Consider the following 72,089-nt stretch of genomic DNA (forward strand, 5'->3'; position numbering starts at 1 on the left):
CCCTGGCCGGTCGGCCCTTCCCAAGCCGTTTTATTGGCAGGCGTCCGGGAGGGCCGTTAATTAACTGAGACGAAGAACACGCGTCGCTTTTTTGACCTTTTGACCCACGAAAGAGGCCACGGGTCCGCGGGACGTTTCCGTCTGATGGGGGATCGCGGCGAGAGGGGAAATGGCGCCCCCTGGCCGGTCAGCCCTTCCGAAGCTATTTCATCGCCGATATTCACGACCTCCATTAAATAACAGAAGGGACGGATTTCGCCGCAAAGTCCCCAGGGCTCCCGTATTTTGCACGGGGGCTCACAGGGCCCCCCCAAGGCGAGTCGTTCCGGGCCACCCTGCCGAGGCTCTGCTCAAAGCTCTGCCTCGAGGCTCTCTCAGTGGCACACAAACAGAGGCCTCTGAATGATTTCGAGCGGGGGAGGGGCGGTTCCACGTGAAGGCCCTAGAGCTTCGCCCTTCGGGGACCTGCGCCGGGGGCCCCTGGGGAGTCTTGACCCGAAATCTCGAGACGCCCCGCCCCTCCCTCCCTGAACGGGGGCCGTCCCGAGCCGCATTTACGGCCATACCGGGCCAGAGGGATCGTGGCCTCTTTTTTGACCTTCCAACCCCCGAAAGCATCCGGGGGCCCGACGGACGTTCCCGCCCGACTCGGATGATCGAAACGACGCCCCCTGGCCGGTCAGCCCTTCCGAAGCCGTTTCGTCGCCGATATTCACGACCTCCATTAAATAACAGGGGGGCTGGATTTCGCAGCAAAGTCCCCGGGGCCCCCGGATTTTGCACGCCGACTCACGGGGCCCCCCCGAGCGACACCCCGAAATGGCCTGGCCCTGGTGCCGAGGCGAGTCGTTCCGAGCCACTCTGCCGAGGCTCTGCCTCAAGGCTCTTTCAATGGCACGCAAAGAGAGGCCCCTGAATGATTTCGATCGGGGGAGGGGCAGTCCCACGGGAAGGCCCTAGAGCTTCGTGCTTTGGGGGCATGCGCCGGGGGCCCCCGAGGAGTCTCCATGTGAAATCTCGAGACGCCACGCCCTTCCGTCCCCGAACGGGGGCCGTCCCGAGCCGCATTTACGGCCATACCGGCCCAGAGGGATCGCAGCCTCTTTTTTGACCTTTTGGCCCCCGAAAGCATCCGGGGGCCCGCCGGACGTCCCCGCGGCGAGCGGGAAAGAGCCGCCCCCCGGCCCGTGGGCCCGCTCGAAGCGACGTCCGCGAACCCGCTCTGGCGAGCCCTCTTGCGAGAAATGGCAGAGAGGGATTTTGCTACGGGGGTCCCGCGGGCCCCAGGTTTGGCACCCTGGCACACGGGGGTTCCCCGAACGGCACACCCGGAGGGTGTGGCCCTGGGGCGCAGGAAAAAAATTGGGGGTCCGGGAACCCGAATCTCGAGGAGCCGCGGCCTTCCGCGACCGAACGGGAGCGAATCGGAAATTTAGCGGGATATCGGACGAATAACCGCTCCGTGGGATGGGGGCATGGCCCCACCCGCCCACCCGAGGATTAGTCCAATGGACATGCACGGAAATCGAAAATAGTAGGTAATCGGGCAAATAGTGGGTTGGCGGGACCCTGACCACAACCTCGCTGACCGCTCTGTCAAACCGATAGGCGATTGAATGAATAATGGGCCGGCGGGCTGCGGTCAACCGCCCCCCATCCCTTAACAGGGGATCGGACGTTTAGCGGTCTCGAGGGAGCGACTTACCCCTTTTACCTGTGTGAAGATGAGGAGTGGACGTTTAGTTGGTCCACGGACGGAGGGGGGGTCATCGTTTAGCCCTTGGTCGCCCCCTATCTGCGTCCATACGGGCACTATCCGGGGGAATCAAAGGAGCGGTCAGCGGGAGCTGGGTAAGTACGAAAGGTCATATGCCGTGGTAATTAACAGAGAAAAGTGATCCGAATGTGCCCTACGGTCCCTCCGGGTAATTATTCGCCCTTTGGACAATTAAACGCATGGGGTTTTTTCCGCGAACCCACTATATGTACTTCCTAGGGAAACTGCCTAACTGACACTGATTTCAGTGCCTGCTGAAACTCTACTGGAGTCGGGACTGGATTCCTCTGTCTTATGCAGCTGAATAGGTTTTCAAGACAGTCTTGGGTAAATCTACTAGTCAACACAAACATATGTCCCTGGGCCAGCATGTCTTCTTGGATTAATAGAATTGTAGATGTTGCCATCACAATTCCTGTTTGCACAGGCTTCCAGCTACCCTCTTGTCCAATCTTCAGCCCACGGAAAAGTTGGATAGTAGAGTTCTCAGGCAAAGGAAGGGTACAGCAGATGGGACCTTCCCATAACTTCGCAGCCTTCCCTATCCCAGAATTCATAGCACACTGGTGACTACAGGATTTGACTGGTCCGCATTCCCGCGGCACTCGATCAGATTCCAGTTACGGTAGCGGTCGGTAACTCAAGTGTAGCCTGGGTAGCCTACTATTGAACACAACAGCGCAAGCGCTAGAAGTAAATAAAACGTTCAACGTCAGTGCATTCACACAGTTCCCAGTTCCCTGCCCTGAGCAAGATAAACTTTAATTTCCCAATTTTTAAATGCTATTTATTTCTCAACCATTATCTCAAGAAGAGGAATCAGTCCATTATCACCCTTTTTGCTGTTTCTTTTTTTCCCCATACACTTTCTTTAAATAGCCTTCAAAATCTGCGCTGCGCTGTATTTTCGTCCCGCTCCCGCTATTCCGCACCGCACCATTCCGCTCGCGCAAAATTCACTCCGTGCTCACCCGCTATAAATTATTTTATTCCCGACCCGACTGATCCAGCTAAATTTAGATTTTGTTTCCAGAATCTATCTTTTAAATTTCCCTTACAGAAAGAGAGACACTGGATAGGAATTGTCCGTGCAATCATTTATTTTTCTTACAGCCTAAAGCTGTAGCCTATGTCAACACCGTAACTAAAACAAATATCACAGAAAAATAGGCTAAATCAAATGTGACATCTGTCACTCAGAATTATAAGAAAAAATACAAACAAAAGAAAACTGCTGACTTAGATGCTAAAATAAAGTTTTGTTTTTTTATATGAATGAATGAATGAATGAATGAATGAATGAATGTTCACTGACGACGGTCAACGAAACATTGATCCTCCAAAGGCTGAATGCGTGGCCGACACAAAACAATTTAAATGGCTAGCTTATTATTTTTTATGCAAGTTATTTGTAAATTAAATGAACTGCTGTCTATTGTTCATTTTCGTTAACTTCAAACTTAGGCTAAATTAAAGAGAAGTGGTTTTATAGCCTAGCTATTGTTTATTTTTGTAATGCACGTTATAATTTGTAGCTACATTAAACACATTTATGTTTATACATATATTTTCTTGTCATGTAATTTAAAATGTGTAAATGAAAATAAATTGGTCTATACATAGCTTACCCTTTTTAAACTATAGCCTATTTATAGACCAATAAAATAACTTAAGTTTAACATTAGAAACAACAAATTTTAATTATCAGCCAAACCAGAAGAAAACACTTTTCAACACTTTCATTGCGCTGAGCGGGAGAAGCTGGAGCTGGACCTGGATGGGGAATAATGCACAATACAGACTCTGGTAAGGCCTGAGCGGGACATCATCTTCTGGGATGAGTGCATATTTCCACTGTCCGCAGCTTTTCGGGGCCGAATCGGTCGACGGCTGCATGGCATGCCATAAAAAATGCATATGAGATGATGAGTTGAATAAAAATAAGTAGGCCTACTTAAAAAAAAAAAAAAACTTGGACGTATATAGGCTAAATGTTTAAAATATATTGTAACAGTTACATTTAACATAAGAAATAAACTGTTAACTAATATTTGCAATTTGACAATATTTAACCGGCTACAGATTTACATGCTTATGGTCCAGCCCATCTTCGCAGGCTTTGAAGCATGTCAAAACCCAATAGAAAGCTCAAAAAAAGTATATATATATATATATATATATATATATATATATATATATATATATATATATATAAAGTAGTAGTATATGCTCCATTTCTCTTTTTAAAATCTCCTCACGAACGTCCGCTGTCAGTTGTCAGAACCTGCGAGATACCCCTCGCTGCAGACTGTAGCGCGCTGACGTCACGAATATACGTCACGAATATTACGTATTACGTATCGCATATCTTTAAAACGCATGCGCAATAACGTGGTGACAGCGCATGCGTGTACTATTTGCGTTATGCGGTGATGTCACATGTTTTGATTTCTTGTTTGACGTCCCACGTCTTTAAAATGCATGAGAAAACTTGACTTAATAGGTTAATAAAATGTTAAAAACGCTAAAGTAATAATAAAAAACAGCAAAACGGAGTACACATATCCTTGGTTTTGACCATGCCATCTGAGGTAAAACAATATAATTATAAAGAATTACAGAGTATACTCTGTAATGGCTGTGTATTTTATTTAAACTAAGTGTAGTTTAGATTACAACTCTTTATTGTCCACGCAGGTGGAAATTCATCTTTAGCCTCACAAAAATTATTAATTTGAATTCCCAATTCAATACAGCAAACACACAAAGAAACTTGCAAGAATTACATGCCCCATGCATTACAAACGTATAAACTAATTACGCTAAGACCATAAATAAAATAAGTAATATCACTAAATAAATAAATAACCACCCTTAGTAACATAATGTACATAGATCATTAATTGTATAAAATAATGGCAGATGGTATAAATGTGTTATTTTCACATTATGTTGTAGCCTACATTGTTCTTCTTTATTTTTGTGTATTATATTTTTTGGACAGTTTCTGTTGCTTTGACAATACAGCATGTAAAACATTTATGCCAATAAAGTAGTTTGATGTTAAACTGACTACATACAGTACATTTTCAGTGTCTATGTCTATATCCCAAATTATAACTCATAAGAGTGACAACTTTCTTTTATTTCAAAGCAAAGCAGACATCGCTTTTATCATTATAATTACAGAATTATGTACACATACAGATTATCATACACACATATACAAAGTACAAACATTATCATTTTTTATATCGCATACACACAAAACAATCCATTCAAATCTACTCAGCCTGAAATTTCCCTCCATCATTAAAAAAAAACATTCAACCCGAGCAATAGCCCTCATCCTCGTCATCTGGATGAAATCACCACAGGACTCCCCATCCGCCATCAGGAGCAGACCCGGGTGGGCAGTCCTTCGATAGTGCAGAGCAAGCACAGTGTCAATGAGCAGGGCACCCCAAACTCTTGTTTGTGTTCTGTGGAAAATGCACACCAGTTCTAGACACCTAATTTAGATAAAATATAGCACAAACAATGTTGAATAATTTTGAAGAAAGGCATTAACATGGTACAGGGTCATACCAGGACAATATTTTAAAATGCATTATTGGAAGAAGTTAGACAAAGATATGCTTGAGTGTTATTAGCTTTGTCTGTAAAGTACCTAAGAGACTTATTTTATTAAGAATAAAAACAAGATAAAAAAATTCTCAAGACAAACTTTAGATTGAAAAAGCCTAGCCAGAAAATTTGAAATAGTTTCAATAGCTATGAAGTTTGAAGATTCATTAGTTCAAAGTAGTTTACAAACTGAGAGTTTACAGTCTATCAGAAACAAAAACATGATAAATAGATAGACACAGACAGACATAACAGACAAACAATATATATATATATATATAGACAGACATTACAGACTGACACATTACAGACTGGCATGACATGCAGGCAGACAGACACATTACAGACTGGCATGACATGCAGGCAGACAGACACATTACAGACTGGCATGACATGCAGACAGACACACACATTACAGACTGGCATGACATACAGACAGACACATTACAGACTGGCATGACATGCAGGCAGACAGACAGATATTTGATTTGTTTTCAACATAAATTCCCATAATTTTATTAATTCTTTTGAGACTCCAATTTACATTTGCATTCCATGTAAATGCATCTCTGTTTAAAGATGTTTAAATATCTATTTGGAAAAACAAGACAAAAATTAGGATTTTTATTTTATTTTATTTTTGCAATGCATGCAACAATCAATGACATGACTTCCTTAATTTAAGTCTTTCTGCTCTATTTTAAGACATCTTCAAAGCATTAATTTGTTTAGAGGCACACATGTTAAACATTAATAAATTAAACATTTATGACGCTCTATATGGCATCCCTAACAATTAAAAGCTGTTAACACAAACACACAATTGTAAAAAACAACATAAATACACTTGCTTATTGACTTACTGCCATGGAATCCATACCTTTCGAGCGAGCGCTAACATCATCCTCAGGTGATTGAAGTTGAAAATGAATGTACGCGCATGCGCGAATACACAAAAGTGACATCATCGGCGCGCATGTGTATTAAATACCGACGAAACGTCACTTTGCGCGCTAACAAATTCGTGACGCAATATTCGTGACGTCACCGCGCTACAGTCTGCAGCGAGGAGTATTTGGAGACTGCTAGTCCATTAACGCGCTTTGGTTCATTGTTGCCAAGTCTGGAATGGGGCTGCATTTAGGCTACTGTTGCTTTGGGGTGTTTGTAGCCTATAGTCCACAGGTTAAGTTGTCTTTACTTAAGCAATATTTCTACTGCCCGCGCCCAGCATTTTGGGATATTTTGGCCCGTTCTGGCTGTGATTCCGATACTTTTGAATAACAATTGGAGGGGTTTTGTTATTCAGACCTGGCAACCCTGTCCCTCGGTTCGCCCTTCGTGCCGCTACGTTCACTTTGTGCACTTTGAAGGCGTGGCCTGGTCTGGCCTTCGAAGTGCATGGCCTTCGAAGTGCGCACCCTTCACTTTGGGACACAGCTATTGTCTGATCCCTCCTCCCTTGTTATCTAATTAGTGTTTGATTTCTCCCACCTGTGTTTCATCGGGCCCTTCCTCATTTGTTCCCTGTTATAAGCTCCTGGTGTTTGTCAGTCTTTGTGGTATCGTTGTAATGTATGTGTCTCCCGTCCTCCCTGTGATTCTGGTCTGTTCTGGTATGGTTTTGAGTTTATGGTTTGATTATGTATTTTTGCCCCCTTGTGGGTTTTGTATTTATGTTTATTTTTATAATAAATTATCACTTATTTTGCACGAGTCCTCGCACCATTTTCCTTTGTGTTTGTGCTGTGACGAGCTCCTTCTGCTCTCTGCCCTTGTCTGAAATCTTTGTCTTTCCAACTCCTCTCTCAGGTATTTCACACTGGATCCCTGTTCACTTGATTCCTGCACACTGGCTTCTGGCTCATTGGCTCCTGGTATGTCCCTCTCAATTTCCTCACATTATTCACCTTCCTTGTCCTCTCTTTCCTCCCTTTCCTTACTCTCACTTTCCTTACTTTCTCCCTCAATGTCTGAAATGGTGACATGGCATTGCTAGTGTCACATGCAGTGTGTATAGGCTAGTCAGAGCTGTTGAAAAACAGTTACGACATTCCCATAGGAACTAAGGAATGCAGAAGTAAAGCATGTCATGGAACAATCAATAGTTCCAAACTATTATATTCTTTCTTGGGATAAATTCCGTCAACTAGCATCATTTGTTTATATTCACCTGTTGTGTATGGTTTGAGTATTATAAAATTACATTAGGACGTTAGAATGATAAAAGAGATGACCACTATAGCCAGTAGATGGTGGAAGATAAACACTTTTTGGCTCAATAGTCATATCTCTTCTTTTGAATGAATTTTGGTGGTGAGATCAAATCGTGTTGCAACTGTTTTCTATGGCTCTGAGGCTAGTCATTGAAAACTTATCATTTAAATTATTCATCCTGAAGTTCATTTTAGGACACTATGTGTGGCCACTGGCCACTGCATGGACATGTGCTGGAGGTTCTGTGGTTCTTCTAATTGCCGGACCTTTCCTCTTCTTGGGCTCAGGGTGATGCACAAATATGGTTGGAACGGCATCAGTTCTCAATATCAGTTGGCCTTTTTTTGTTCTTGAGAATTGCTGTCCCTCAAAATGTGCCTGCAGAGTTACTTATGAGGTTATTTTCCACACTGATAATAGCCCATAATTGTGACTCACAGTTTCATTCCAATCTTGTACATATGACAGTAAAACATGTTGAACCTTGATCCACAAGTGAAATGTCCATTATAAACGTAACTTACTGCACATAGTTTTCTGTTGTTGTAATCTTTCATGATGGTAAGGTTGCTTCTGCTGACTTGAGCTTACCATTTCTTTCTCCTGTCAGTATCTTTTGGGAAGCCATACATCCGGATCCCTTTCTCGGAAACAGCACAACCAACCATGGTAAGAAAAACAATCTATAAAAGTTAATGTTATGATCAGTTTTCAGGGAAGGTGTGCTAATTATTCCTTCCTATCTCATTGCACTTGCAATCCTGTAGTTGCCTAGCCTAGAAATCTAGACGCACCCTAGCGGCTGCAAATTTAATCTGCCCGCAAGTGTCGTCTAGGAACTCTCAATACCCTTCTGAGCTGTGTTCCTCACAATCTGGACGGGCCAATCACATCGTCTATAGAGTCGGCAGGCGGGGCCATAATGACGACGGCCAAGTTGCGTTTGCGTGCTTCTAGTAAACCCAGAAACTGGCGAACGGCGGTCTTTTGAATCAGCTTTGACCGTGACTCTGGAAGACTTTTCTCTGAGAAAAGAACAAAGAACGGCACTGAAGTCATTCTTAAAAAGGAAGATGTGTTCGGAGTTTAGCCGACCGGATACGGAGACTGTTTAATCTGTCAGCGAGCTCCGTTTCACCTTCGTTGCTCTGGTTGGTGTAGCGCTATCCTATCGCGTGCAGAGGGAGTTTGAAAGACAACCGTTTATCCCGCCCCTCAGATTGAGCCCTGTCTATGGTGAGTTTCCAGACCAAACATCTTGTTGTGGGTCTGGCTTGTCAGGCTAATAGTTGCCCACACCTCCAATCAGGACATTTTCATTTTGAAGTGAACAAATCCTTTAACAGTGTTTCCTCTTTCTTTACCACTCCCAGGTCTCTCCAGCAGCAACAGGCTTGATTCAGCTAAAGACCCGGTCTCCTCTGGGGCCTATGACACGGTCTCCTCTAGCAGTGAAATACTCTCAACCCCAAAATATTATATGTTATAATATTACATATAACGTGGAGTTTGAATGCTTTTATTATCATTGTGTGGATAAGCATTTGACTGATTCTTAATAAGTGTTAATATATAATTAAATGTTTTGTTGGTTGCCTTGTATATAATTATTTTTTTACTGTTGACTGAACTTTTTTTCTTGACTTAAATTGAGCAGCTTCTGGCATTTGTTGATATTTACTTGTGCATTTTTATGTGACTGTATCTTAACATATAAGGATTTTAGTAATTATGACCATAGTAGCAGAAGAAAAACATAGGCCTACTGTACATACTGTAAATGTTATACATTATGGGTGCAGTCCTCTTTCCCTCAAATTAAACAAAAAAACTAATTAAATTCAAAGGGCTTTATTGGCATAAAAGTTTCAAGAACTATGTTTCCAAAACATCAAATACAGTGTGTGTGTGTATATATACACACACATACATACATATTTTCTGTTTTACAAACAGTGTGTACATACATGTACGAAGGTCTATATAATATATTTATATATGAATTAGACGCACATAAATGTATATACATACAACACAGTACATCGGCCATACTGAAAGTAATCCCGTTATCAGCGTTAATTTTATGGATCGTAGGCTATTAGGAACATAGGTCATTTAACCATCTCATAACAGAATACACTGTTAACGTTAATGCTGTTTCTCCATCACTCCCCAGATAGAATAGAATAGTAGTCAATGTAATAACCAATGTACATTATGCGTTAATGTTTACCGGAAATTTGCAAATAGTCATTGCTGTGAATGTGCTCTAGGAGAAGCCCTCTTCCCTCCAAAATTAAAAATAATGTTAATGCTGTTTCTGTTTTCCCCCAGAAAAAAAAATGTAGATAGCCTATTGTGGTAAGGGGGGCGTGGTTCAGCGAGGTCTGCAGCGGAAGAGAGAGCCGCGGGACGAGCGGTAAGTGATGGTAGTAATGGGCTTCGAGAGGGGATAAAACGCCAGTGGAACCGGAGACCAGGGAGAGAGAGAGTCGGACGGTTGATGCCAGAGACCCTGAGACTGAGAAACTGGAAGCCGGAAGTGCCGACCCGGAAGTGATCACTGTGTTTTGAGTTTGATAGAAGTCACACGCTGAGTGTGCCGCTGAGTATTGAGATACTAAATAAAGAAAGCATCAACCGTCCAGCCGACCCCCGTGTCCTCTTCCTTCCTCACACTCACGAACTTGTTACACCTATATATATATGTGTATTTTAGGTGTCAACTTTATAATCAATGAACGTTATCGTCAATTACCGGAAATTGCGGCAAATATAGTAATTGCTGTAAAATATAAATGTATTCTAACGTGCATCAATATTTACCAATAATGGCTGCAAAGATATCTGCTGCTGTCTGTCCCACTTAATACCATTCAAACTGGTTGACAGCGTGGATTTGTTTGGAACTATTGAGAGCTACATGGACCACGTGACCGTGAGGAATCGTGATGTTTGTATGAGTCAGGGATGAAGTATGACATGTCTGCCATCTAGTGGAGGGGAGGTTGAATGAAATTTGACACCCTATTTGACTAAATCTGCCATTTTATTTAGTGCCGCATCTTGTTGAGATAAACTCGAGCATGGTGCCTAGAGGGTTAATCATCAGAACGTCCAGCATGGATTCGGTCTTTAAAAAAATGTTAAAAATAATAATCAGCGCTGCTCTACAGTCACACCATCTACAACGGGAGCGCAGGAGGAGATGGCACGATGTGATACAGAATAGCATAAAATACCCTTTTATTAGAGAACCGCAGAACAGTATAAAAACGAAATATTTACCTTAATGTACATACAGAGGTGTCAAGTAACGAAATACAAATACTTAATTTTGGGTATCTATACTTTACTGGAGTAATTATTTTTCTGCCTACTTTTTACTTCTACTCCTTACATTTTAATGCAATTATCTGTACTTTCTACTCCTTACTTTTTAAAAATAGCCTCGTTACTCCCCTTTTATTTCATCTTGTTTAAAAAAAAACTATGCAGATAAATCGCGTCATCCTGATAGTGTGAATTTGATTGTGGTTGGATGAGAAGTGTAAACATATACCATTCCAACACCCTATTGGTTACATCGCGCCTGCACATGACTCAAAGCACAAATCACACACGGTGTTGCCAGATTGGGCGGGTTCCAGCGGACGAGCACGCACTTTCAGTCAGTCAGCGATCAGCAGCAGACGCGCTCATTCATGACAGCCAGGTTTTTAGCGCGATAACTCGTCGTAGATGTATATTCAAGTGATCGCTATGCTAAAGTGGCATACATACAGTATATACAAGCCGTTTCTACAGAAAACGTGGATTACACCTGTGACTCGAAGACTCTTTATAAATATAATCATGATTCCTGTCCATCACAATATACACACTCAGGACATCGGCAACTAGCAACCCCAACAGCTGCTGAAAGAGGTGATCAATGATGAATCAGTTTTGACTGGGCTAAGTGCATGTTCTATGAACTTCATAAGGGTAGGCTACTGTAGTTTTGTCAGAGCAAAGCTAAGTGCATTGTTGTTATTTTTTTGTCGGCGGATTATTGTACAGTATCAATGAATTACGCATTTTGGCAGTGGCATGGGCGTATGAGATATATATATATATTTAAATCGTACATATCCCAGTCTAAACCGTACTGTAAGACTTTGAAAATTAAAGTGCAAATAAACATCTGAGCACTCTTGTGGGTTTGCAACAATTAAAAACCGTATAAGGGTAAAAACATGACAGACAGACATGGGAAGCAACACAGCTACAACTAATACAATTGATAATGGGTGCGTGATTATTATCAAGAATTGACAATAGTCAGTCGGTACCGAGGGGCCCCCAAATAAAATTCTGCTTAGGGCCCCATGAAGACTTGGGCCGGCTCTGCTTAAAAGACTTGAAAATCCTTACTTAAACTTAACTTTGTCTTTAAAAAAACTTGTACACATTCTAAGTGTATTGTATAATATAAAATAAATATATATAAAGAAATACAGTGGCAGCTCAGAGATGTACAGTAGCATTTAAGTCTGAAATTAAATGAATAAATGTAGGCTAAAATTAAAACTACATAGTCTTCAATATACAATATACATTGATTAAAAGCTACTGTATTACTTTATTCGAGAGCAGTGAGTGATTTTGTCTTTTGTACCCCTTTTCAATATTTTCCAGGATATGGATTGGGGGGGGGGGGGGGGGGTTTACTCTGAAGCGTGTGCACCTGAAAGTGTGACACGTGCGGCAAACAGCCAATCACAGCGCCCGTTTGAGTCACTTCTCTTCTGAAGATTGAGAGATCGTTTTGGAAATTACTATGAAATGAAATGTGTTTACAAGGCAGGAATAAATACTTTAGTTTGAGAAGCAGCTGAAAGAATATCTGACTATATCAATGCATGCTGTGAATCAAAGAAATATGCAGAATAATTACAGGTTCACAAAGAGCTCAAATGAATACACGCTGTTTAAAAGAATTATGAATGCCAGCATTATATTTATATTACTATTTGTCAATTAATATAATAATTATATGAACATATTATATGAATTCAAAGTGATTATATTTCATATGATATAAATATAATAAATAATTTGCACCAATAGATGCACAATTGTATTTCTGAAGTTCTCTCATTATAAACTGCTTTAATTCGGAACGAGAGATGCAGGGTGTAGCAAAGTTCGTGAATGTGAGGAAGGAAGAGGACACGGGGGTCGGCTAGACGGTTGATGCTCTTTTATTTTGTAACTCAATAGTCAAAACACACTCAATAGTGTGGCTTCTCTCAGACTCAAAACAATAGCGATCACTTCCGGGTCGGCACTTCCGGCTTCCGGTAACTCAGTCTCTGTGGGGGTTTGGCATCAACCGTCCTGACTCTCTCTCTCCCGCTGCAGACCTCGCTGAACCACGCCCCCCTTGCCACACAGGGGGTGTGGCTTTATTGCATCTTTACTTGCAGCTGATTGGTCCATTTTGGGTTTGCGGTCTCTAACCGAGAATAAACCGGCTCCAGAGCAGGTTAGCCGTGTAGTGTCAGTTACCGTGGTGATGAACCCTGATAAAAAACAATCCAGCTTCTTGAGCCTGAAAAACCAGAGTTTGCTCAAACTAATCTCGTATCAACTGAAACCAGCTTTGTGGAACAAAATACTGTCGGTGGCAGGCTGTGTGCTGACGTCCGGCCTCCACAACCTATAGGCTATAGCTGTGAATTTAAAGTTTTATTGTTTCTATACATGTATCTTATTAATCTATATGCACAAAGACCATACGACCTTTTTGTCCCCATTTTGTTTTAATCCTTGATGAAGAGAGCGCAGTTGCTGCGTGCAGCGCGAGGAGGACAGTAATGGTCGCGTAAAGGAGTATTTGATTACTCGCAGCACTGGGTACCAAAAAATACTTCACTACACAATTATTCCTTTATTTTAGTTTAAGCTTATTAGCGTTAGGCTATAGAGAATGGTCTGATTCACGCACTTTTACTTACAACAGTCACTGTTTTCTTTTCTTTTCACAATAACGTTTGAGTTCATGATTTTAATGGAGTGTTTTTTGTGGCAGACTAAAGACTAACAGACTGTTGATCTTTGACCCCCCATCTCTTCACTCCTCACAGTCATTTCATAATTAACATTTCCTTTTACAGTCTGCAGGTATACACTGAATATTTATTGAATATTAGGTAACACTTTACTTGAAGGGGTGTGCATAAGACTGACATGACACCTTCATAATCATGACATGACACTTGTAATGAATATGAAGGAGTTTTTGTGCATCTTTATGACAACTGTCATTAAGTGTCATTCGCTTAATTATGTCATTTTTAATGCAATGATGACATTTCAGAGTTGTCTTTGTTATGACAACTTGACATAAACCAATACATCATAACCTGTCAGTGTCTTTGTCATGACAACTTGACATTACCAAGACAACATAACCTGTCATAAACATGAGATAACAGATTATCAAATTTAAGAAACTTACTTAGCTTATAGGGTTAACCTTAAACTGTTATGTGGTTGGTTTTGATGTTGACTGAGGCCATTATAATGTCATAAAAAAATTTCAGTGGCACAAGTTTAATTTGTCATTAAAATGTAATTAGGTGTTAATACGCTGTCAAATTATTTTTTAATAACAGCATCATTAATATTTTTCAGTTCATAATGTTTTATTTTATTTCTTAAGTTTCCTCCACCAGCTTCAACAGAAGGTTAGATAATACACAATTTCAAATGTCTTAAAAATATAAAAAGGAGTTTGAGAAATAAAATCAATCATTTAATTTTTAAGACCTGCCCTCTCACAGAACTGACTCTTAAAAACACAAGGCATGAATTTATACACAGGTGACCAGCACCAATTAACGCAAAAAGGGGAAAACACGTACACAAATAATGGCCATTACACAAAATAAACATATATATATCAACATCATATATACACATAAACAAACACAGAAAAATAACACTTTGTCAAATGACTTCACTTTATAAATTGTCTTCCGATGTATAAAAATAAGAGGAATAGTCTTTAGAGCCCCACTCCGGGCTGAACAAGGAATGGTTGCGACTAGATCCTAGGCCGGAACATTATATATAGGGCCAACGTTTCTGCCCGAACCCATTTTGATGGTGCACCAGCACACGGGACTCTGCAAGAACAAACAGATAAACAGAGAAATGGAAAGAATAAACTCAAACTATTCGTTAAAGAGTGAACAAAGTTTAAATAAAGTATATTAAACCCAAAATAACATTGTTGTGAAGTGTTGTTACTTACTGCAAACTAAATTGACATTACAAACAAACTAACCTGACTGAGGCTCTGCCAACAACTGTTACAGCGTACACATTACCAGTGGTGCCACCATAGACATCATCATATAGGTGTATATGTCTATGCCACGCTATCATTTTGAGTTATATTAATAGTTTTTAATGACTCTGTACGATTTCCTCTATGATGCCATATTTCAGGTCAAGCTAAATATCCATGACACTGTTATAAAATAATTTGACTGAGTATTGACACTTAATGACATGTTAATGACAAATTCAACTTGTACCACTGTAGTTTAGGTCAAGAAATATATTCATGACAATGTTATAACATAATTTGACAGACTATTGACACTTACCCAGATAGTAAATAGTCATTGAAACAATGTTAAATCAACATTGTGTTGTCAACATTAAGCCGTTGAATCAACGTTGAAATCTGATGTTGATTCAACATCATTTTGCACTCTGTTTTAATATTGAAACAATGTTGAAATCCTGTCCATAGATCAACGGAATTTCAATGGTATTTCAACTATCAGGAATATTGAAACAATGTTAAAATTTCAACCAAACTATGGATCAACGTGATTCCAATGGAATTTCAATCATTATTAAGCCATAGAAAATGACTACTAGGCATACGAAAATGTGATTAAAATAAATAGCCTATAATGAATATCCTGCTTTATCTACATACAGGATGCTAAAAAGTGATGGAACATTTGAAAGTTTGTATGCCTATCCTATAGCCTAGCCTAAAACACAGACCACACCACACTCTGTAAGGTAAAAAAAACATCATTTTATTGGCCTCAAATTTCATTATTTGTCCTGTTTAGCCTATTTACAGTTCATGGTCCTCTGATGTCTGAATGGTTTGGTCCAGTCCCTCCTGGCCGGTGTGGTGTATAGCGCAGCCACTTTTTCACAGCCTGGGCAAAAGTAAATTGGTTGATGGCGGCTGTCCCTATCTGCTGTGTAAGAGCATCTAAAACAGAAAATACAAGCACAGTGCAAAAAAAATAGCTTTTAAGTTAAACAGAACATATTTGCACACTTGGAAACAAATTCAGTAGCCTAGGCCTAGGATTTTAGTGATCGGATAAGGCAATTTGTCCAGTGTTGTAGGCTAGCCTGTCAGGTTTTCCCTACATTCAAAGCACTTTTCAAAATTGCCCAATATGTGCATTTGTTAATTTAAATTAAACTACTAAACTATTACTTTGTTGAACTATTAAAACAGACATGACATACACATACCTTACAAATTTTGATGAACTTGGAGGGCTGCTCTTTAAAGTGTTAGTTCACCAAAAAATGAAAATTGTCATAATCCCTCATGTCATTCCAAAACCATAAAACGTTTAATCGTTGGAATACAAAATTAAGATTTTTTTTAAATACTCAATTTTTGTCCATCCATTGCAAGTCTGAATATATCATTTTATATGGCATTTAGAATTTCATTCATATATAAATGGATTACTTATACGATCACTTTGTATTTTTGAAGTGAATGAAATGTTGAATATCTAGATTGTAGAATGATTTTTAAAAAATATGAGAATATTAAAGATATTTTCACTTGCGTTCTGAACATAGACAAGTCTTCGGGTTTGGAAAGACATGAAGGTGAGTAAATGACAATTTTTTTGTCTATGAACTATCCCTTTAAGAAAGGAAGACCAAGAAGATGACCACTTCTCCAAAGTTGGTTTGAGTTCTGCAATGAATAACACGGACATTAGTGATTTAGATAAAATGTGAGCAAGAAATTTGAAGTAAACAGGGAGGAGACAACAGAAACATTTATTTTCTAAAAATAAACTCACATAAACTCAGAAGAAGCACTCATAGGTCTCTGGCCTGGTAACGTAAATCTACAAAAAAGCAAACATGGTTTCAAAAACAACTGATAACATCGTGGAATTTTTAAACAGGCTAATGAATTACTTACCATGAACCGTCTGTCCCTCTGGTCGCGAGAGCAACCGCGCCGCGCCTCTCCTCGCACACACAGACGTCGACCCGACACCGGTGATGGTTAGGCCTACTTTTGGCGCGGGCAAGATGAAAACACGAAACTCATAATCTGAAATATTACATACATAACATTAATTTTAACATCGCTTCAAAATCATGAACATAATTCAATTATTATGCTCTTTAGCGTATTACATATTGCCTGTTTCCTTGAGTGAAGTATTAATTTACATTCAGGTTGATCGCGAAGATAAATTAATCAAAATCTGTGAATCTGATGATAGCCCTCTCTTAACATAAGTTACTTCAAAAACGTAAAAAATAAGAAACCCACTATATTAAAAGTGTCTCTTCATTTCAAAGCTTGAGGCCGTTTGAGGCGAATGAGGCAAAAACCGAGAATATTTCCATTTAAAGCTCTTTTCTGACTTTTTCGCCTTAAAATTGATCTCAAAATACTCTTATTAAAAAAACATTGATAATAACTTATTTTTTTTGTCTTTACTTACTTTAAATTGTCTTTCACTCGTTCCATCCGAAGACGTTGAGAAAATGCCGACTTCTCGCACTGCAGTCCGTGACGTGTATGCTCTCTTTACGTCCATATATCGATGCATTTTCAATCATATTTCCCGGTCAACTCTAAATCAATGACTTTTCAACACAGTATATACCAAATATTAATGCATAATCAATCATAAAAATAACTATATATCAATGTTGTTCCAATGTTGTTGCCATCGACATTAATAACGTCAGGTTTCATCGATATGGCAATGTTGATTCAACATTTATTTTGCATTGAAATTTCAATTTCAACCATAACGATGATTCAGGTAGAAAATCAATATTGATTCAATGCTAGCTTGCTGTCTGGGTTAATGACATGTTAATGACAAATTAAATTTGTAAAAAAATCATGACATTATAATAGCCTAATGACAGCCAACGTCAAAACCAACCACATGACAGTTTAATAATAATAATAGATTTTATTTATAACGCACTTTTCACTCCGAAGAATCTCAAAGTGCAACAAAGGGAAAAAATAACAATACATGAATAACAAGTAAAAATTACATCTCAACATCATGCCGGACGCTGATGACGCTAGCCTGGTGAAAACTTCAGCCACCATGCAGTTCAAGCCCGAGGGAGACCACCAGTGAGCAGCCGACACCCAGAAGAGAGAGCAGCCGCAGCGAGCAACATCAAATGTCCTTCAAACCAAAACAGTGTCACTGACAGGTTATGATGTATTGGTTTATGTCAAGTTGTCATAACAAAGACAACTCTGAAATGTCATCATTGCATTAAAAATGACATAATTAAGCGAATGACACTTAATGACAGTTGTCATAAACATGCATAAAAACTCCTTCATATTCATGACACGTGTCATGTCATGATTATGAAGGTGTCATGTTAGTCTTATGCACACCCCTTCAAGTAAAGTGTTACCGAATAGTATAATAAACTTTATATCCCTCAATTATGCAGGACTTCTTCAGATGGAGGGACACCCATTTCTCCTGAAACTAGCACGGGCCAACTGCAAGACTTTTCAACGTTTTTGGAAATATTTCCAGTTTCTCCGGAGGGCCAACCACCGTCAAAGAAGCAGTGTGTTGATAGTCGGTTTCCAGTAGGGCTGCACGATTAATCGAAATCGAACCGCAATCGTGATTTGGCTTGTGTGCGATTATGAAAGCTCAAAGGCTGCGATTTAAATTGAATAAATAAATGCCCAGTGTGTTAGCGAAGAGCGGCTCTGTGATCTGGAGTAAACGCTGCTCCGTCTGAAAGACTGAGAGTTTTAGTCACTTTAAAACGTGCGTTTGAAAAAGCAACGCGAGTCAACCATCTTCACAAACTAGTGAAGCGTTCATAAACCTGTTCAACAAAAGACAATGTTTAATAACATGTTTAACTCACTTCCTATCGTCATTGGAGTGTGTGTGAGCTGATGTGGCTTCTCATCAGAGTGAGGCAGACGAGGCGTTATTTTACAGTACTCTATCTCAATCAGCACTGCATTATAATACACTTAACTATTATGAAAATACCCTTGATGGCTTGAAGAACTGAAATACACCATATTTTGCTGCAGTTGTGTTTATTGTCGTCATGTTTAATCAAAGCATCTCTATCTTCTGTTTACAGCGTTAGCTTCACATCAGGGATTTCCTGAAAACTAACCTCAATTACTTCTCTGAGGCAAATGTGGCGTTTTCCGCTCGAGGGCTCGCATGGCTTTCAGTATGAATTAAACACTTTTGGGTAATCAATAATAAGAAACTTAATAAACTTAAAAAATATAAATGTATTGGACAATCCATGTTTCTCTTCAATGTACAGGAGTTTTTTTTCCCCACAGTGGATCACAAGAGGTTCATATTTCATATTAAAGACAGACTTTAAGAAATTGATATCACAGATAAACAACACACACACACACACACAAACACACACACACACACACACACACACACACACACATATATATATATATATATATATATATATATATATATATATATATATATATATATATATATATATATATATATATATATATATATATTACATTACCTCCTTAGGCTTAGACCTTTCTAATGTTTTTAATCATAGGCTGTCTGCATATTAATAGGTAACCCAGCAGTCAAAATAAGTTTTCTGTAAAATATTACAATAATAATAATTAGTATTATGTTGTTATATTTATTCTGACATACTCTTTTTTATTTCTAATTATGAAAATGTTATTGTAATGGTAATATTTCTTATTTTTAAAAATATTTTTAGCAGTAATAATAGTCATAATAATTATTATTAGTCACATTAACATAAAAACACAAAATACACACACTTTTCATTTGTAGAAAATACTAATAACAATAATCGCATTTTAAATCGCAATCGCAATTTTTCCAAGAATAATCGCAATTATATATTTTCCCCAAATCGTGCAGCCCTAGTTTCCAGCGAACAACTCTTTTCATGACAAGTGGCGCCTCTCCCAGCATGCCAGTAGAACAGAACATCTTCTCTGTAAGTATCAAAATCCATAAATACAGCACTGGCACCCATTAACTCTGCATTAATTCACGGGGACAAATGACTCGCATGAGAACAGTTGTCATTCTGTCTTACAGCATTCTTCTCTGTACACAAGCCTTCAGCCACAAAAGTGGCAAGGCTGATTGCCCAGGAGGGGTAGAAGACAAATGGCTTCAAACCAGAGGAAGTAACAAATGTTGGAAAGCAGCCACATAATGCATTTTAAAGACACACCCTTACATAGCTCGTTGTGTGACGGAGCAGACGTGGATGAGTCTTGCTATTAATGATTTTGGTGTATCAGATTTTGGTAAGAACATATTAGTTGTCTTTTTAAGGCCAGAATTTTTATTTATTTTTACCTATACTGAAATGTCTGTCTAGAGGCAAAGTTTATTCAGTTACTCAATTTTATGTTTTCTATATAACAGGAGTGGTTAGATGCGAATGTTCAAAGATGACATTGTCTGTGATTACCACGGAAAGGTAATCACCGCGGCAGAACGGAGGACCATGATGAAGGATATTCATGATGTTGATGGCCTTTATGGCTGCCTCAACCACTTCCTGCATCTGGACCACACAAGCACTAGGTGCCCAGTAGCGGTTGATGGCCTTTATGGCTGCCTCAACCACTTCCTACATCTGGACCACACCAGCACTAGGTGCCCAGTAGCGGTTGATGGCCTTTATGGCTGACTCAACCACTTCCTGCATCTGGACCACACAAGCACTAGGTGCCCAGTAGCGGTTGATGGCCTTTATGGCTGCCTCAACCACTTCCTACATCTGGACCACACCAGCACTAGGTGCCCATTAGCTGTTGATGGCCTTTATGGCTGCCTCAACCACTTCCTGCATCTGGACCACACCAGCATTAGTTGCCCAGTAGCGGTTGATGGCCTTTATGGCTGCCTCAACCACTTCCTGCATCTGGACCACACCAGCACTAGGTGCCCAGTACCGGTTGATGGCCTTTATGGCTGCCTCAACCACTTCCTGCATCTGGACCACACCAGCACTAGGTGCCCAGTACTGGTTGATGGCCTTTATGGCTGCCTCAACCACTTCCTGCATCTGGACCACACCAGCATTAGGTGCCCAGTAGCGGTTGATGGCCTTTATGGCTGCCTCAACCACTTCCTGCATCTGGAGCACACCAGCATTAGGTGCCCAGTAGAGGTTGATAGCCTTTATGGCTGCCTCAACCACTTCCTGCATCTGGACCACACCAGCACTAGGTGCCCAGTAGCGGTTGATGGCCTTTATGGCTGCCTCAACCACTTCCTGCATCTGGACCACACCAGCACTAGGTGCCCAGTACCGGTTGATGGCCTTTATGGCTGCCTCAACCACTTCCTGCATCTGGACCACACCAGCATTAGGTGCCCAGTAGCGGTTGATGGCCTTTATGGCTGCCTCAACCACTTCCTGCATCTGGACCACACCAGCACTAGGTGCCCAGTACCGGTTGATGGCCTTTATGGCTGCCTCAACCACTTCCTGCATCTGGACCACACCAGCACTAGGTGCCCAGTAGCGGTTGATGGCCTTTATGGCTGACTCAACCACTTCCTGCATCTGGAGCACACCAGCACTAGGTGCCCAGTAGCGGCTGATGGCCTTTATGGCTGCCTCAACCACTTCCTGCATCTGGACCACACCAGCACTAGGTGCCCAGTAGCGGCTGATGGCCTTTATGGCTGCCTCAACCACTTCTTGCATCTGGACCACACCAGCACTAGGTGCCCAGTAGCGGTTGATGGCCTTTATGGCTGACTCAACCACTTCCTGCATCTGGACCACACCAGCATTAGGTGCCCAGTAGTGGTTGATGGCCTCCTGTTGGTGCGCTGGCAGGTTTTTGGCAGCTACACCAACGGCCCCACACATTTTCTGACTGCTGCAAGCTGCCAGTTTATACCTGCAGACTGTAAAAGGAAATGTTAATTATCAAATGACTGTGAGTAGTGACGGGAAGGGGGGCAAAGATCAACAGTCTGTTAGTCTTGAAAATGTACTTTCATTATTATTGGCACAGAAGTAATTCCATACGAAGGCAGCTCCACCGATCCAAGCGACTGAACATGGCAAAAGTAAGTTCTAAACCTCACACACATCAGTGCAGAAACTGTGAACAAACTGTAAGGTTGCTTTGAGCCAATTTTCTTCCGTCTATATTTTTTCAGAGATCAAGCGCAGTACAGCACAAATGTCAGGGTCAAGATGATGCAAGTTTTTATTTAACTCTGTTCCGTACTGCTCTTAGTAACTGGGAAATGTTTTCATATATAGTAGCACAGCACGTGTAGAGCAGCTATTACTTTCCATAAAGGAAGGGAGACATCACAGCTTTATTAGGGGTGTCTGTGTGTGGCTGGCTGGTGTGTGGCTTTTCTTCTCACTGCATCATCTCACACTTCTCTTTTTCTTTCATCACAGGTAGACGACGTCTCCAGGATGCTGAGGTACATCCAGCCAAGTGGGGATGAAGTCAGCTTGGACTTCCTGCTAAAGTCCACTGAGACCAAAGACTACCTCACCCAACTCCGGCGCGCTGACATGGGCCCAGCCACCATTCTGAACTACATCAAGAACATGATCTGGTTTGTTCAGTTTTTGAAGACCCACCTGAACTTGGCTGCAGCAGATCCTGACTTCTACAGGAAGTGCCAAGCCTACCTTGACCTCCTCACTTCCATCAGAAAGCCAGTGGCAAAGTCCAACAGCAAGGTCATCTGTAAAACAAGGTCAGTTGCTAATCTGCTTTCCATTTGTTTTTCTTTAATGACTTCCTCCATGTTGATAGTACTTATGTGCTGGCTGTACATCTGGGGTAATGTGATAGAGGCGTGTGTAATTCTCCGCCGCATTGTTGTGTTGTATATCATTCTAGGTATGAACGGTTCCAAGAGGGTAAGAAAAGCCTTTAGGAGTGCCAGGCCGTCCTCCGGAAGGCAAAGAAAGACATGCTGTCCGTTTATGGGAGGCTGCTGGAAGGTGACCACGTGGCTTCAGAGGAAAAGACCATGTTCTGCAACTACTGTGAAGCAATCCTGATCCTCAGTCACTTCCAGAGACCATGAGCGGTGGAGGCAATAACAGTAAGTGTTAAGACCTCAGTTTTCAGGGGACATCAGCTTAAACAGATTATATTAGGTAGTCTGCGACAAGGACGTTTATGTCAGTTATTCACTCTGTGTATGTTTTTTAAGACAGAAGAGTGGGACAACAGAAAACATTCTGGGGGAAAGGTGTGCGTGGCAGTAAGCGAACACAATACTGCGAAAATGCAGATCGCCGTGTTTGCCCTCACAATAGAGGAGGCAGCAGTAAGGACACTTTGTACAGGCTAAATTGCCCTACCATGATATGCAATGAGACCAGCAATGAACCAACAGATATTAACAGATGTATTTATTTATTTTTTGTCTCTGCAGATGCTGGACGCATACTGCACATGGATCCACCCTGACTCCATCCGGCCAGATGTAGACAATACTAACAGATTGTTTGTTTTGCCGTCGGGCACGGAGATTAGGAGTGCAACCAGTGACCTCTCTCGTCTGCACCAACAGTAAGTATTAACAGCTGCCCATAAGACCAAAAAGTATCTGTTGGATTAGCATTCAACTAATAACGGATTTGTGCATTTAACAAACGGATCAGCCTCTAGAAAATGATATAATTCAGGTTTGGGAGTTTCATCTGATATTTCTGCCCCATTGCAGCTACAAACTGCCCAACATCAAGAGCCAGCAGATCCGCAGGACCGTGGAGACAGATGTGGCTGCCATCTTCACAGAGGAGCTGAAGGCGTCTGTGGCCCACTACATGGTGGGTGAAGTTAAGAGACCTCCAGCGTCCCGAGTGTGGCATTACCTTTAGACATCTGGGCCGACACATTAAGTCAAGCTATAGAGAGCTCACAGTAAGTTTAATCTCAAACTAGCATACCTGCTTTTGTCAATTAATTAAAAATAATCATAAAATAAAGTTCAAGAAAACTGTCCCTTCAGAGAAAAAAGTGTGTGCGTGTGTGTGTATTTTTCTCCGTATTGTGTTAAAAATGTATACTATATATATATAGGTTTTTTTTCAATATGGAGAAATTGAGTGTGTGTGTTATAGATGATTTTGAAAAGGACGGTGCTCCAGGCCTTCTGGGTATGTATTAAGTAGTGTTGTCACGATACCTAAATTATGACTTCAATACGATACCAGACTAAAATACCTCGATACCGATACTAAATCGATACCACGGTAAAAAACAAACAGAAAAACAGATAATATGATTAATATGACAACAGAACTTATTATTCATTGTTTTATTCATTTTTTACCAGTGTTGGGCAAGCTACTTGGAAAATGTAGTGAGCTAAGCTACCAGTTACTCTACATTAAATTCAGCTTCACTACACTGAAGCTACCCCCCTGGGAAATGTAGCAAGCTAAGCTACAACAACTTGACAAAAGTACTTCACTACATCTAAGCTACTTTTTATTTATTTAATTTTATATTGAACCAACGTTATTCCAATCAATGCTATTTCAGTGATCAATAAAAGTCAAGCATATAGACACACATTTTTTTTTAGTTATACAAAAACTGTCCGAAATCAATTCGGCAACAAAAACATGTGATCCATAATATTAACAAAACCAGGGGCCTATTGCACAAAACTAGGATATGGGATTAAGCCGGGATATCTTGGTGATCTTGTCATTTTTATGCAAAATTTAATACACAGCTGTCATGTAAACATACCCTGAAGTCAAACTCATACCAAGAACGATAACGATAATGAAAGATAACTGTGTATTAGTGGATAAATTGAGCCAGGATCACCAAAATATCCCAGCTTCATCCCTTATCCTAGTATTGTGCAATAGGCCCCTGGTGTCGAGAGAGAGAGAGTGTGTGTGTGTGTGTGTGTGTGTGTGTGTGTGTGTGTGTGTGTGTGTGTGTGTGTGTGTGTGTGTGTGTGTGTGTGTCTCCCACACACATGAAACAAGTTTCAATCATTAATTCATTCATATCAAGAGGTAGCCAGGCTGGACCCCGATACTTTTAACAAGAGATGTTTATTCAAGAGACACAATAGATTTTAAAACTTTGCAGTTTCTCTTTTGTCAGCGCGAGGACGATGCGCGTGCAACAGCGAATTTAACGCTAGGAGAAAAAAAACCGTCAACTAGATCCCGCCTATCCCGTCTTTACGCGCTCACTGCCAAACGCCTGTTTCACACATACTCCGTCTGCAGTGCGTGTGCGGTGCGTGTTGCGTTGCGTGTGCGTTGCAGGAGCTCCACACCCTGTAGTCCTTTCACATATGCTGCGTTTGCAGTCCGCAACTGATCCGCTTTTACATACCACAAACACAGTATTTATTAATGATTTTTTTATTTAAAATCCAGAAGTTGTTACTGATCTTGGCTCATCAGAATTGCAATTCTCTTTGTTTAATCTTTCTGAGTAGACAGGTTAACGTAGGCTACAAGCCTACATTTAAACAACATTTTTTGCATTCATTAATTCATATTTATATATTAATATACTTTAGATTTAGCTCACACAAAAGGCAAAACATTTAAACATAGGTTATAGCCTAAAATCATAAACATTTTAAATTAGAAACTTAGAATAGGCTATTCAAAAACAGCCGACTCTCGTCTTTTCTTTCGTTTTTAAACCCTTTGAAAAGAAATCCTGCAGGTCAAAAATAACTTTGCATTTCACCTCCAAGAAAGTACGAGTGCTCTCCATTATGGCACATTTTTTTACCTAAATGCCAGGTAAGGTGTCGTTTTGTTGCTTTACTTGAGAAAAAAGCCATGTGTTGACTTTGAAACAAGAGTATATTTTAAATGATATGCATCCATGTTGAAATTACTAGATTTTCGCGTCAGTACATGTTTATTTTAATGCGAACAATGTTCTATCACTTTAATGCAGCAATGCAACGCAGCGCAGCGCAGCAAAAAATAGACTCGGTACGAAAACGATCCGTGTACTGCTGCAGACGCACCGCTCCTGGAACGGACTGACGGACCGCATCCGTGTGCAGTGTGAAAGCTGCCATCCGTTAACATGGGTACGGAAAAAAATACGCAACGCACACGCACTGCAGACGGAGTATGTGTGAAACGGGCGAAAGGAGTACTTTGAAAGGCTCGCGCGCGCATCTGTGCGTATCTTTGAAAGGCTCGCGCACGCATCTGTGCGTGTCTTTGAAAGGCTCGCGCGTGCATCTGTGCGTGTCTTTGAAAGGCTCGCGCGTGCATCTGTGCGCGTCTGCGCGAGGCAGAAAGGAACGTAGAAAGTGAAGTATATCCGCGTTCTTATCAGTTGTGTTTCCAATTTGAGCTTGATCCTCAGAAATGCTTGGGAAAATGTAACGTTAGCTTGTTGTGGACGCTACCGCACTACTTGATCAACAGAAGAGCTTCGCTACTGAAAAGCTATTTCATTGAGAAAACAGCGACGCTACCACCACGCTACTGAAAAATGTAGTTAAGCTAGTAGCGTCACTACTTGTAGCGACGCTACTGCCCAACACTGTTTTTTACTTAAAATTCCCTTGGCCAGCAGTTCCTGCGCTGGTTCTGACCGTTCCCTCCTCTTATTGCTATAATAACGGCCAGTGTGAACATCCTACAGAGATCACATTATCAATCATGTTATCATCCACTAACCTTTCACTTCTCAACAGGTTGGGATAGCAACGTGATACTTCCTGCCTGTGTGTCCTAAGAAGGACGTCTCGTTTAATTCTGATTGAGGACACTCCGTATACTGCATCCCACACAGGACGTGTCCTCCGGAGTACGCAGCCTTCGAAATTTAACGAAATGAGACACAGCTATGGATGTGCAGGAGATGAGCGCGGTAATTTTTGTAGCGACTCTGTGCACTGAGAAAAAAGTTTAAAAAAGAGCCAAACGCACTTGGATGAAGTCTTGGGTGGGCAGACGTGGCCAGTATGGTCTCTACAGATTACAGCGGGAGTTAGAGGTAAGTGTTTTTCTGTGCTGATGAGTCAAAATATTGAGTCTAATTTGTAAGCGTGTTCTGTTCGTTTATTGTTATTGTATTTCATTTTATTGCAACACATGTAGATAGAGGACAGCTTCGGATTCAGAAAAATGCTAAGAATGGACCAGGAGGAATTTAACATCCTTCTTGGTACGGTTGAACCTCTAATCGCAAAACAGAATACGAAAATGAGACGGGCCATCACTGCCAGAGAAAGGTTGTCATTAACCCTTCGCTTTTTAGCAACAGGTTTGTTCGTTCATATGATATCTGGTGCTTTACTTAAAAATAGCAATGATGATGATTATGATTACATTTTATAAATATAAAATAAAGAATGTGTGTGAGTGTGTGCTTCATATTTTTAAAATGTCTTGTCATACATTTGTATTCCCGAAGGTGAAAGCTGCAAATCATTAAGCTTTCAGTACAGAATGGGGGCTTGCACAATCTCTAGGATTGTTACAGAAACGACAGAAGCATTGCACCAAGTACTGAAAGAAGAGTACCTAAAGGTGAGGGAGTAAAACAAATGTTTTGATGTAAAACTTAAATGGCATGCTTAAAATTACATTTAGTAAGTAAATCTACACTTAATATAAAACAAAACGGATAAAAAACTGATCATGACAGAAAGACAGAATGATAATGATAACTTCATATTTAAGGAGCATTATTCTCAGCTATGACATGTTTTTTTAAAGGGCTGGAAATATATCCCTACAAAAAGTAGTCAATATTGAGCGATTACATTTTAGACACAATATTGTCTGTTTTTGCTCTATTTTTGGCTAAAGATAATATGTAGCCTACTAACAATAGCAGTACGATCAACAAACAGCTGTTTCCCAGCTGACAGTCACAGGTATATAGGGGCCCTGTGATAACCCCCCTGTACTGGGTGATCATGTGGACAATATTGTCAACACAAAACCATTAAATATTGGCAATATTAAGATGATTTGACATTTCCAATTAATGTGGGTTACATTCTTCTGGACTGGAATGGACTGCATTTATATAGCGCTTTTATCCAAAGCGCTTTACATTTTTGCCTCACATTCACCCATTCATACACCGACGGCGATGTCAGCCATGTAAGGCGCCATTCAGCTCGTCGGGAGCAGCTGGGGTTAGGTGTCTTGCTCATGGACACTTCGACACTTGGTCAAGTGGAACCGGGGATCGAACCACCAACCTTCTGGTTTGTAGACAACCTACATGAACCACTGAGCCACTGCCGCCCCATATTCTTCTACAGTCTATTAATATTAGTTTAGGCTACTTTTAATTTGTTTTTTATTTTTATTTAAGTGAATGACCAATGACCGAAGGACAAGCACATGACAAGGCTTAATGTCGAGCCCTGCTTTACGTAACAACCACTTAAGCATAAATGGACATTAATCTGTAACTGTTTCCCAATTAAATTTGGGTGTTAGGGAGCCAGTAAGTAATTACGAAAATACAGCATGTACTTATTTTATTTCTTCTTCTTTTTTAAACTTTTAGACACCAAAAACTGAGAAGGAATGGCAAACAATTGCCGCTTCATTCCAGCAAAAATGGCAGTTTCCGAACTGTTTGGGTGCCCTGGATGGGAAACATATATTTATTCAGCCACCAGCAAACAGTGGGAGTACATTTCATAATTATAAAGGCAGATTCTCAGTTTTGATGATGGCAGTGGTGGACGCCAGCTACAAGTTTCTGTATGTGAGTGTTGGTGCTCAGGGCAGGATAGCAGATGCAGGACTTTTTGCCCACTCTGACTTCAGACAAGCACTTGACCAGGGACTCCTCCACATCCCACCTCCACAGCCACTGCCAAACTCAGAAGTCTTTGTACCTTTCATGTTCATAGGAGATGATGCGTATCCTTTACGTGCAGACCTAATGAAACCAAACTCTCACAGGCACACGGAGCGTCAGGAGAGGATCTTTAATTACAGACTATCACGTGTGCGTCGTGTTGTTGAAAATGCCTTTGGCATTCTGGCCAATAGGTGGAGGCTATTTCGCACCACTATCCCTCTTCATCCAAACAATGTAGGAAAAATCACATTGGCAGCCGTCTGCCTCCATAACTTCCTCAGCGAAGGACACTCTGAGGCATACACCCCCCCGGGACTGGCTGACAGAGAAGATGAAGACCACAGACTTATGAAAGGAGGATGGAGGACAGAGGAACTAGCACTGCAGTCATGGCAAGGAGGAAGAGCTAAAAACTGAAGCAAGACAGCAGAGAGATACACTTAAAGACTGCTTTATTTCTCCTGCAGGCCTTGTTCCTTGGCGAGACACATTTGTTTGAGCTTGCATCAGTCTAGTAAACTGTAATAGAATCTGTTGTAATAACACTTGTTTTTAATTGTACCGTGAGGCATTCCTTTTGTACAGTGATTGAGTAATTACACCAGAACTACAGATTCACCTGTTCATTTTATTTGATGAACAGAGAGAAATAAATATATTTTGTCACCCCAATGAAGTGTATTATCCTGTACTACAGACTTCCCTGAGTAAAGTAAACTTACAAATGTATTACGAAAATTCATACAAAGAAAATGTAACTGAAGTAAGGAAATGTAAACCAGGGGCAGCCCTAGTTGGGCATCTCTGATGTAAACAAATGTGAGCTCATAAAACAATGTGTGCACCATTTAGTACATTCAAAGCATATTCATAACAGAAGCAGAATTCATATCATAAAATTAGTTCAGATGTTAGTCCTCAAAATCATGGACCATCTTAGGAAACCCATGTGTTTGAGGATGGTCAAGTTGTGTCTTGTAATTACAGTCTCCTAACTGCCATGTCTATACAACAAAACACTTTTGGAATGGAGAACACAAGTGGAATACGTACACTGGTCTCTGTGTGGCGTGGCATCATGTGTTTCCTTAAAAGTCCATATTTTTAAGAAGCCAGATCTGCTTTGCTGTAGCAGTGACATCTCCACTGCCACTTGGCTTTGGCTTTAGTAGTCGGCAGTACTGGGTTCACAATGAAGTAATGCGTTTCTTCACCTCTGAAACTGAAATGTAAAAAAGATATGAATAAACGTTCATATCAAAATGTTTAATTATAAATGAATAAAGAATGTTATAAGATTAATGTTTATAAGATGACATTAACGTTATAAATATGAAACGTTAGACAAAATGCCATAAAGCAAAGACCACCAGTAGTGACTCATTAAAACATTAATTCAAAAACAAAGCTAGTGTTACTATCTTTATGAATAAATAGATCATTAAATAATAAATGTATTTAAAACATTGAGTTTTTCATGCTCAAAGAAGCACACAGGCTATGGTGTGGCTTTGTTTGGAACTACTTTTGTTGACAATATTTATAAGTTACTTAATACAATAGTTTTGCTGTTTTGATTCCTACAAGAGTCTCACACACACTGGCGTAGGAACCGGGGGGAACCGGGGGGGGGGACGTGTCCCCCTCAATATTGGAAAATGCTGCATGTGTCCCACCCAAAAATTAGCCTATACGCAGGGACAAAAACTGTAACATTTGGAACTTTTATTTTGAAAGCGCAACAAAGAAGATATTCGGTTTTGCCAGTCAAACCCAGAGTGATTTCATGCTATGTTTGAATAATCACCATTCGCAAATCGCCAGCTTCATAACGCACGCGCGTTGCTACGGTTACGCGCCTGGCCCGAAGTTAACTTCCAGTGTTTGTTTATCGGTCTGGCTGTAGATAGTATGGAGCGCTACTCAGTAGAAAAACACATTTTTGACATACTTTTTTTGAATGCTTCATAAATATCCAGTCTGACTGCATTGGCGTCTACTGTAATAGCTGTCTAATGTCTAATGTGATTTACTTGTTATTTATTTGCTTGTAATCAGAAATAATCTACTGTAGAGGTAACTTATTGTGGCTGCGTTTACACTTGGCATTATGCGATCACCGTGATGCGATCAAGCAGATCACTTTACGTTTGTTCACGTCAAGTGGAAGCCATCTGGAGTAACTGATCGGATTTGTGTTTACCGCAAAAATTAATGGCAGTGCATAGAGCACGGGATTTTTGTGATGCATTAGCATTCATATACAATCAATCTCAATTAGGGTACTTAATCTACAAGTTTAAGTTTTCCAACTTTAATCTTATATTAGGAAACAAAGAAACGTGTTATTCCGATGCATTGTATAATTGAAAGGCGAGTACGCACGCATTTGGCTACTGTACAGAAAACGGCATTACAAAGTCAAAGGGTTAGTTCACACAAAAATTTGAATTCGGTCATTATTACTCTTCATTATTACTCACCCTCATGTCGTTCCAAACCCGTAAGACCCTCGGTCATCTTCGGACACAATTTTAAGATATTTACAGGTTTGGATCGACATGATCGAGGGTGAGATGACAGGATTTTCAGTTTTGGGTGAACTACCTTTTAAGGAAGACGTTTCCCCACTCTATATTGAAGACAGAAATGGGAGATTATTTATAATAACAACAAAAACATATACATTTAGATAATGTTGCACAATTAAAATAAAAGATGATAACGGCATAACGCATAAGAAAGATAACGCAGCCTCTCCTAACCGGAAGTTAAGTTTGAGCCACAAACGCGCGCACGCGCAGTAACGTTTGCTTATGTTGCTGCCGCTCGGAGCATCTGATTGGTAGACATTACACTAGGAAGAGACAAATACGTTTGTGCGCACCAATTTTGAACGATTCGACTTTGTATGAGGTAAATTAGTCTCAGTCAAGCGGTTTAAATTAGCAAGCTTTTTAAAATTGAATTATGTATACAAGGCATATGACATTAAATCAATAATGGAGTTTTGTATGGCACTTATGCTATGCTTTGGAAAAGGTTATAAATAACGTTACGTTAGATAGCTAGCCATATAGATATATAGCTGGCAATCGATTTCTCTGTGTTAACCTTAGCAAAAGTAAAACATTCTGTCATCTAATTTCAGCATAATGCCACCCCAGAAAAAAATAAAAACAAAGGAAATAACGTTGCTGAAGTTTTTTCACGAAGAGTAAGGTTAGTGTAAGTAACGTTAGTTATATACAACATATTTTACACAAGGACAGGACAACATCATAACCTATCATTTACCAAGACTATATTTACATTTAAAAAAGTATATAATGTGTCATCAGGAGAAGGCTGGTACAATCAGGGAAGATCGATCTGCCTCGAGGCAGGTGATAAAGGAGTGACAGATGAAGAGACAGGTGGAGGGTGTGAGGTGAGGTCTTAAAAGGAATTAATGATGAATATGTGAAATTTTCCACATACAGAAGAGCCCAAGATAAACATAAATGATCATATATAAGTCCCATATTGGTCTGCAATATCATATAGGCTACATGTGTTAATTTATTAGGAGAACCATAGCCATGGAAGAGACAAAAGGAGAGGCAGGTGGCACAGCAGGGTGTGAGGTGAGGTTTTAAAATGTATTCATAATTGTAATGGATTAAATGCAAGGATAGCCGTTGAGCTGCTGCCTGTTCAATGTCAATTCCTCAAATCAATAAACAGAAATATTACAATATGCTTAGTTTCTCATAAGCCTTGAGTCCACTTAATAATTGTTTTCAAGCACCTATTCAAGCTCTTTGACTTCAGTAGCAGGGACTCTGACTTCCAACTGACTAAATGTTAACATACATAGTACATTTAACCCTTGTGCATCAATTTAAAAAAGATTTATGTCAAAAAACTGTCATAAAACATGTAATATTGGGAGCACAAACTTAAGTGTGGTCTTATTTTAAAGAAGACCTGTGGCAGATTATTGTTGAAGCCAAACTAAAAGTTTTAAAAGTGAAAAAAAAGAGAAAAAAATTATAGATTTTTAAGTTTATGAAAATGATTTACGAATAATATTTTGTATAAAACCATTTTTTTTCTATGAAACAGCATTTTAAACAGTAAACTCTAAAACTAAAAAGCCATAAAAGTTGTGTTCCAAATTTGAGGTTGATATCTCAAAAATTATCTTTGTCATTTTTTGTTTGGGTGCAGTGCCAAAGTTTCCCCATTAGATGTCAGCAAAACTCCACTGATACACACAGTGTTTGGATTTGTGATTTGCAGTACAGCTGAGTTTCTCTCAAATATTACAAGCATACGCACACAATTTTTTTTTTACTTACACACATACAAACCAATCTCTGACATCCATACCAACGCACCCACACAGTTATAGCTCCATAATTTATCCAATTGTCTTTATAATATCCAGAAGCAGAAAACAGGAATAAAGTGAGTATTTTATTTATAGGCCAAACCTGAAAAAGGCACCATCTGGTAAAAAAATAGTAAAAATCTTCATTTATGCCAACAGAATAAAAGCCTATTAACAAAGATTGCATCATTTTATAGTTAAATGGCAATGGGGTTAAAAATATGGGGTTAGAATTGTTGCATTATTCCAAACAAGTAGATTGTTATCCACAAATAAATGTAAAGATATTCACACAAATGAAATAAATTCTCAAATAAATAGAATGAGATCCACAAGTATATGCAGGAGTTTCACAAAAATGAATTAGATTCACAAATAAATACAATGACATTTGTGAATAAAAAAAATATCCACACGTTTTTATGTCACAAACAACTCTGCCTTGCATTCATTTGTGAATCGCTTTCTCATGAAATGGCGTATATATGACATGCCAATTCGTATGCCATTTTGGCGTGCTATCAAGACGCATAATCGCTTTTTAGCGTGTTTATCAACGCCGTTTCATTCTATCCCCCTACACTGCCCCTACCCCTAAACCTACCCATCACACACACACACACACACACACACACACACACACTGCCCCTAAACCTACCCATCACACACACACACACACACTGCCCCTAAACTTACCCATCACAAAAAACATTAAGCATTTTTACATTTTCAAAAAAACATAATTTAGTTTGTTTATAAATCAATTTACATTGTGGACACACACACACACATAATGGTTTGTTTCGGCGTAGACATTCACTCGGAATCACACGGCGTAGACATACACGCGGATAGCTCAAAATGGGCACAGATAACACGCCACTTGGCTTTAGAAAGTGGCGTGTATGTTTACGCAAAGTCATGATGTCATGTTGCAAGAAATTACAGCCAGTAGATGACAGAAAATTAACATTATAGCCAGAATATGGCAGAAGAGGAACACTTATTGGTTCCTTAGCCATTTATTCCTATTCTTTTGAATTAATTTTTATAGATTATCAAATCACTATTATTAACATTAAAATATCAATTTTTATTACTTTATTTGTACTTAGTATTATAGGCTAATTGTAAAGAACATCACGAAGTCTAATGAAAAACAAAAACATCTGACTAAACTAAAAACTGTTGGAATGACAGATAGCATCTGGATATAGTAGAGATTTCAGTGTGTGAGTATTTGTGAATCTGCAAATCACTGCTTTGAAATCTTACATATTAATTGTTCGATCTGACAAAACCGTATTCCATTTTTTTGCCTTTTTACTTTGCCAAGTCCTGTTCTGATACTGTACTATATTTTTTTGAATTACTTGTTATGGTGTTACCTAAATGCTAGCGTTGTACATCATGCAGGAGGATCATCAAATGGTTGAGACAGGCAGAAAAAGAGAGAGAGAGAGAGACAGAAGCAGAAGCAGACCGTCAAGTAAGAGAGATGTAGGAGATTAGCCCTTTATAAGCTTGATGTAAGTGTAGTCTCATGGTTTTGAGTGAGTTTGTGACTTTTTTGGTTTAGGAAGTTCAGAGCATGCATGACAGAAGCAGAGGCAGAAACAGGGACAGAGAGTTGAGTGACATTGAAGATTCAAGTCAGAGGAGAGAGCCATATCAGCCACACCCAAAATGTATACCGACTCAAGAGCTGTCTAATAGAGTTTTACATTTCCAAGAGAAGTAGTACAAGGAATTTCCCTGGCTGCATTATGATACATTGAAAAAAGGGGTTTTGTGTTTCTATTGCAAGAAAGTTTATCAAGAAAAACCCACACCCTTTGCAGCAAAAGCAGAGCCATAGGATTTAAAAATTGGAAAAGAGCGATTGAAAAATTTAAAGCACATGCAAGTAGTCATACACACTGTCATGCTGTCTCTGTGACTGCACAAGAAAATCACCCTGTAGATGCCCAATATTCCAGTGCTTTGGCAAAGCAACAAGCAGACAATAGGCACTGTCTTGGGAAAACAGTAAGTTCTATCAAAGATTTAGCACGACAGGGACAGGCCTTGAGAGGGCATGAGTATGAAAATAGTAATTTGTATCAGCTCTTGAAAGACAAAGCAGAGGATGATGTCCTTTTAGACAAATGGTTGCAGAGGCCCCAGAAAGAATACATTAGCCCAGAGATCCAGAATGAAATTCTGTCCAAAATGAGCAACAGTATTGTTCGTGGAATCGCTGACACAATCAGGAATCTACCCATTCTTCAGTATGCAATTATCATTGATGGAACACAAGACATATCTGGGCAAGAACAAGAAAGCATTTGCCTGCGTTATGTTGACAATGACCTGATTCCCCATGAAGAATTCATTGGTTTGTACGGTGTCTCAGACACAACATGAAAGGGTCTTGCTGAAGTTGCTAAGGATGTGCTGCTAAGATTAAATTTACCAATCCATGGTTTACGAGGTCAAACTTATGATGGGGCTGCTAATATGTCCGGTAAGCATTTTGGGGCACAGGCAATGATAAAACAAGAGCAGCCACTAGCACTCTACGTTCACTGTGGTGCTCACTGTACTAATTCAATAGCACAGAAAGCTTGCTTAGCCTCCAGTTTAATCAGAGACTCCTTGGATTGGGTCCACCAGTTGGAAGTCCTGTTATCTCAGTCAGGGAAGTTTAAAGCAATTCATGCTGCGATTGCACATGCAGAGAATACATGTTACACCAAAATAAAACCACTCTGTCCAACAAGATGGACAGTACGGAACAAAGCCATCACAGCTGTTTTATCACAGTATGGATCAGTGCTTGCTAGTTTGGAGGAGATGGCTTCTGGTGCCTCAAACACAGTATCTACTGCTAATTGCTTGCTAGGTCAGTTTTGTAAAGGCAAAACAGTGTTGGGTCAAAAACTTGCCTCACCAGTGGTTCATGAGCTTGAATGCCTGAACATCTCTTTTCAGAAGAGAACTGCTACAGTTGCTGGCATGAAGGCTGCTGTTGAAGTTGTCAGGACCTCACTCATGGACAAAAGAAATGAGGCAAGCTTCCAAGCTTTGTTTGACGAGGCGATGGCCATGGTGCAGTCTTTAGGTATTAAGCCTATTGCAATTTCACAGAGCAGACCACCTCCAAAATTCTTCACTGGAGGAGCTGAAGCTCATCAGCATAAATCTGTGAAGGACCACTACAGAGTGGAATTCTTTAAAGTCCTAGATACTGTAGATGCACAGTTCACGGAGCGGTTTAGCCAGGATGGTTTGCTGACCTGAGTGGAGAGGTTGATGCTCCAGTGATTGATAAATATTCAGAGTTGAACAGAGAGTCACTTTCAGTCCAGCTTTCTATGTTCCGATTGAACTACTCATTTAGTAACAGTGCAGAAGCTGCAGGGATCATTCGTGGATTGCCTGTAGAGGTACGTGGATTATTTGGGCAAGTGGAAACCCTGGTCAGGTTGCTTTTGGTAGTCCCTGTTTCTTCCTCTGAGGCAGAGAGAAGTTTTAGTGCCCTCCGTAGGCTCAAGACTTGGCTCCGCTCTACAATGACTCAAAACAGACTTAACCATGTTGCTGTCTGTCATATCCATCAGGATAAACTGGACTTGTTGGACAAAAAGTCAATTTGCAAGCAATTTATTGCTTTGAATGACAAGAGAAAAAAACATTTTGGCTTTCTAGCCTAAGCAAATGGGGCATGCCCAAGGCACCATTTTACTCACCCCCTGAAGAGCAGAACAGGCGGATCTCAGAAGAGTAATAGAATGACAGACAAATTTAAAGACCTTCCTATGAGATTGTAGTCTTCAGGATATTTCTATGGGGCTTTGAGGACAAAATGCTGATACCGAACTAAAGTCTAGGGGGAAGGAGCATGGGGAACAGGTGAGGGACTGGCTTTAGAGGGGGATAATATACTCATCTGTAAATATATAAATATTTGCTTAGTTCTCACCGAAGCTCTCTCGTAAATATATACTCATCTTAAGCATCAATTTCATTAGCTATATAGTTATTAGCTTAGATAATAAGCTTTGTTTTACTGTTATACACTTTTTAATAGAAAAGGAAAATGTTATTGATATAGATAATAATGATAGATACAATTTAATAGTTCTAGTTCCAAGTGCTTGTTTCCAAAGCCGTATGTGACTGTGTATTTTTGTATTTTTGGGGGGTTACGAATCAAATATTTGCCTTTTAAAGTGCTACTTTCCTTTCTGCCTGCAATTACAGGAGGGGTTTGTACACTTTTATGTTTCCCAACTTCAATATTTGTGTAATAATAAACAGATGATTTAAACAGATGATAAACGGATGATTTTGTTTATTTATTTGCTGTTTGTGATTCTATACATTTTGTACCACGTCACTATACTGTTACTATTATGGAGATGGGATGGACGTTGATTCATAGTGGCGAAAATGTCCCCCCCAATGTCAAAGTCGCTCCTACACCCCTGCTCACACAGACAAGATGCGTGAGCATCGAGTAGCGCAAACTTGTTTACGCTATTAAATAATCTGTTAACATTTAATGTAGCGTTAATACAATTAATAATTCGCATCTTGATGCTTTGATCCCGTTTAAACACGTATTCTGGGTAGGGTGGCCATTTCCATAACACCAAAAAGGAGAACACTACATAATGACAGTGTGCTTTTTGATATAAATTCGTGCTCTTTTGTCCATTCCGGATTAAATGATATATCAGATATTTATTTGACACCGCTTTCAGCCAATCATTTTTTTGACGCCAGATAGGGGGCTTAAAATCCGGACTGTCCGGCCAAAATCCTGACGTATGGCCACCCAAATTCCAGGAAAGTGTTAATGTAAAACCCGTGGTAAATAGTAACATAATAATGAATTAAGACAAATGTTTACCTCAGAATTTGGTTTGCTAATTATGTCAAGACAAAGCTAACAGCAAATCAGTAACGTTACTTACGTGGTTGGTTTAGCTCTGTTGCGATTGCCATCCAGCTTTTTTCTTTGTCTACTCTGTTGTGGTAACAGTTGTCGTCCACATTATAGACACACTCGTGCTCCTGCCACAGCTGAATACGTTTTTCTTCCATGGCGGAGTTCCACTTTGTGATCTTGGTCTCCATTTCTTCTTTGTTGATTTTCTTTGGCTTGTAGTCAGTGACTTCCGGTTTCGGTAGCGACGCGTCATGTGTTCTAAAATTGGCTCAAAATATCAAACATGTTTGATATCCTCCGACTGGATGGAATCATAATCTGAAGCTAAAAAATCGGAGTCTATGGCCATGATATACTACGCGATATTTCATGGAATCTGTCGGCTGAAATCTGCAGACTGGCTCTGACTTTTGTCAACTAGCCTCGAAAAATCGGGTAGTGTATTCCAGCCTTAAGCTAACTAAAGTAGTTTACTGTAGCCGCCTATTTGTTTATCTTGCACTATTAACTGCTAGCTAGGACTTCGCATTAGTGACAGAGTACTTATATGTATAATGTGATAATGTAAGATTAGCATGTCCGTTATGGCATGTTCATTTGTGGAATAGGCAGTGAACGTAGCCACAAATCCGCAAATTAACACCTACAAACGTTAGCTCAGTGCATAAAAATAGTGTCAGATGGTCATACAAGTAACTTAGTGCTGTCAGAAATATTGATATTTTTGATATGCATCGATAATGAAATATCCGAAACGATACCTCTCCTCTACACCTGTTGCTCTCCTCTCCGGCCGACAGGTTAACCCTTTGAACACTAACGTGCCGACACGTTCTGCTGGATTTTACTTTATGACAGTGTGTTAGTGTGTGATCGGTCTGAATTTCTCACGGGATTAGACAGACACATAATTCTACAAATTCCTGCAGATTTCGCGCTCATATCTGAAGTGCACACGTACTGTAATAAAGCCGACCTCTGACATACAAGTAAATACAAAAAAATAGCTCCTTTTCCCAGCTTATTAATGGTCAAATACACACAATATGTCACAATGTTCTTCTGGGTGTGTATTAACGTAAATACAGTCGTAAACAGTTCAGAAGAATGAGTAACAGGTCAGTGTTTTGATTCCACACTTGCGTCAGGTCTTAAAGGGGCAGCAGTTCTTCAAACTACAAAAAGACAAAAGATCACCTGCTGCTCTTTACTGATTAACTTGTGTAACTTTAACAGATTAATATGTATTTAATTTTTACAATGAACATCCAATGTTATTTTAAATTTGATAACTTGTTTATTTTTTTAATTCAGTTTCTAGACCTACCTGATTTATTTGTGCTATTGTTTTTGCTTATTTGTTCTTATTTTATTACTGTTTTCTCTTCTTTTTACCGTTTGAAGTCAAGCTTTCTTGTGCTGTATGTAAGCTACTGCAACACAATTACCCCATTGTAGAACATGCACTGTAAGCATATTTGTGAGATAATTGTAATGGTAATTGTAATGGTAATTGATCTATGTTTATGAACAAAAAACTTAACCTTTATTATATAAAGTGATCTCTTCAGAAGAAATATTTGATTGCCTAGACTTTTAATAGACATACACACAAAAAAAAGGAAATTAATCAGAAATAGAAAAGGTCAATGAGCTGAATCTGATTGACTGTCTACCTCAAAGACGAATGTTTGCATTTTTAACATTTTCAGGAAATGAATTGAAAGTTGCGTGAACCTGTCGAGCAGGGCCGGCCCAAGGCATAAGCGAACTAAGCGGCTGCTTAGGGCCCCCTTGGCCACCAGGGGACCCCCAAGAGCTCTTGAAATGACATCTTGCTACCGCTGTATGTTGCTTTATGTTTGAAATCGCAAAATGGCCTTAAAACAATTACTAAACAAACTGCAAAATGTTAAGTTTTTTAATATATGCACGGATTGATTCTGACAGCGCTGTTCGAGCTTGCGGTGCCATCGGCTGGACTAAAGCTTGTTCTTCAGGGTTCAAAGTCCACAGTGCGAGAAAAAAATCAGCGCTGAAACGGCGCTACTCGTCAGTTGCCCGGTAACCTTTTCATGAATGGATGGGTTTGAGAATGCGCTTTGGTTTAGTGCAAATATCTTATTTGACATGCTGCATGTTTTGGACGGAGCTTCCAGTTTCTGTTCACGGTACATGCTTCTCTGCAAGTGATAACACTAGTCGAGTCGCTCAAAATCATCTTTTTTTTTTGTTGGGGAATGCAAATTCGTTCTTTCCAAAAAGCCTTCCCAAATTTGTAATGAGAATCATTTATAAATATGCTGTTATCAACAAATAAAAGTAGCTACTAATGTCTTTCTGTGTAAATTTCCGCCAAAATAAAAGATCTGCTTAATGGTTGAAAGAAATCCACCATTTCTTGTTTTAAAAGAAGTCTCTGCTCACCAAAGGCTGCATTTATTTGATCAAAACTACAGTGAAAACAGTTATATTGTGAAATATTATTGCAATTTAAAATAGCTGTTTTCTATTATATATATATAATGATATTCATATGTGATATGAATCTCAAGTAAATTGTAATGTGTTCCTGTGATCAAAGCTGAATTTTCAGCATCATTACACCAGTCTTCACTGTCACATGATCCTTCACAGATTATTCTCATGATGATTTGCTGCTCAAGAAACATTTTTAATTATCATGTTGGAAACACTTGTGTAAACATCTTTTTTTATGATTCTTTGTAAGCTTTCTATTTTCGATAAATCCTGTTCTTTTGAACTTTCTATTCATCAAAGAGTCCTGGGGTAACAAATTGTGAGCATATTTAGCATGAGACTTCTTTAAAAAAAGAAGAAAAGTTTAAATCGTACATATCCCAGTCTGAACTGTACTGTAAGACTTTGAATATTAAAGTGCAAATGAACACCTGAGCACTCTTGGCAAAACTGCGTTTGCTACTTTTACAATTAAAAACCGTATACGGGTAAAAACATGACAGACAGACATGGTAAGCAACACAGCTACAACGAATAAAAGGTATAATGGGTGTGCGATTATTATCAAGAATTGACAATAGTCAATCGGTACCGAGGGGCCCCCAAATAAAATTCTGCTTAGGGCCCCATGAAGGCTTGGGCCGGCTCTGCCGTCGAGTGATTTTCTTTAGGGTTATTGTAAAAACTAATCTAATCCGAAGGCAGGTTAGATAGTAAGCACAGTCTACTTAGACAGTGATACATTTAAAAGAAATACAGCTTGTGATTTGGTTCAATATCTGATCCTTCTGCTTTACGAAACACAATTTTGGCTGTTTATAGCATTATTATCTTTTTAATCTGATGAAAACACTAAATAATCATTTTGACAGTATTAGTATGTAATTTACAGCGGTGTTAGGTGCTGGAAAAACCTTTAAAATGGACCTTGAAAGTGCTTGAAAAGTGCTTGAATTTGACCTTTGGAAAGGTGTACGAACCCTGTATTGTTCATTGTTAGCTTAACATTAATGAGAGAATATTAGATCTGCTTCAGACCTGCACTGATCTCATTACCTCAGCTGTAGATGTCCACTAAAGACATCTCCGACTGTGTTTACCTCAATACTCGCCAGACTGCGCATTTTTACATGTTTGACCATTCAAACCCAAATAATAACCCGCGAAAGAACTGAATGGCGATCGCATGTTTGTTGTCTGAAAGGGGTGTGTGTGCTTGTGTGTGTGTGTGCTTCAGGTCAGAGTCTGGTGGTCAGGTCCTTTTTCTTCTCATGCACACATATTTCTGTTGCTTTCATGCGCTGCGCGTCTATATTTAACTCTTCTGCTTCTAATGTTTGGTGAACGGCTGAAGCAGAGCTCTCACACACGTCCTGACACCTGCTGTCACGTACATCAACACACATTAAGAAATACAGCTCAGGCGCTGTCCTCCTTAAAGTAGCGGAACTAATAAAAGTCCATATCGTACCGTTTGTAATTGAGAATGAGGACATCCGTCATGGTAGCTTGCTGTCACGTGACAAATCGGGCGGTGTTTGGGCCCGTCCACCATTTTGGGATCCGACGCTATCGGTTGCCAGGGGCAACACTGTAAGAGCGGTGCAGAGATCGGAGCAGGAAAGACGGCTCGAGGAATTATCACGCCGTTTAAGCGGAGAAATTTTAAAATGGAAAATAAAAAGAAATGGCGGTTAACTAGAATAGAATAGAATAGAATAGAATAGAATAGAGTGGAATAGAATAGAGTGGAATAGAATAGAGTGGAATAGAATAGAGTGGAATAGAATAGAATAGAATAGAATAGAATAGAATAGAATAGAATAGAATAGAATAGAATAGAGTGGAATAGAATAGAGTGGAATAGAATAGAGTGGAATAGAATAGAGTGGAATAGAATAGAATGGAATAGAATAGAATAGAGTGGAATAGAATAGAGTGGAATAGAATAGAATAGAATAGAATAGAGTGGAATAGAATAGAGTGGAATAGAATAGAATAGAATAGAATAGAATAGAATAGAGTGGAATAGAATAGAGTGGAATAGAATAGAGTGGAATAGAATAGAATAGAATAGAATAGAATAGAATAGAATAGAATAGAATAGAATAGAATAGAATAGAGTGGAATAGAATAGAATAGAATAGAATAGAATAGAATAGAATAGAATAGAATAGAGTGGAATAGAATAGAATATACTTTATTGTCCCATTGCTGGGAAATTTGTCTTAGACATCGTGACACGGCCAGTGTACAATAGGACAATACATACACACAAACATACATACATACATAAAAGCCTAAATTTTAATATAAAAATACAGCATTATATATCAGACATAAGATTCTCTATTTAAGATTTTGACCGCAGTTGGCATGAAAGAGTTTTTGTAACGGTTTGACTTACTCTTCAAAACCCTAAATCGTCTCCCTGATGGTAACAAATTAAAATACATGTGCAAAATATGTGTCATCAGCAACAATTTGTTTAGCTTGTTTAAAAATTGATGCCTCGTACAGCTCTTGTATAATTTGTTTAATCCTTCAACCCTACAATTTTTGAGCAGTGTGTACCAGTCGTGCTAATTTAGTTTTTAATTGAACAGTCAGGTTTCCATACCCAGCAGTGATTCCATACCTAATAAATCTCTCAAATACAGATTGATCAAACTAAACCAAGATCTTCTGGTTTACTGAAGGAACAGAGACCTAACGTTAGACGCTTTACTACCTTGCACGTTCCTGTAATGTTTCTATATTTTTTTGTGCATTCTGAATAAAAAATAAATATATCAAGCCAATTAATTATCTTAAGGATGAAATGACGGGCAGGCGCTTGGAGCGCTCTTGTTTTTAAAATTATTATTATTTGTTTTTTTGTTCGTCTTGTATGTTTGTTTTGTGTGTGTCTGCGTTTGTGTGTGTGTGTGTGTCTGTGTGTGTGTCTGTGTCTGTGTCTGTGTCTGTGTGTGTGTGTGTGTGTGTGTGTGTGTGTATTAGTGCTGTACTCTCAGAAGTTAATGATAATATTATGTCAGAATTATGTTGAATTTAAGAAATTGACAGATGATGCACACATTTAATAAGATTAGAAAACATTGCTCTTATAATGGTAAAAATGACCCTGGACATTAAAGGTCAAATATCGTCCTGTAATGGGAAAGTTATAATTGGAATGTGTTTGATGGATTAGAATGTGCTCCTAAATTTTTGACTGTGCTCCTAAATTTTTTTAATTAGGAGCACAAGTGCTCCTCAAGAAAAAAGTTAGCGTAGAGCCCTGATATCGTCAAGATATTAGTGGAGAAAATGAATCCGAATACAGCTGTTCTTGATCAAGAGATAAAGCACAACCGAGAATGCGTTAATTCTTTGAAGGAGGCTACAGAATTTATCTTTCAAGAATTGAAGGATGTCAAGGCAGACATCTCCAACATTAAAACGACGGGAGAAAACAATCAGAAACGGATCTGGAGGACAAGCTCAACGAAGCGGAAAGGTACCAAAGACGGTGGAATTTGAGGCTGTATGGACAGGCTGAACAGGAAGGTGAGGATGTTAAAGCCCGGATGGTTGAAATCTGCCGCTCTGTCATCCCAGGAAATGACGAGACCTATCAGCAACACATTGATGTTAGCCACAGGGTTGGCAGAAAAAGATTCACAGAGAAGATTCGACCAGTTATCGTCAGGTTCATAGCCAGGTCAACAAGAGATCTCATTTGGAAGAACGCGAAAGGGTCGGAATATCTGAAATCGAGGAAACTGCGATATGGGGAAGATCTGACAACAAAAGATAAAGAGGCTCGTAACAAATTGTGGCCACAAATTGATGCAGCACGTAAAGAAGGGAAACGAGCCTTTTATGTGGCGGCTAAAGCAATAATTGACGGAAAAAAAGTTCAAGTATCGTGAGCAAATTTGAGACGATAGGCCACATGTGTCTTTTTTGCCTTTGTTTTTTGAGATTCATCTTTAAGCCCTGTATCACTTTCAGTATTAGTGTTATTTTCTAAGGACAAGGACATTCACAATGTCTCACATTCCTCTGACAGATTTATTTAAATATACACAACGTACTCAGGGTTGCCAACTTTTAAGTTCAGGTTGGAGTGAGATTTTTTGCGGGCCGGGCGGGGGGGGGGGGGGGGGGGGGGGTGTAATGCTTTTGATCTTGATTCAGTATCAGTTTATATCTAGTATATATACTGTACATAATAATATGTTTGTTTTGGCACTAGTTTAAACATTTCTTGGGTCAAATTATATGTGCCATTCCTTAATATTCACTTGTGACTGCTTATATAAGTATCATTATTCATTAAAAAGATTAGGATGCAAGTTATTTAAGTTTTGAAATTTCACATTTAAAGAAATCTAGTGTTTGATCATCATATCTAAATATTTATTAGAATGCAAAGACTGCAATATATTTTTGAGCAACTAGATTAGATACATGTATATTTATTAAAGAGCCATAAGGCACCTAATGGCATTACAAATAAACATTAATATTTTTTAGCCACAAAATGACTCTAATTTGCCTCTTTGAATTGGAATTCTCTATTTTAATATTAATTACTACACTAATTGTAATATACATTTTAGAAGAAATACAAATATTAGAAGAAAAATATTTTAAGTGGTCATTTATTGACAATAATTGTTGCACAAATAGTATTTAGTACCAAAAGATCTCCTCAAAATATTCAATAAATATAATTTAATGAGTATGAGTGTGACCTATTAGTAAGGAATACCTGAGGGCTAAATACAAGAATAACATTAATGTTAACAATGTTGCATCTCTATCACTCTCCATAATAAAACGATCCTGTAAATATGTCTGACTTAATAATCAATACACACTAACACTATGCTGTACTGTTTACCAAAACTTGCAGCAAACATCTATATGGTGAAACTGTTGTGTATCCGCTTAAGCCATTTAAATTCATTGGCACAGCGCTAGAAGTATTGAGCGCTCATGGGCCACGTGACCAGCGCGCGCCGCAGGGAGAAGAGAGCATGAGCAACTCCGCTATTCAACGCCTCTGGCTTTAACATTATGCCACATTAGCGCCAAAACGCTATTTATTGTTTGAATTTCATTAAAACACATTTAAAAAAAATTAAACAGACAGAGCCTGAAAGCGTGAGTATCACGCCAGATGCGTGAGAGTAGCAACCCTGCGTACTATTGGTTGATCTTTTTACTGACGTTGTTCTATGGCGTGTGATGTTCTTTTTTCACTGCTAACTCTTTTTATGCGTAATGTCATTTTGTTTATATTCGTTTAATGTGTGGGGTATCTGTGACATGATAAAAAAGAAAAGCTGTTTTTTCATACCTTAAGAGATTCAAGGACGATTTTTATTTTTTGCAAGAGACTGACAAGTTCTGGAAAAATCAATGGGGAGATGACCTTTGGCTGTCATATGGAAGCAGTAACTCAGCAGGTGTTGCGATTTTGAGAGGAATGTTTAATGGGAAAACATTGAAAAGTAATGTACACTCAACTGGAAGATGGATCATTTTGGTTGTAGAGAAAGATGGCAATACTGCTATTTTAGGAAACATTTATGGTTAGAACAACAAAACTGACAATCAAACTTTGTTGCAGAGTTTTGAGGAGGAGATTTCAGAATTATTGATAACATTTTCTAATGCTAATTTGGTTTTGGGTGGAGACTGGAACTCCATTAGTGACCCCTTATTGGATTGTCTACCTCCAAGACAGTTTTTTTTCTCACATTAGTGATTTATGTTTGCATCTTAATTGTCTTGATGAATGGAGAAATAGGAATCCTGGTAAAGTTGAGTTTACGTGGAGTAATAAGGATGGTTCCAGACAATCCAGAATTGATTTTTGGATACTCTCTAAAGAACTGGCACCAAAAGTTAATGAAATTGATATAATACCATCAATTCTTACTGACCATAAAATGGCCCATGTCTCTTTTAGTTTTGACCATTTGGCTGGAAAAAGATCTGCATTTAATTATTGGAAGCTAAACAACTCTCTACTTGGATATGAACAATTTCGAAAGGTAGTAAAAGATATTATAAAGGATTCATATAATAAGGCAAATGCTACTAAAATGTCTGGGAAACACTGGGAATTTATGAAATATTTAATAAGAAAGTCTGCTATTAGTTTTGGTAAAGAAATGGCCAGGGCCAAAAGGGTCAAGGAGGACTCCATCATTAAACACATTACTCTTATATATGAAAAAAATAATTTGGGGCAAACAGATAAAGACATATTAGCTAAATTACAATTAGAATTGGATCAAATATTTGAGAACAAAGCTAAAGGAGCATTTGTGAGGTCAAGACGCAAATGGTTGGAAGAAGGAGAAAAGAACTCTAAATATTTTTTTAATCTGGAAAAGAGAAATATTGAGTTGTCATCTTTAAAAAGACTTAGGATTGATGCTAAAGTTTCGACAGACTTAAATGAGTGGTTGTGTTACAAGTTTCAAATAGTGTAACTGCAGTAACAAATGATTTTGGTTGGGGTTCACTACTCTCAACTCCCTTAGTTGACTGCCTGTAAAACAGATTGAGATGATCAGAGAGTGAAAGAACGAACCGCCATCTTCATACACAAATCTCTGTATCGTTTATTACAAATGTATCAAATCATGGTATAAAACAATAACATTCCCTTAGTGTAAACATGTTTCAATGTCAGAGTCTATCCGTTAATTTCAATTTAAACTTGTCAATATAGTTTTCTCTTTACTCTCCACATAACAATGTGACATATTTCACACTCACATTCACAAAGTAATCATGTCTTAGCAAAAATAAGCACCACTCTTTCTTTAAAGTGCAGTAATGTCACAAGGATACATCATACTTTAAGCTATATAGATATATATTTATATATATACATGTCTATACACATCTGTTTACTTGTTAATTCACAAAATGCACTGTAATACTAATTTAGTAATGTAAATCATAAACCCTCTTTGGCATTAAATGAATATTTACATGACTTTAGAGTCACAACATGAATTATACACTTTGGGAAAACTGTTCAACTTATAACACTTTCATAATAAATTCTCCTTTATATTTTAAACAACATACCCCTTTTCTCTTAACATTTACTATAGTTTATAACCTGTCAGGATACCTTAAAAACACAAAATAACGTTAACAGGAAGTGAGACCACCAGTGTCACTCATTCAGCACAATACTCATGTTACACAGCCGCTCGCGGCATTGTTACCGAACCGTTTTCCCGCGATTATAAACGCGGCTCTTTAACTCGGCCTCATACATCGAAAATTTCATAACCAACTCATCACAGTTTCAATACATAACATACGCTTCAGGGGAACACAGTTATTATCATATGTTAACAGAATACCAGCCTGTAAAACAGATTGAGATGATCAGAGTGAAAGAACGAACCGCCATCTTCATACACAAATCTCTGTATAGCTGTGTCCCAAAGTGAAGGGTGCGCACTTCGAAGGCCATGCACTTCGAAGGCCAGACCAGGCCACGCCTTCAAAGTGCACGAAGTGCACGAAGGGCGAACCGAGGGACAGGGTTGCCATGTCTGCAACACAAAAGCCCTCCAATTGCTAATCAAAACTATGCCAAAACGCACCGAAACGCGGGGGAAGTTCTGGATGAATATTGCTCAAGTAGGGGCTTAAACTAAAACCCACACCAACGGTGTGAATGGTTCTCCAATTGAACAAACTTTATTGTGATGTTAAACTTCAGTTATTTCATTTGTAAAAAGTAGCCTACTTTGAGTAATGTACTATTGAATCATGTATTGTCATTTAACTAGCACAAGAACAAATTGTTTCATGTAATGTAGGAATAAATAATATATAGCCTACTAGGTAGGCTAGCTGGCTACATGTAAAATAATAATAATAAAAAAAATAATCATTTCATATACAAGACTGTATTTTACATGCTAGTAACCAATGGTTTTCCTTTATTTGTATTTTTTATTTCGTTTATTGGTGTGTAAATATTGAGTGATATATGTCGTAGCCTATTTTTCCTCGGAGATATTTTTAACAGTGTGAATTACATCAACACAATTATTGTAGGCTTGGCAATAGTCCACATTTTTGAATTGTTATCCACATTCTTTCTGTAAGGGACATTTAAATTTCACATCCTGGAAAGTAAATCTAAAGTGGGATGGTCGGGAATAAAAGCATTCTAAACACGGGTGAACACGATGCGCCCCAAACGAGTGAGTGCCCTTCAAAGGCCGCGGCGAGTTTTGTTGGATTTCGTAATTGTGCTATCAGGTGTTAACGATTGCTATTGCATTGATTCCTATCGGATACCAACGGTGCAAGAGGACAGCTATCCTACAGCTATTTTTATATCTATATATATATATATATATAAGAAATAAATTGCAAGTATGGAGATGGAAATGGTTTTTTTTATATATATATTGTATCTTTTGATGGAGGAGATGGCGCAAATATGTCACCCCCGGCGGCGCCGGGTGATGTACTTCAGGCTTAGCCAAGACCATCACCAGGTAAGTTAAAATGCTTTGCCCCTTCCCAATAAGAGGCAGCGTGCATGCTGAGTTTCTGGTTTACACCTTTAAATGTAGGCCTATATTAATAAATGATAGAGATGCTTAATGTAAAAAAAAAAAAAAAAACCTGATGGTTGAAATGCTGACTAATGTCTTTTCATGGTGCAATTTCATATAGTTTATTCTCTTCACCATGGCAGTTAAGCTTAAAATACAGTGAATAAATGAATGAATTAATCTGCCGCTGATCAGTCCTGCCACTGCACAGGTGAACAGTGCTCCATGTCATGGATGCAGGCTTTAATATGGGACGCACTTAGCAACAATTTGGTTATATTGTGAGAATACATTAAAAAAAGCAAAGAAATAAAAAACAGTACAAAATTGTGCCCTTTTACTATGTGGTGCATTGTTCTACATAGCCAACAGTAAATAAAGGAGGCTACTTTAAATTGAAGAACATTAATTGCAACATCCACCGTAGTGCACCAGTAATTTCTACACTATAAAGCTTTATGAAAATTTTCTTAAGAAAATATACACATTATTTTTATTTTATCACCTTCATTGTTTTATGTGAAAATTACAAGACACATGATACATTTTGACATTGTAAGATTTTACACATGACTACTTGTTCCCCTTATGTACTATAAGTAGTTACTAAATGTAGTTTACACAAGTATCTTTATATTTCTTCCACCAATTAGCCTACTTTGTCATATAGCTGTACATAATTTCTCTTTTCCTTCTTTCCCTAAATCAGAGCAGACCCCTGTACTGCAGGATAAACCTCAGTGCCCCACTCCTGGAAAGGTTTTTTGGAGATGGTGACACACATCCTGACTTTCGGCTGAGCAGGGAGGCCATGACAGTGCTGCTGGGTCTGTTGAGAAGTCAAAGACAACACGGATGGGGTGTCACAATTGAGACCCTGGTGTTTCTTTTCTGGCTGGCGTGTGGCACATCATACAGGGTGGTCTCCAGAGCATTTGACATGCCCCGTTCCACTGTCCACCGCATTGTCCACCGAGTCGCTGATGAGGTGGTGGCCATTCGCCACAAAGTTATCCACCTCCCCAACACCCCAGAGAAGCTGGAAGCAGTTTGCCGTGGGTTTGCAGGGCTGGCAAGGCACAGAGCTTTCCTGAAAGCTGCAGGAGCAATCGACGGCTGCCATGTCCGTATCAAGCCTCCAAGCGGCCCTGATGGTCAGTGCTACAGGAACAGGAAACTGTTTCCATCTATAATCCTGCAGGCAGTTTGTGACCATCAGGGCCACTTCATTGACACCTACGTGGGCTGGCCGGGGTCAGTGCATGATGCACGAGTGCTCCGCCACAGCCCACTGTACAGGAGGTCAGTGTATCCTCCTCCAGGGCACTTCATCCTGGCAGACGGAGGGTACCCATGTCTCCAACACCCACTACCCCTCATCACTCCCTACAAGAGGCCAGTACAAGGTGTGGGAGCCCAGCGCTTTAATGTCCATCATTCCAGGGCACGCTCTATTATAGAGCGTGCTTTTGGGATGATGAAGACCAGGTTCAGGGCTATCTTCCTGCAAGCGCTGGAAGTGCACCACACCTTTGTACCCCATGTAAGTCAATTGCAAAGACATTTGCAAAATACTGTGAAAGTAGAAACGGATTTATTTTTGTGAAGCTATACTTTTGTTCCCTTTTTTACCATTTCAGGTCATAACAGCCTGTGCCATCCTCCATAACATCTGTCTTGGGGTTGGTGACATCATAGCCCCGGAGGATGAGCACGAGGAGGATATGGCAGAGGATGAGGGGGAGCAGGATTTGGAGACAGTCAGTGGTGCTCCCTGGAGAGACCAGCTGTCTGCTGAGGTGTCTGCCCTGGAGGAGGTACCCGCTGACCATGACTATTTGTAAGAGGCAAGTAAGAGAATTGTGAAGCTATATACACAAGACACAAATGAAATGCAGCATATAACTTTTTAGCATGTTGAAATGTTTATGGTGTGATTAATGTATTCTTCCCCCTTTCTGAAAATATTGCAGCGACATGACAGCCGTCGATTGTGTTAGCCCTGCAAACCCATTGGTAGACAATGCAGTGGACAGTGGAAATATGCACAAACACTCTGGAGACCATCCCAGATGATGTCCCACCGGCAGAGGCCTTACCAGGGTCTCTATTGTGGCATCCCATCCCATCCAGCAGCACAATAAGGGCCTCCCTGCTCAGCTGAATAAATGCATAAAGAAATGTTTTTTGTTTTATTTTCTTTTTTTACACAATTTTAACATTTAGGTTTTTCTTATGCTGTTTACGTTAAAGTTATGTTGTAAATATGTCAGTCATGCATCAAACCATTTATTTTACCAAGTTAACTGTTTAAATGTACTTGGGCAAAAATGCATGTATCAGGCAATGGCTTATGTGCAAAATTGTTGCATTAAAAAAACAACAATAACAACAATACAGACCTATTTCATGTCTTTTATTTACATGTAACAAAAGTGTACACAAAAACAAAATAAAACAATTGTAGCCTTTAACTTTTTCTCTTCTTGAGAGAATGGTTAAGAAAAAAAAAAAATTTGTTAACCATTCTCTCAAGAAGAGAAAACAATCTATCCATGCGCTTCCGACTCTCCTGGGCTCTTCTCTCCTCCGTCTCTCTCTGGAATTGAATGTCCTCCCTGAGAAGGTCTATCAACTCATCCTCCCGGCCTCTTTTTCTGGGTGCTGGTGCTGGTGCCTCCTCCTCCTCACCCACTGCTGAACTTGGCCCTGGCCTTTCCTCAGGGATGGAGGCAATTAGGACAGGGGGGTTGTTTGAAGGCCTCTGTCCTAACACCTCATCCATGAGGACAAACCATGGCCAAGTTGCAGCAGTGGGTTTTCCACCAACTCCTTGGCCTGTCCCAGGACACTTGCAATCCTAAAGCAGAGCAAATAAGCCATACATGTTAGCAGCAGCAGCAGCAACAATATAATTAATTTCAGCAAAGTTTTGTGTTGCTTACTTTGTATTTTTTTTTTAGGTTCTCCCATTTTTTTTTGGCCTGCAAGGGAGTTACCTTGCCCAGCAGAGCCATCTTTTCCAGAATTGTCCTGAAATAAGAGAAAATGAAAACCGTTATGAAAAATATTAAAACAAGGATGCAATGTTAACATTACAAATATGATTCAGCAGGACATGCATACAAATCCGTGCATCATTCGTTTAGTGTTTAAGTAACATACAAACTTTCATATAGGCCTAACATACAAAAATGACAATAGCTCATTTTTCTTGTTTTCTGAAAAAGGAAAAAAATAAAACTTGATTTTTCCTTGATTTTTTGTTTTTCTTTAAAACGGCCTGATTTGTACAGCTGTGCCGCCTTCACATGCAAATTTGATAATTCCCACTTCTGAACTCGTAATTACAAACTCATCATATTGACATTTTGAAATGGGAGGCCTTTTTTTTTTTTAATGTGCAGTTTTTTTTATCAAGGAAACTCGTATTTACGATAATTCCGAGAGCACATGAATGCAGCATAATTAGAGCTGCGCTCCTTGGTCCGCCGAAGATCAAGCTGTTCTGTCATCAGTTCAGCTGGACGCGTTTGTTACAGCTACATGCCATATTTTTCTCAAACAATCACAGTCGAATGGCTCGACACAAGCAGTCCCCGGCCAGACCCTATACTGGCCTTTCTTTGTGTAGGTACTGTGTAGCTACATTCATATTATATAGGCATAGGCCTATATAGCGCAAATGGTGTGCATCCTATGCATTTTTTATAGGCTAATTTTATAATTGAACGTATTTGGCAGAAACGTCGCACCATCACATGGACTTTCTTCTTATTGGAACGGTAAAATGTTTTATGGGTTATATCCAAATTTACAATAAAATGTGATGCCTTTGAAAAAAATAACAAAAACAACTGGATGCACTGCTTTAGCGCATGTCAGTGTCCTTGAACATATTTTTTGACACACACCACTAATAAGTTTACATTTACCAAATAGCCTAATTGACGGGCCTACTTTTAAAAATCAACATTTACATTATTTGACGTTAAATGCACTAGACTCGTCCCGGGTGTATACACCAGCGATTTTACACCAGTAAAGTGGCAGTTCAAATTGATGCAAGTCCCCCTGGCACTTTGCTGGTGTAAAACCGCTGGTCTAGACCCGGGACGGGTTGTGTCCATTCTGGTTGTTTGATGAATAAAAAATGAAACTGCAATAAGACTTAAGAATCAGATGATTCTGGTGTGCAGGACCGAGGAAGAACTGAATCGGCTGACCAATTAGCTGAATTCCAAAGTAGCCTAACAGGCCTACAAAACAGAAAAATAAAGTCGAAAAAATAAATAAATAATATAATGGCCTAATGGAAACATTGCTTGTCGCCTTACCTCCAAGCGACGCTGGCAGAGTTTTTTGCCCCAGTAAATAGGTGGTCATTTTCACCTCTTAATTTTATCAATTGAGCTGTGTGCTCATTGCTCCCTAAAACCAATAGAAAGATCACGTAAGAGATTAGGTGCACACAGCTAACATTTTTAGTTAAAGCATTTCGGTAAAATAAAACACAATACTTACATTTAAATGTGAAATCCTCGGACGCCACAGAACTCTCTCCAGCCATGTTCTTGAAATACAAATTGCCTATCACCTGCGCACAATTAATTCATGGGTAGGGTAGTCTACGAAGGCTCCATCTGTTGTAGCCTTCAAAGGCCGAACCCGATGGACAGGGTTGCCTGGTCGGAACAACAAAACCCCTCCAATTGCTAATCAAAAGTAGCGGAATCACGGGAAAAAATGGCCTAAATATGTCAAACCGCAGGTTGCGCCTGGTAGAAATATTGCTAAAATAAAGACAACTTAAACCTGTGGACTAGGCTAAAAACAACCCACAGCAACAGAGTAGGCCTAGGCTAAATGCATCCCAATTCCAGACTTGGCAACACAGGTGTGTGACAACTGACAGCGGACGTTCGTGAGGAGATTTTAGAATGTAGGCCTATATATATATATATTTACGTCCAAGTCTTTATTTAAGTAGGCTAGCCTATATTTTTATTGAACTCAAATCATCTCAGATGCATTGTAGCATAGACTTATGGCCGCCGACCGATTCATCCCTGCAACCTGCGGACAGTGGAAATACACCTCATCATCCCAGAAGATGATGTCCCGCGGGCACAGGCCTTTCCAGGGTCTCTATGCATTAGTACCGTCCCGGTCTTCCGCTCAGCTGAATGAAAGTGTAGAAATATTTTCTTAGCTGTTAAATTGAATTTCGGTGGTTTCTGATCTTTAACTTAAGTTAGCATAATAGTTGTAAAAAGTAAAGTAGGCTATAAAGCCTTTATTTTAATTGAGGCTAATTTAGGCTACATATTTTAAAATATATGTAGCCTATGAAGGCCTATGTGAATTTAATGTACAAATTATAACTTGCATTAGCGTACACAAATAAACAATGTAGGCTACAGAACAAGCACTTCACTTGTATTTAACCAACACTTAGGCCTAACGAAAATTAAGAATAGGCTATAGCAATTTTTGTTTCATTCAGAAATTATTTGCATAAAACAAACAAAATAATAATAATAGGCTAACTATAGCCTAGAGAAATTGTTCTGTGCATCCCGGCCACGTTCAGCCTTAGAGAACACTTTCGCTAGCCTAATGGACCGTCGTCAGTGAGCGTCATATTCATTTATTAATTTATATAAAATCATTTATTTTGCACTACAACTACGCAAGCCAGCAGTTCTAATTTATTTGCATTTTGCCTCCATTTCTCAAATATTTCATATTTTTTTGGTATTGATATTTTTCAATATCTTGATTTTTTTTAAAATTCTTTGATATTTTTCTCTGTGACATTTTTTTTTTTTTTGCTAGGCCTATATGGTGTAGGCTATACAGCCTATGATGAGAAAAAAATATTGCATGGTCAGCATAGCCTAGGCCTATTACTTTTGTTATCCCGTCTCTCTTTCTGCAGGAGACATTTAAAAGAGAGATCCTGGAAACGAAATCTAAATTTAGCTGGATTGGTGAGGTCGGGAATAAAATAGCCTAATTTATAGCGTTTGAGCATGGAGTGAATTTTAAGGGTGAGTGGGATGGTGCGGTGCGGAATACATCCTATAGCGGGATGGGTCGAAATAACAGCCCTGCGCAGATCTAATTTGTATTTAAATAAAGCGCAGAAAAAAGAAAGAAAAAATAAAAGAGACAGAAAGAGCAAAAAGGGGGAGAATGGACTCATTCCTTCTTGAGAATGAGAAATAAATAACATTTTTGCTACTTGGGAAATTAAAGTTGATGTAGGTTGCTCAGTCAGGGAACTGGGAACAAAATGCAGTAATGCACTAAACATTTTGTTTTCTTCAAGTTCAAGCGCTTGCGCTGTTGTGTTCAATAGTATCCAGGCTATAGGCCTACAATTATGTTACCGACCGCTACCGTCTTTAACTGGGAAATATAATGCCGCGCCCGCACAAATCAGTCACCAGTGTGCTATGAATTCTGGGATAGGGAAGGCTGCGAAGTTATGGGAAGGTCCCATCTGCTGTACCCTTCCTTTGCCTGAGAACCGAAGGGCGCATTTTGAAGTCGCTCATGAATTGCGGAAGCCTTCGTCGCGCCAATGTGACGCAATCGCACTTCAAGTGAGGCCTTCAGAGGTGCAGTTTCACTTTGGGACAGCCTTCGTAGTGCCGCTGTGACGTAATCACACTTCAAATGCGGCCTTCAGAGGGTGCAGCCTTCCCTTTGGGACAGTCTTCGTAGTGCCGGTATGACGTAATCGCACTTCAAATGCGGCCTTCGAAGTGCGCGCACTTGACTTTGGGACACAGCTTATGAGAGACGGGGGTGGCGTCCGTCACCTAGGTACCGCGATGCACCGATACCCGCACTTTGGTTCCGCTTTCTTTGGTTCCCCCCTAACATTAATATTGAACTCCAAGATGCAAATTGCAATTATATTAAACACTACATTGCTCCACTTAAATGCATATCAAATAAACATTAAATTGTGGTATCACATAAGGGTGGTATCACAGTTGCAGCAACTGAGCTATAGTATAATAATACTCATAGATCTAGCCTGTGACGTTGTTGTGCATTGTGAGGGCCTGAGTGGTGGCCACAAAAGAGTGGTAACACACACACAACCTCACAAACACACACAATACAAACCACATTTATTCATTTAAGATTAATCTTTTGCAATCATTTATTTCAGTATAAAAATAATCACACAAGACAGACAATAGTCATTAATCTTTTTATTAAGTTTGCATTTGTTTATATTTTACAACACATTGACATACATTGTTACTGATTTGTAGTGCACACAAATTAGTTACGTTGTATTTGTTATTTACATTTATTTCTATTTTGAGTTTAAGTTTACCCGTGGTGTGGTGACTTCCAAACGTGGTCCGCTCCAGCAGCATCCTGGCGCAACAAAAATTAGAGGTCTGGTTGAAACAGAATTTAAGCCGTTTGGTTCTGCCCGGATCTACCATTTGCCGAGGTTGCCCGGGGGAGAAAGAAAATTTGATTTCTTTATGTATTGATTTATGTAGTTGTATATTTATGATATTTGATTGAATTTTGCTTTCCTTGATCTTGATTGAATATATTTCTTTCTTTGAGTTAAATTTTGATTCATTTGATGTTTAATGTTAAATGTAAAGTTTATTGGTTTTCCTCTTAATTTGTAATGGGCCCATCTTTTCCTTTATAAGCAGTTTCTTTGTTCAGTTGAGGGGTGGTTGTTTTAGTTTGTTTCTTTCTCATCTGTTTGGTTTGTCTTTTCTTTTTGTTTGTTGTTTTGTTATATGGAAATTATGAGTTTGTAAAGTTATGCTTTTTGGGTTAAAATAAAGACCCGCTTTTTCATTCAAAAGCTGGTGTTCCTTGTGCTTTGGCTTGCTTGGTCCCTTACATATGGTGGCAGCGGTGGGATGTTTCCAGTCAGTCAAGGACACTAAGCTGGTTTGTTTTCTTTTTGCCCCTCGTGGCTGTGTTTTTTTCTCAATCAATCAATCAAACTTTATTTGTATAGCACCTTCCAACAACCAAAAGGAGGACCAAGGTGCTTTACATTTAGAACAGAAAAACATCTACAATAAATAATATATTAATACATGAAGCAATAACCAAAGGAACAGTTACACAAAATACAAAAATAAAATTCAAAAATAAAATTCAAAGTGCCACAGTGCTACTGTGTGTTAAAAGCCAGTTTAAATAAATGCGTTTTTAACCTGGACTTGAATAGGGCCAGGTCTGTAAGAACACGCAGGTCTACTGGTAGAGTGTTCCAAAGTTTAGGAGCAGCAAAAGCAAATGAACGATCGCCCCACTGCTTGCACCGGGACCTCGGAACAACTAGCCTCATCTGGTCAGCCGACCGGAGGGCTCTGTTTGGACGGTGGACACTTAAAATCTCTGATAAATAAGGTGGCGCAAGGCCATTAAGAGCTTTAAAGGCAAACATTAAAATTTTAAAATCAACACGGTACCGAACCGGGAGCCAGTGGAGGGAACAGAGAACTGGACTAATATGGCTGTGTCTAGATGTACCGGTTAGAAGACGAGCAGCTGCATTCTGTACCAGTTGGAGACAATGGAGTGAAGACTAGTGTGATGCCAATGTAGAGTGCGTTACAGTAATCAATGCGTGAGCTGATAAAAGCATGAATTGCCTTTTCCAGATCACTGCGGCACAGAAAAGGCTTTACTTTGGCTAAAAGTCGGAGCTGGAAAAAGCTTGCTTTTACTACAGAGTTAATTTGTTTGTTAAAATTCAGATCTCTGTCAAAAATCACCCCCAGATTCTTTATTGCCTCACTAACTTGAGGGGTTGTGCTTGATGATAAATCGTGGTGTAAAATAGGGGAACCAAAAATAATATATTCCGTTTTACTCTCATTCAGATGAAGAAAGTTTTGTGAAAGCCATAGTTTAATATCAGATAGGCAACTATGCAAGGAGTCTAGAGCTGAACCATCATTTGGAAGCACAGGCATATAGACTTGGAGGTCGTCTGCATATAAGTGGAAAGAAAGATTGTGCTTGGCAATAATGGAACCAAGAGGCAACATGTAAAGTGAAAATAGAACAGGGCCAAGAATGGATCCTTGTGGCACTCCAGAGGACAGAGGAGCAGTGGATGACGAAAATTCATTGATCATAACTGAAAAGCTCCTGTTGTTCAAGTAGGAGCGAAACCACTGCAGGACTGAACCCTTGAGGCCGACCTGTTGAGCAAGGCGGGCGATAAGTACTGAATGGTCCACAGTGTCGAAAGCTGCTGTTAGATCCAGCATCACCAACAGCACAGATCTTTTAGCATCAAGGGATAGAAGGATGTCGTTGTGGACTTTCAGCAGCGCAGACTCAGTGCTATGTCGTGACCTAAAACCAGACTGAAACTTTTCTAAAATTGAGTTATTTTCTAAAAAAGGCTGTAACTGTGATAGCACAACTTTTTCTAGGACCTTTGATAAAAATGGTAAATGTGAGACAGGTCTAAAATTAGACAAAATGTCGGGATCCAGGTTGGGTTTTTTTAAAAGTGGTCTGCCCATACGGAAATGTAATATATGTACATATATGTCCCTATATCCGAGTAGTGATGTCATGTATGTTTCATATAAGGCAATACATTATTAGCACATATATACATTCTCATGATATATGAAGATATAGGTTTATACCATGTATGAAATACCCATAGAATAATTATTATATATACATATATTAAAATTATTTACATGATGATTTTTTATATGGTACTGTATGTTAATGCCATATATGTAAACAATATATGTCGAATTTATATATATAAGTTTATTTAAACATAATATATGTAAACATTCAGTATGCTGGTATAGGATTTTATATCGATTTATATAGTGGTGTTTGAATCCTGGCATTTCATAATTTGGTTTTGGTTCAGGCTTCGGACATTAAAAGCTCCATGTGTGTTTTTCTCCCCGTTGTAAGTGTACAGTTTGAGCATTTGCTTGGTCTTGTGTGAGCATCTAGTTTTGCTTGGGCAGTATACCCTCTTTTGTCCATGTGTTTAGGGTTGTTTGTTTAGCATGCGGCTTGTGCTCATGGCGTGTACTTTCATGTTTTGTTCTGTGTAGCATGTAACGGTTACTCTGGTACATGGGTGACATTTTTCATCCTGTCCTCTAGAGGGCAACAGAGGGAGGAAGTGGTTTTAAGGTTACGAGTAAAATAGAGGAGAGGCATGGCAGTGGAGCATGGGTGAAAATGCCTGGAATCACATTGTGTTTGAGAGTTAAGTGAATTGTACATTCTAATGCTTTACAATCTTGTTCAAATGCACATTTGTATGTACCCATAAAAATGTTAATTCATAGTGTTTGGAAGTTTGCAGAGAAGCTTGCAGAGGACTCTGTTATGGGGCTTGAGTGCACTGATACCTACTTCTTACCTGTGTTGGATTGTGCCAGTGCCTAATCTAGGATTTAGGATTGTATATCTTCATTGCCTGCTGGGACTGGGACTTCTACAACACTCATATAAGAGACTTGCATTGCAGACTGGATATCCTTTTCCCTCTATGGCATTTTGAATTGTTTGGTACTGTTTTTTATTTGTGTATCACTAGTATTTTGGGTTTGGAATTGATTTACTGTTTATTTGTTTACTTATAGTGTTGAGCTTTGATATTCACAATGCTGTCTTGGATTTCTGTCCATGTGCTAATTGTTACTATGTTATCTCATTCAGTGGTTAAATAGATACAATTTATTTTCACTCCCTCATTGAGAATCTTACAGTTAGTTTGAAAACAAACTATTGGCAAAAGTGAATTCCCGTTTTTTTGAGGATTTCTTATTGTATAAAAAACTAAGGCGAGCCAGTTACAAGCATAAAAGGGGTTTGATTGTTTCGATTGTTTATTTTTGAAGTCTAATAAAAAGCCCATTAACCTCTGCACCCTTGAGTCCTTCATCTCTTGCCTCACCTGACAATAAGTAACATTATAAATATTTTATATTTTAAATGTCATTTGTTTTATACATAGTATAGATTTTAGACTTTACGACATTTGACAGTGATAATGATTTGTCACATATATAATTTAAACATATATAATACGTGGACTAAAGATATATGTCAATATATGGAATTTCTGATGCTGTGCATATATGTGCATTTATGTTTTTACTCTATATGAGCATATTAGGATATTTCATATATGAGAACTATGTGTCAATATATGTAGTATACATACATTAACATATATAATATATGGGATACATTTATATGTCAATATATGGAATTGTTCCAATTTCTAATATGTTTCATATATGTTTTTACTTTATATATCACATATATCGCATATATTGATATTTCATATATAGACATATATTACATTTCCGTATGGGTGACCACTGCGTGCTTGAAGACAGTTGGGACAGTCCCTGAGCTGAGGCAGCTGTTAATGAGCGAGAGGACGCATGGTCCTACAGTATCAAAGACCTGTTTGAGCACCTTGGTTGGAACAATATCGAGGGGGCAGTTGGTGGGCGACAACCCCTGCACCACCTCAGAAAGGCATGATAAAGACACCGGTTCAAATCGTTCAAACACTGCAGGTGAGACAACAGAAGGGACAGCATTGGTGTAAAAAGTACTGTTCATATTCTGCCTAACAGAGGATACTTTCTCAACAAAATAATTCAAAAAGTTTTCACAGATGGATTCTGACACCTTGCTCAAGACATTGCAAGGTGGATTAATAACAGACTGTATTGTGTTAAATAAAGTCCTTGGACGATTGCAGCTGGTGGAAATAATGTTCGACAGATATTGGCGTTTGGCCTCTTTAACAGCCTTTTGGTAGCTTGCCAAACTGTCTTTTAGTATATCCAGTGACACATGCAATCTATCTTTCCTCCACCTGCGTTCGGCCTGTCTGCAGCAGCGCCTAAAGGTGCGGGTGGTGTCATTTAGCCAGGGTTCCGGTGCAGTGCTGGCGGGTTTACGCCTAAAAGGTGCAATAGAATCCAAAATCTCTGAACAGGAAGAATAAAAAATGGAAATCAGGTCATCCGGACATAGCGGAGAGGCCAGATCAACCTGGGTATATAAGCTAGTGTTCATGAAGGCAGCTGTAAATTGCCCAGCCGTGGATGGAGTAATGACACGGCGGCGACAGGCAGGAGTAATAGACCTGGTTCTGAGAGGGGTTACAAAATCAAATATAATAGGAAAGTGGTCTGAGATGGAAGTATGGCATATCCTACTGAGGGACACAGGGATACCATGGGAGATAATGAGGTCCAGAGTGTGTCCTAAGTGATGTGTGGGACCATTAACTGATTGTATTAAATTAAAAGAGTCAAGAAGGCTTAGAAACTCCCTTGCCATTGGGTTAGATGGGCAGCAGACATGAATGTTAAAATCACCACAAATCAATAGATCGTCATAATTCGGCATGAGCTCAGCTAGGAGCTCAGAAAATTCTTGAATAAAAGCCTTATTAAATTGTGGTGGACGATAGACAACTGCACATAGAACAGGAGACCCTAACTCAATAAGAAATAGTTGCAGCTCAAAACTACTGAAGTTATTTGATGGAATTATGCGACAGTTATATGTGTGCTTGAATACAGAGGCCAGACCACCACCGCGGCCAGATGCTCGCGGTGTGCTGAGGAAGAAATAGCCAGGAGGGAGGAGCTCAGTGAAAGCACTGTTGTCACCTGGTTTCAGCCAGGTCTCAGTCAGCAGAAGAAAATCCAGATCGTTTGTGGAGATGAAGTCGTTCAGAATAAAAGTCTTATTTGTGAGTGATCGGGTGTTTAGGAGAGCCAAACGTACTGCTGTGCAGCTCTCAGACTGCAGCGCAGCGCGGTTGAGCGGGCGGAGGTGCTCCAGCACACAGCCCCGTCTCTGAAGCCTGACAGGCCGGCAACGCGGAAGCGAGCCGCTGACATCGGGGATAGCAGGCGTGAGCCAGCGGTGGGAGTAATCCAGAGAGCGGCAGTAGTAAAACATGCCGTGATTCGATGGTAATCTGTTCCGTGAACGGCGAGGATCATGTTCACCGGAGGAAGCCAGGTAAGCTTTGAAGTAAACGAGGACTCCTCCTCTCTTTCCGCGTCTCTTGTAGCGTTTATTCCGTGGTAACGGAAAGATAGACCACCGTAGATAGGCCGGGATAGATGCTAGGAGAGGTGGCGGCGACTTTGATTCATTGACGCCGTGAACGGGCAAATTGTACACGGAGTCCCGGATCTTTAACAGTGTCAGGCGATCATAAACCAGCAGCGACGACACATTTTGAATTGCAAATAATATGGATAAAATAAACAACGATAAACTCAACAGAAGAGGACGGCAAGCCATACACAGCGGCGCCATCACTCAACCACTCCCAGACTTTCGGGTTCTCCTTCTCCTGTTATTATGAGTCGTGCCTTAAAGAAAAGTATGCCCAAAGCTCCACCCTTTCAGCAAGAGGAAGAAAGAGGTGAGGAGGACCAGGATGTGGCAGAAGGAGCTGAAGGAGGCAAGGCAACAGGAGAAGTTTCAGTGACTGAGTTAGCCAGTCTGCTCCGAGCCCATATGGCCAGGACGGAAGGCCGGGAGACTGCAAGACAGCAGGAACAGGTGGATCAAGAACGACGTTTTAAGGCTCTCCAGCACCAGTTCAGTCTTTTGCAAATGGAGGTTCAAGCACGCACCTCTCCTAATGTTCGCATATCTGATGGTGGCCGGGAGGCCCAGGAAAGGCCTGATAGGGATCCTTCAGATTCTGATGGACACTCCGTGGCTTCAGCTCATCAGCAAAGTTTTAATCAGGACAATAGTGGCCCACCATTATCTCAGGTACCTCGATTGGAGAAGTTGAGTGACACTGATGATATAGAGCACTTCATTGTTACTTTTGAAAGGATTGCTGTGGCTTGTAGGTGGACTAAAACTGATTGGGTTTGGCATTTAATCCCTTTGCTGACTGGTAAAGCAAGAGCAGCTTATGTCAATATGGATCTGAACGAGTCTACTGATTATGACCAAGTGAAGTATGCCATTTTAAAGAAATATGATGTTAATGCTGAAACTTATCGACAAAAGTTCCGTTCCTCAACAGTAGATCCAACTGAGAGTCCAAAGGAGCTCTACAACCGTCTCAAAGAACTCTTTGGCAAGTGGATCCAGCCTAGGACGAAAACAGTCGAGGAGGTGAGTGAAATCATCATTTTGGAGCAATATCTTAAAATGCTGTCCCCTGAACTCCAGGTGTGGATTCGGGAAAGGGATCCCAAAACAGCAGCAGAAGCAGCGAATTTGGCAGATGTGTTTGTTGCAGCCAGAGGAAAGAATAAGCCGTGGGCTTGGAAACCTGTTAAAGACTTCCGTTCTCCTGACGTGGTGCACTTTCAACAAAGGAAGGTGGAGGGGTCTGGTAAGCCCTACATGGGAAAACCCACTTCAGCCAAATTCAATTTTGCTCCTAAACATACCCCGGGGGGGTACCCCGTCCTGAAAAGGCACAAGCACTGATGGTACGCTGCGTTGAAGAGGACGAATCGGACGAGCAGTATCTGCCACAGCCAGTTCCAGGAAACATCGGGCTTGACCATCTAACGGAGTCCCAGCGGTCAGAGGTACAAGCTCTTTATACATCAAAAGTGTTTTCCGAATATCCTGGATTTACCAACTTGATTGAGCATGATGTTATCCTGAAACCAGATGCTGTTGTGAAAAGACAGAGCTATAGGATACCTGAGCGATTCCAGGTGATTTTGCAGGAAGAGGTAGACCTTATGCTCCGTTTGGGCATTATTGAGCCTTCAAATAGTGAGTGGTGTCATCCCATAGTCCTTGTGCCAAAGAAAGATGGGACTATTAGGTTCTGCATTGATTTTCGATACCTAAACAACCTCCCATATGTTATCTGTGTGGTCAAGAAGGACACACTAAACCAAATTGTCCAAAGATATCCACGCAGCTGACACAGCTATGCTTTATACCTAGTAGGCATGTAACAAAGTCACCAAGCTCTTTGAGAACTGCAAATGTGGAGATAAATGGTGAGATATTGACTGCTTTGATTGACACTGGAAGTGACCAGACTCTGGTAAGAAGAGAGTTTATATCACCCTCTTTGATCAGTACAGTGAACAAACTACCTATTTGCTGTGTACATGGAGATGAGAGGATGCTACCTACTGCCAAGGTGTATGTTAAAATAGAAGATCAGACTTACCTGGTGGAGGTGGGGGTGGGGGTGGCTGATAGCTTGTCTTTTCCTGTGATTCTGGGTCAAGATATACCAGTGCTGCTGGAGTTGTTGCACCCAATGCGACCATGTCACATGGTGACAACCAGAGCAAAGGCAAATCAGTCAAAGGAGATTGAACACACATTAAGTACCTTACCTTTCTTCGAAGTGGAGATTGAGGCCAGGGTGCCGAAGAGGAAAAAGTCTAGAAGTGAAAAGAGACAAGAGAGGGTAAAGTATGCTTCTCATACGGTGTCTGAAAATATGACCTCTAACTTACCTGTGAACTTGCAGATGCCCACCAACATTAGGCAGAGGCAGCAGGAAGATTCCAGTCTCGCGGAGTGCTTTGCTAAAGCTGCAGAGGTGAAAGAGAAGCCTCAAGACGACAATACAGCCAGATATGTGATAACGAATGGTCTACTCTATCGAGAAATTGGGGCCCAGTGTTACGGCCCGCTCGAGACCGCAACAAAGATGGGATCACCACAACACGGATTGAATATAAAAAAACTACATTTATTAAACAATCTAGGGGTTTACAAAATTCCAAATGCTGACAACAATACAATATAGAAGCGAGGCAAGCGGAGGCCAGCCGGAGATGATGTCAACTCTCCGTCCTCCCTCCATTGCATGAAACCACGACATATATCGCTGCCTCCTAATTGGAGTCAGGTGTCCCCCATCTCTGCGGCCACCTACAAGAGAAGACAGAACCACACAAAAACACACCCATACCCATAACACCAGAAACAACTGGTGGTTCCGCAGTGTGTTCGGGAGATGGTGTTACATCTGAGTCACTCAATTCCGTGGGCTGGCCACCTAGGGAAAAACAAGACCACTGCAAGAATCAAAAAGTATTTTTTCTGGCCTGGTTTGAAAGTAGAAGTGGCCCAATTTTGTAAAAGCTGTCCTGTTTGTCAAAAGGTTTCCCTGCAGCGTCCATTAAAAGCACCGCTACAACCACTTCCTATTATTGGTACTCCATTTGAGAGGCTTGGAATGGACGTCGTTGGTCCTGTGGCGAGGAGTCGCTCTGGGAACCACTTCATGCTGGTGATAACAGACTATGCCACCAGATACCCAGAGGTATTTCCATTACGATCTGTGAAAGTGAAACCTGTAGCTACTTCCTTGATTCATTTATTCTCCAGGGTTGGGTTTCCTGCAGAAATTCTTACCGACCAGGGCACTAACTTCATGTCTACCTTGTTGAAACAGGTCTACCAGCTCTTAGGAATTAAGAGTCTCCGTACTACCCCCTACCATCCTCAAACTGATGGCCTGACTGAGCGATTCAACCAGACTTTGAAGCAGATGTTAAGAAAGTTTGTAGCTGAGACGGGTCGAGACTGGGATCAGTGGTTGCCCTATCTCCTGTTTGCATATCGGGAGGTCCCTCAGGCTTCCACAGGTTTCTCACCTTTCGAGCTATTGTATGGCCGTGATGTCAGGGGCCCATTGGGTCTGCTCCGGGAGATTTGGGAAGGAAGTCCTGAGAGGAAAGAGCCTACGAGTGTTGTCTCCTATGTTTTAGAAATGAGGGAGCGGTTGCAGAAGATGACCACATTGGCTCAGAATCATTTGGCAGAAGCCAGGGAACAGCAGAAGAACTGATATGACCCTCGGGCTCGAGAGAGAAATCTAGAGGTTGGGAAAAAGGTACTTGTCATGTTGCCCAGTCAGGAGAGTAAACTGCTAGCTAAATGGCAGGGTCCTTATGAAATCAAGAAACGCCTGGGTCCTACAACCTATGAAGTCTGTATGCCTGGTCAAGATCATTCAAGTCGAGTCTTGCATGTTAACCTATTGAAGGAGTGGGTACCCCGTCCTGAAAAGGCACAAGCACTGATGGTACGCTGCGTTGAAGAGGACGAATCGGACGAGCAGTATCTGCCACAGCCAGTTCCAGGAAACATCGGGCTTGACCATCTAACGGAGTCCCAGCGGTCAGAGGTACAAGCTCTTTATACATCAAAAGTGTTTTCCGAATATCCTGGATTTACCAACTTGATTGAGCATGATGTTATCCTGAAACCAGATGCTGTTGTGAAAAGACAGAGCTATAGGATACCTGAGCGATTCCAGGTGATTTTGCAGGAAGAGGTAGACCTTATGCTCCGTTTGGGCATTATTGAGCCTTCAAATAGTGAGTGGTGTCATCCCATAGTCCTTGTGCCAAAGAAAGATGGGACTATTAGGTTCTGCATTGATTTTCGATACCTGAACTCAGTATCTCAATTTGACTCCTACCCAACTCCTCGCATAAGTGACTTAATTGATCGGTTGGGCCAATCCAAATACCTGACAACAATGGACCTATCTAAAGGGTACTGGCAAATTCCGTTGACTCAGTCCTCACGACCCTTGACTGCATTCAGAACTCCAAGAGGGCTGTTCCATTTTAAGGTGTTACCGTTTGGCCTGCATGGGGCCGTGGCAACTTTCCAGAGGTTAATAGACCAAGTATTACATGGTTTACCCTTTGCTGCTGCCTATCTTGACGATATTGTTGTTTACAGTAATACCTGGCAGGAACATGTCCAGCATCTTCAGGAAGTCTTGAACCGTCTTCAGAAGGTTGTTCTCACCATCAACCCCAAAAAGTGTGCTGTGGCAAAACAAGAGACTGACTACCTGGGTTATGTCATTGGCCAGGGTGTTGTGCGACCACAGGTGAAGAAAGTCCAAGCCTTGGAAAACTGTGTATGTTGCCTCAGACACGTAAGGACTTGCGATCTTTTTTGGGTATGGCTGGATTTTACCATCGCTTTGTCCCTAACTTTTCCAGCAGGGCTGCGCCACTAACTGACATGGTGGGGGCACGTTGTCCAAATAAACTGCAGTGGACTGAGGAGAGACTGAGAGCCTTCAAGGACATCCAGGGAGCTTTGAAAGGTCTACTGAAGTCAGGATTGTGAAGCACACTGTCAGCTGTCATAGTACAGACTGATGCCTCTGGGAGGGGACTAGGAGCTGTCCTATTGCAAGGACCATCAGAGAACAGAAGACCAGTTGCTTACATCAGCCATAAACTGTTTCAGAGAGAGGTACGCTATTCAACAGTAGAAAAGGAGTGTCTAGCCATAAAGTGGACCTTGGATTCCTTGCGATATTATCTACTGGGCCGTGAGTTTACTTTGGAGACTGACCATAAAGCATTGCAGTGGTTGGAGAGGATACTAATGGAAGAATTACGAGATGGTACCTTGCTATGCAGCCATTCCGATTCAAGATTCAACATGTGCCTGGTAAAGTCAACGTTACTGCTGACTATCTATCTCGCTCTACGGGCGAGATTCTTGAAGAGGGGGGAAATGTGAGGGCCTGAGTGGTGGCCACAAAAGAGTGGTAACACACACACACACACACAACCTCACAAACACACACAATACAAACCACATTTATTCATTTAAGATTAATCTTTTGCAATCATTTATTTCAGTATAAAAATAATCACACAAGACAGACAATAGTCATTAATCTTTTTATTAAGTTTGCATTTGTTTATATTTTACAACACATTGACATACATTGTTACTGATTTGTAGTGCACACAAATTAGTTACGTTGTATTTGTTATTTACATTTATTTCTATTTTGAGTTTAAGTTTACCCGTGGTGTGGTGACTTCCAAACGTGGTCTGCTCCAGCAGCATCCTGGCGCAACAGAAATTAGAGGTCTGGTTGAAACAGAATTTAAGCCGTTTGGTTCTGCCCGGATCTACCATTTGCCGAGGTTGCCCGGGGGAGAAAAATTTGATTTCTTTATGTATTGATTTATGTAGTTGTATATTTATGATATTTGATTGAATTTTGCTTTCCTTGATCTTGATTGAATATATTTCTTTCTTTGAGTTAAATTTTGATTCATTTGATGTTTAATGTTAAATGTAAAGTTTATTGGTTTTCCTCTTAATTTGTAATGGGCCCATCTTTTCCTTTATAAGCAGTTTCTTTGTTCAGTTGAGGGGTGGTTGTTTTAGTTTGTTTCTTTCTCATCTGTTTGGTTTGTCTTTTCTTTTTGTTTGTTGTTTTGTTATATGGAAATTATGAGTTTGTAAAGTTATGCTTTTTGGGTTAAAATAAAGACCCGCTTTTTCATTCAAAAGCTGGTGTTCCTTGTGCTTTGGCTTGCTTGGTCCCTTACATGCATGATTTGGCAATAGGGGACAGCCATGCTGATAAAACAATCCGACTCCCGAATTTTTTGATTTTGTATGTTTAAAAAATATCGTGAGATAGGGAGGTGTGAGAAACGTGCTCGTGTTTTTCCTCACATGCTGCGAGCCCCGACCATACGAGCATCCACAATGTCCAAGCGAGGGAGAAACATCTTCTGCGAGCTCGTAACGTTATGTAGGCAAAAACAGCACCGGGTAACGTTAGCCCCGCGCCCGGCTTTAACGTCTAATGTGGACGGCGAGTGTGACTTAAGCCAGATGGTCTGAACTTATTATTAGTTTCTGTTATTGGTATCAATACTCCTAGATGACCAATACCAGCTTTGCGATTGCCTGATAATTATCTGCAAAATATTTCCACAGAGGCCGACAGAAAGCTTGCCTGTGACAAGATGGCCGCCGGTGATGACGATGGTGACTCCGCCGTAAGACATCTAGTCCTTATTATGGATATCTATGAATAACTGCTCAGAAGCCCAGCGACGTGTGTGTGTGTCCCCCCACTGATGTCATCAGCGTTTGAACTTTCCGCGGGTTGTGAGCGTTCTGTGTGAAATGAGTGTAACAACTATGGCTTATGAGTTTAATGTCTCGGGCAATAATTAACTCAAAAGGGATTTAATATTCAATATTCATGAATTTATGAATATAATTTGCCAGTTGTTCATTACGTATTAAAATTTTCCGATAGGGAAAATTGTTTAATTAAATACAAGTAACCCTTTATGAAATTGCTTGAAATTATCCTACTAAGTTTGTCCTGCAAATTAGTTATAGACTTTTCAAATCAATTCTCAATAAGGGATTACTGCTTTACGAGCGCATAAGAAACATTAACTTTACTGATCAGGACAAGTTCAATATTTCAAATGGTCATACAGTTTACTTTACTAACATAGTAGCATAAGCAGTTAGGTAACGTTAGGTCGCAAGTTTCATTGACTTTGTGTATGTGGCAGAATAACAGATTCAACTCATTAAATGTCTTTTGGAGGTTTAATAAACACAGACTAAAAATAACACTACAATTCACACAGAAGGTACATACTAAATATGCATCAAGATAGTAGAAATATAGATATTAACGAAAGAATACATAAAAGAGAATAATGAATAGAACAAAATTAGAGGGAGATAAAAGAGAGAGAGAAAGAGAGAGAGATGGTACAAAGCATTAGAGGTAAGGAGCAGCTTTCCTTCAGTTCATCCAATACGACCTTCACGGAGTTAACTTGTCCCAACGGGGACATAACACACCCTCTTTACAGCAGTAAGAATAAGAATACTTGCATTCTTTTTTTTTGGTTTCGTTTTGGCTTCTCGCTTGTGTGCGTGTATCTCTGCGTGTCCGGCGGTCCTTTCCGAGGTTGGGAGGGAAGCGGCTGTTTGCTTTAGCGATGCTTCGTGTTCTTGAAGATCGGATTGTAGAAGAGAAGATTTTTGGAAGGGCTGAGGCCTGCTTGGAGGGCCTGCATTGGTGGCATGGCTTAAGTGCCAGCCCCCCCGTGGGTGTTGGCTCCCACAGGGAGAGAGTTGGAGAAGTAAGAGCAAGAGATTTTCGGAGAAGAGAAGAGAGAGAAGATTGTCTCCACTGGTCTTTTAAGGTCTGGAAGAAGTCCCACCCTCCAGGGTTAGACTTAACCAATGAGATTGTTGGGATTTCCAGGCGGGAAATTCCTCAGTAGATTTATGGCTCTTTGTTTGAAAGTTCGACTCAGTGGGTCTCTGAGTCTTCATACTATAATTAATGCAACAAACACACACTGCATTTTCTGAATAAGTGATATACATGGAAGTGTAAGTCGTGAAGTGAGCATTAATTTGATAGGAGACATGACATATATGAGGTTATCTGAACTAGTACTTTGTTAAGACAAAGACAAAAAGATGCAAAATACCATACGGAATAAACATTTTACAAGACAGTTATGTGTTTACATATAATGTCCTGGGGTGCATGTTCATTTATAGATGGTTTGTCTATAATTTGAGGCAAAAGCTCTGTGTCTTAAGCTCTTTGTGTATAAGACTTCATGTGGCCAAATTCTTTTCGGCCATAAAACATCTTATCAGATGGTTTCCAGGGTAATGAAGAATCCTTCTCTGTTGTGTTGGGGGAAGGTCTGCCACTCAGCACAACTTTCAAAACATATTTGTTAAATGTAACTGGCGATTGTGTGTTTGATTCGCCTGAGTCGCTACATAATCCCCCCTTTCGCTAGTTGTTGTCCCTCCTCTGGACAACAACGAGCGATATCAAAGATTCAGGAAGATCAGACACACCATAGCCATGTTAGGCTCCAGTTGTTTGTGTCTCCTGGAGTGATGGTCGTTCCACGGCAGATAAGGCAGACAGTAGCCAGTTCAGGTCTCTGTGCTTGTGCAGCAGGTGTCGAGGCAGCAGGTGCCCTGACGGTGCGTCACCTGTCATCCAGAAGTCCGTTTGTGTGGTGCAGGTGTGCTGTGGGCTTTCTGCAGCCCTGGGTGGAACCATGTTCCTCGCAATGGCCAGTCAGTCCTTTAGGTCTCCTGCCTAGGAAGATGGACTGTGCATCTTGACACTTTTATGTCCTATGCTGACTAGGAACTTTTCCAGAGGGTGCCTCGCATTGTGGCCAGGCTGGGTGCCTTCTGGTGATCCACTTTGATTTCTCTGTTTCAAAGTTCAAAGTCATTGGGGTTTTGAGAATCCCTTCAGAGGCGGCCTTGTGTTCGTTAAAGGCCTTCTTTCTCAAATCACATGCATGACATAGTGTGGGGCTTGGCAGTATTGCCTACAAGGTGACTAACTGGTGTTGGAGGAGAAGGTTCTTGAAGCTGGTGTAAGGTTAGGCAGAGGGCTTGGGCTCCTCCCCCCCTTTGTGTTTGTGTGCAGGGCTGGAGGAGCTTGCGCTGCTGATGTGAAGTTCAGGAGAGTATGTCTTTCTTTTGAGGATTCATTTGCAGTTGGTGATCAGCAGTCCAGGTTGCTCTCTCAGTACGATGCCCGAGGCTGGACCCGGTGTGATGATGTCTGGTGGTGGCTGGCCTCTGATTGTCTGGAGGCACAGGAGCATGATCACGGCCGCGTTTCTTAGGCATTTCCAGATCTGTTGCATGGCCTCAGTAGTGAAGTGGATGCCTCTGTCTGAGTTGATTCTCAGTGGCAATCTTGGCAGGAAAAAGATGTGATTCATCAGGTGGTATGCCGTGGTCTGGGCGGTGTCGTTGGGTGCTGGCAGACACTCTACCCACTTGGTAAACTGGCACACCACTGTGAGAAAGTACTTTTTGCCTTTTGTGGACCTGGGCAGGGGTTCTACCCGGTCGATTTGTAGGTTTGACCATGGGAACGTGGTCCCTCTGTGTTGCAGTGGGGCTCTGTGGCTCGGGTTTGCTGGTTGGAACTGGCAGCGAACTAGCCATTCTCTAACATACTCTGCCGTCTCTTGATGCATCCCAGGCCAATATGCCACCTG

General features: G+C 40.2%; 1 protein-coding gene and 1 long non-coding RNA gene across 2 annotated transcripts; both read left to right on the top strand.

The window, feature by feature from the left end:
- Positions 1 to 23,832: 23,832 nt before the first annotated feature.
- LOC137040684 (uncharacterized) lies at positions 23,833 to 27,226 on the top strand. Its single transcript, XR_010897972.1, has 3 exons — positions 23,833 to 23,900; positions 26,683 to 26,984; positions 27,089 to 27,226. It is a non-coding gene; the product is annotated as an uncharacterized lncRNA (long non-coding RNA).
- A 21,857-nt stretch (positions 27,227 to 49,083) lies between these two features.
- LOC137039802 (putative nuclease HARBI1) lies at positions 49,084 to 51,056 on the top strand. Its single transcript, XM_067415075.1, has 3 exons — positions 49,084 to 49,152; positions 49,922 to 50,755; positions 50,853 to 51,056. The coding sequence occupies exons 1-3, from the start codon at positions 49,084 to 49,086 to the stop codon at positions 51,054 to 51,056; spliced, it is 1,107 nt and encodes a 368-aa protein (XP_067271176.1).
- Positions 51,057 to 72,089: the final 21,033 nt, after the last annotated feature.

The sequence above is a fragment of the Pseudorasbora parva genome, chromosome 14 (genome assembly GCF_024679245.1).
Source record: "Pseudorasbora parva isolate DD20220531a chromosome 14, ASM2467924v1, whole genome shotgun sequence".
Taxonomy (NCBI): domain Eukaryota; kingdom Metazoa; phylum Chordata; class Actinopteri; order Cypriniformes; family Gobionidae; genus Pseudorasbora; species Pseudorasbora parva.

Bases quoted from the DNA above. Each gene is read 5' to 3' on its own strand.
- LOC137039802 (XM_067415075.1), top strand. From the start codon at position 49,084: ATGGCGCAAATATGTCACCCCCGGCGGCGCCGGGTGATGTACTTCAGG. The intron at 49,153-49,921 runs GTAAGTTAAAAT...TCCCTAAATCAG, and splicing joins TTAGCCAAGACCATCACCAG to AGCAGACCCCTGTACTGCAG. The intron at 50,756-50,852 runs GTAAGTCAATTG...TTACCATTTCAG, and splicing joins ACCACACCTTTGTACCCCAT to GTCATAACAGCCTGTGCCAT.